Source organism: Dendrobium catenatum, unplaced genomic scaffold, assembly GCF_001605985.2.
Source record: "Dendrobium catenatum unplaced genomic scaffold, ASM160598v2 fragScaff_scaffold_1427, whole genome shotgun sequence".
Classification (NCBI taxonomy): Eukaryota; Viridiplantae; Streptophyta; class Magnoliopsida; order Asparagales; family Orchidaceae; genus Dendrobium; species Dendrobium catenatum.
In genome coordinates, this window is record NW_021319889.1 from 184152 (window position 1) to 256240 (window position 72089).

Genomic DNA, 72089 nt, shown 5'->3' on the forward strand with positions numbered 1-72089 from the left:
ATATTGTTGACTAAGCCCTAACGGATTTGCAGAGTAACACAGAGATTAAAACGAGGAAATTGAGGATAGAGGAAAAAAAATAAAGTTAGGATTTGGCTTTTTTTCTGTTTATTTATATTTATTTTTAAAAATTTATGCGGCAACAATATATTAATATATATAGTATTTGCAAAAAATTAAACTTAAAAATATATTTATAATATTCAAAAATAAAAAAATTATAATCATTTTTATCAAATATTACAGCTTTCACAAATATATTCTTAGATGAGACCAAATGTATTATTATTGTTATAGTATTTTGATAGGCTATCTTTTGAGAAGATGGTTGCATGGCATAATCAATGAATAAATATATATAGTATTTGCAAAAAATTAAACTTAAAAATATATTTATAATATTCAAAAATAAAAAAATTATAATCATTTTTATCAAATATTACAGCTTTCACAAATATATTCTTAGATGAGACCAAATGTATTATTATTGTTATAGTATTTTGATAGGCTATCTTTTGAGAAGATGGTTGCATGGCATAATCAATGAATAAAAGAAGATGAATGCAATGATATGTGCTTAATTATTGCTTTGAAGGGTAAAATGTGTTGGGGTTTAGAACAAAATTTTAGATGACACTATGGGCCAATGAGAGAAAATACTATTTGTACATATATGCCTCGTGGGAGGGAAGAGTCTCTATTAATGATAAATTTTTAAAGGCTAAATGATAACTTTTCCTCAATGATAATGAGGTTGAATTTAATATTATTTTTGAAAAAAATTATAACATTATAGTAGAATCATAAATTTGTCTTAAAATAAAACATAAAAAAGATAAAATATTAAAGAGATTCATATTTTAATTTTCAATTGGTTTAAATTAATGGTATATAATATGTTACATGAATAAATATATAAATATACATTTTACAGCTATGTATAGTTGATGCCTGATGGAAGTCCACTGTGCAAGAACTTTAAGGCGAGTTTCTAATTGAGAGCAAGTACAATTAGCAAATTTTTCATAAGATAACTTCTAATATGGAGTGCTACACTGCTTGTAAAGTGCTCATATTTAAAAAATATTATCGTTATGACACACTTAAGAAACTATACAACATATTAAACAATCATAATATGAAACTTGGATCTTAGCCAGCTTGGTTGCCACTGCAAAATGACACTAATATATCAGAAAACCTATACCTATTTATTGGCTTCTTTCTTAGAACTATCTTAAAATGGCATAATCGTAAATTGCTCATTTGACCATTTTCTAATACCATCATATATCTCTTAACCAAAATACCCCATTTGACACTACTTCACAGTATGTTAGTTTATATGGAGTCTATTAGATTACAATGTTACATGATCTATCTCAAAATGCCACTCAAGTGTTGCTAACCTATTGCCATAACAAGTTTATCAATCATAGTGTATAAGGATAACTCAAAGTTTATTGATTCTTGACTCGTATGCCTGCTTATTCATCAGTTAATCCTAATTGTAGTCATCAAAATCTTATATAAGGATTCACCTTTCACCTAACTTCAAGCATTCAAGATGTCCAGGGTTAGTGATTTCATTGATAGTTCTGTCAATGCATGCTATAATTCTCCATCAAATCTATCACATAAGACCAAGGCCCTTTTTCTGTTTATTCTTTCCTTCAAATCTAATTATCAACTTATGTACTTTCATTTCAAATGTACCTTTCCTTAATATATTTTTTTCTTCTATTTTCTTGGTGCTCTTGAGAAAGCTCTAAAAACTTAAAGTTATCTTGAACATCTTTGTCATGATCATCTATCCCATCATCTTGTTTGCATCACATGATATGATAAAAATCTCATATTCAACGCATCATCATACATTAGAGTAGATTAAGACATTGGTCCCTCATTTAAGAACCACATGATCTATTTGTCATTACTACTCTAATGCTACTAACTATTAACATTATAAGCAATTGATCATATCATTCATTTCATCTATATATCTTATCATGAAAAAATAAATCAATGGATATTAATTATTTACAATCTACTCTTATTTTACCGACCATAGTCTCATTTGAGGATTCACCTTCACCTCGCCTCAAACATTTAAAGTGTTGTTCAACATTGTTAATTTTTTTGATAAAATTCTTAAGGCCTACTAATGTTCTTCATTAATATATCACGAAAGACATGAGTGTCTTAATTATTTCTCTTTTTTTCTCTCCCATATAAGGTAAATACCTATATCTATACTTTCATCTCGAATTCATCTTCACCCAATTGTAATTGATTATATTCCTTTTTCATGGGGCTCTGGGTAAATTTTTATAAATAATTTACTATATGTTTATTATACCAAGAAGTCTAATGAAGTTATATATTTTATTTACTTCAAAAGTGGATGTAAGTGTATATATACATCAAACCATTTGATGTTAGTTGTTTTATACTTTCTTTTGTATATCATGAGTTTTAAGAATGCCCATTTTCCTATTATGGTCAAGAAAATAGCATGCACTCCTCTGGACCTCTAGGGTTTTGGGCATTGGAGTTTTTTTTTTCTTTTTTTCTTTTTTCTTTTTTTGAGAAAATCAACAACCAGAATGTTCCATCACCCTCAAGGTTGCCGAGTAATTGTGAAACCTAAGAAGTTAGGTACTATGATTCTCTTATTGTAATACCTATCTTATTATAATTTCATCTTTGAAAGAAAAAATCATAATTCTTTTTATGCAATGGTGTGCATTTGATACCCTATTATAAAATTCTAGTTTATCAATAATATACTCATTTTACATTGTATTCTTTTTCAATAATGAAAGTGCTACCTAACTCTCATCAAGGGGGAGTGCTCCTTTTGTTCTTGTCATTCTTAATAGAGAGAGACATAAGCATTAATATATTGATGAAGCTAAAAAGTTTATATCTTGATGGAATAAGCTCCATTTTATAACATCATGATAAGGTATATTTTTTTCTCTAAGCTTGTTTCTCATTTATAAAGTGATTAGGCTTCAATCAGAGACTTTATGAGATGTCATATATGATAATTAAAATTTTACTTATTTCTATACAACCAAGAGTAAGGAACCCATTCAATGATTCAATAAACAAAGTACATTATAAACGTTGCCCTACAAGGAGGCATATAAAAGAAATGTCATTGAAGAAGAGGACAAATGTTTAGAATTGTTCGTCCTGGCGATTTACATCCACTATTAGGACAAACAAGAGCAAACATATACTTGTCTAATTAAGTACAAGTAAAAAATTATGCAATATTGGCGGAGCTTTCTTGATTACATGAAGAAAAGATTGAAGGAAATAATGATGAGAAAGATTAAAGGAAATATTAATGATATAGAGATTTATATACAAGACAATAAGTATAATTCTTATTTCATTATAATATATATGAAGAGAATGATGAATACTAAATGTAGTACAATTGTTTTCTTTAGATGATAGGATGGATATGTTGTTGTGAGCTTTAAGAATAACATTGGAATTACTATCCGTTATAGTACAATTGAATTTGGGAGGTCAATGATGAAGGAGAATCCACAAACAACTCTTAGAGGTGGTGGTAGGTTGTGGAATGTTAGGAAATTTATAGGCAAGTAGATATACTGAAATTGATAACGATTAATTAAATAAGCTGATGATGATAGAGACTTTATAGATGAATTCAGTATTTTGATTCATAGTCTTGTCATAATAACATGATAACAATATCTACAAAGATAATGATCATTAAATGTTAGTGCAATAATGATGCAAAGAGTGCTTCAATATCCTTTTGCATATAAAGAGCAAAAATTCTATGATTTTGACAGATAAATCAGGTAATGATGCCTTGCCATGGATAATGACTGACATTGATGACCATTAGAACCCTTCATTATTTGTTGTTTACAAAAAAATATAGAATAAAAACAATACCTATCATTGTGTGTCCAGAAATGCCCATTGTTAAATAATTCTAATGACCATTAATGTATATCTGTCATTGCCTACTAACGATTAGCTATAATAAACATCATCTCTCGACCTTTGAAATTTGATGTCTTTCACATTCAACAATCATCACCACGAATGTATTATTGTATGTTATCAATTGACACTAACAATAATGTTCACCAATCATCAGATGCTGCTAAATATTTTCGCTCGTCCTTTAATGCGAATAATTACTTATTCTCTGACACAGACTTGCAACTGTCATCAATCGATATTGATATTGATCATGATCCGCCTTCTACTTGCCAACTTCATAGCATTTCAATATTTTCCAACATCATCATTGGGACAAAAAAATTTGTTTAATTTAAATGTTTTCTTTCATAAAATTGAACCGATAAAGAATTCAAGTATTAAATTTCTTCACTATAGTTAAGACTTATATTTTTCATTAAACTCATAGATTGGAACATAATCCAATATAATGATTATATGAAATAAACTTTGATAGAACAGTATAAACCGATCTAATAAATAAAAAGCGCACCAATCAAAATAAATTTTGGAGAATATTTTTATTTTTAATTTTTTGTTTCTTTGTGCCTTTTTGGTAAATACTTTTGCACTTTCTCAAAAGCTGTTTATTCTCCGCGTTTTGTTCTCTGGCCGGTGTTTTTTACCAGCCTCGCAGCATTCTTCCAAAGCAGCTCTTCTACAATCCCTTTCCTTTTTTTACCATCCATTAATCCTATGCACTGTTGACATAATATGGAAAAAGTGTAGAAGTTTTTGGCCGCTAGATGTGATGTAAAAATCGTGCTAGGAATATTTGATGGTAAGAGATTAGAATAACCTCAAAGCTGATTATTGCGTTTTAAGAAGCTGCTAAAACGTTTTTATAAACCTCAATGTTTTTTTTTTGAAAATTAAAAAAAAAATACAATTATTTTATATAAATCAAATGTTCCATTATTTTTTATAAATTAGAAGGACAAAATTATCTCGCATTTGAACTGATTGGATGGATTAACAACGTTGTAGAAAACATAAAAAATGGTTTGGATTGTCGGATCTGCTTTAAAATTCGTGCAAAATTGTGGTTATAATCGATTGCAGATATGTTGATCATATCTAGAATCATATTTAACTTAATTGTATTATAAGTTATTCAAGTTGAAGTTAAATAATATTCATATTTGATTCATCTAATTTCTTTGTTTTTTTAAAAAAAATATTTAAATTTGTTATATTATTATTTTGAATGAAGTTAAATTAATATTTATACAGCCAGAATATTAAGCCTAAATTTTATTATTTTGGAACTTAAAATAATATGCAAATTATATATTGGAATCAAATGAATAATTTTACAAGCTTAAATAAAATTAAGCTCTCACACAATTCTTCTTGATTTGCTTTCAATTTAGAATTTAAAAAACAAAAAAGCTTTTTTATTTTTATTTAAATTAATTTTGAGTTTGATTTTCAATTTAATTTAATTGAATTTAAATTAAACTGGAAAAAAAAAAAGACATTCAAAATGAATCTGGAGAGGGTGTTTTCTCCCTGCCTAAAAAGGATGGTAAGGGGAAAAAGCCTTTCACTTCTTTTAAAATTGTTTTCTCATTTTGTTTTTTTCACTAAAATTCTTCCCTCTATATTATTAAAATTACTTTTTAAAAATATTTAATAAATCTATATCGATAAAGGGCTGTAAATTGATAAAAAATTAAAATTTATTGTGAGCCGACACTCAGAGAATAGGCCCCAACCACAGAGGCCTGAGTGTGAACCAACTGACTCTGGGGCCTCATACTTTGTTGGTACTGAGCAAATCCAACCTCAGACCTTTTTTTTTTTAATTTTTACATTTAATCATAAATTCAAATAAAATGAATATATATATATATATAACTTTTTAAATCCAAACTTTAATTTTTGAATTAAAAAAATGCTTTTTAATTAGCGATGAGAAAGTCATCCCAAATGAAGCCTTAGTTTAAAAAAAAATTGTGATAAAATAAAATTGCTTCAGAAAACAATAAGAAAGTCATCCTAAAAATCTTATAATATTTGAAATTTTTTGGGCCTTATTTTTTATTCTAAATTAAGATAATAAAGATTTTGCTAGTCTATTATCTTATAGTATATGTTCTCTATTTTATGTCCTCGACTATCATCCATGGAATAAATTTGAACTAAAAAGGATTATTTTTTCTAATTATCAAAAAATATTTAAAAATTAATGTATTGTAATATAAATTTATCTAAAATATAATGTAAAAATATGTATTGTACAATTTAAATAACTATTTTTTAAATAAAAATAAATACAAGTATTAAATATATAAATATACAATTTTTTTTACTATATCTATTGAGTAAGAGCTTTTCTTCTCATGATTATTTATAGTTAAATATATTAATATATTTTTTTGTAATATCTTTGTATAAATAAATAGTAGAAAGATAAGGAAAAGAAATAATAAAAAAAACTTTTAAAAATAGTGGCGTGTAGTAGGATTGGCCAAGGCAAAGCTTCGACGCTTTAGCTGCGGGGCTTTTGCCACTTTCGTGCTTCATGTGATCTCCTTTTGCATACGAATCCCCCCACCAGTCCACCATCTCCTTGTCCTCTTCCTTCCCATCCAGATCGAATCCATTCTCCCACTTTCTCTCTCTACCCCCCTCAGTCCTCCCACGTATCTTCTCCATCACCCATCCCTCAACTCTTCGTACCTCTGCAAAGCCCATCCATGGCGTCGTCTCACTCTCCCAAATCGCCTACTTAACTTTCACTCTATCTCCAAAGCCCGACCCGTCGACCCGCCCGCTTTCCCCCGGCGCCGGAATGTTGCCCCACGTCGCCCAACACATCCGCCGCGAAAAGCTCCGCGTTCAGCCCTCTTATGATCCCTCCACCTTACCGCCTCAATTAGATTTTCCCGCCTCCGATTCTTCCTCTTTTTTAAACCCATTCGAACCCTCCTCCGCTCTTTGGAAAACCGATTGGATTCTCCACAACTGCACCAATCCCGCCGAGTTGCATTTGCCCTCTTTACCCTTTTCCCCATACCCTCTCCACGAGGTCGTCAGCTCCTCTGGATTAGATTTGTCGCCGTCGCCTGCTCTTCTGCCTCCTCCCCCGCCCTTCGACAGCGGGAACGAACTACTTCTGCTTCCAAACTACGCCAGCGCAAACTCAGGCTCTGTTTGGACCGCGAGATCTCATTCCGACGGCCAAAGGCTATCGCTCTCGCTGGCTTCGAACCCTCCGCAAGAGATTCTCGCCGATAGATGGCTTCCGGTTCAAGGAATTAGCGGCGGGCGGCAAACCGCCGGCCCGCTCGGTCCTTTCACCGGCTACGCGGCGATATTGAAGTCTTCTAGGTTCTTGAAGCCGGCGCAGCAGCTTCTTGATGAGTTTTGTAGCGTGGTGACTGGTGCGAGGGTCGGGAAGGATTATGATAGCGGGAGCTCTGTGGCGGCTTCCTCTTCTTCTTTTCAGAGCTCGACGGACATTGTAGGTGTTGAAGGCGGCGGCGGTTGTCATAGTGGTGAGATTCAGTACTGGCCGGAGGTCGAGCAGAAGAAAGCCAAGCTGCTTTACATGCAAGAAGAGGTAAAATAGTACGGTAATTACTTAATTAATTAATAAATGGTGTTGTTCTCAGGTGGTTTAAGTCAAGTAATTGTTCGACATGCAGATGTGATATTGTCTGTCAGGAATATTCTCGTTTTTATTTTTTTGCAGGCGTAGGGTTAAGCTATCTAAATAGAGGTATATGAGTGCTTTTAAGTAGATGTGATTGAAAGAAATATTAGTATTAATGCGTTCTATGAAGTGATTTTTTATAAGCGACTGTGCTTCGCGTAATAGTTTGATTACTTCTTTCCTGTCAGATTTTCTTAGGGTTAAAAATGAAAGAATGGAGGTGATCGATCACATTGGCAAAATTAGTACGGCCGAGTAGATTAAAAGTTTATAATATTTTGTTGAGGGTAATTATAATGTATCTGTTATAATTAATTGTTTTAGGTTCTTGATATTTTTGTCTGAAGCCTGTTGAAATTTACTATTTTTGGAGAAATATTTCTTTTACATGAAGAGTAGTCTGCTACTGCTTTTAATTTCTACCAGTTGAGTACAGACATATTTACTACCTCTATGGATATGTAATTTTTTTTCCTTTAATATAGCTATATTTTCACACATTTGGGTCGGTATATTGATTACAAATTTACAATAAAATTTTGATATGTTATTATATTTTGGAAATTTAAATATTGCTGATAGAATTTCGGGTAACGTGGAGAGTCTATTGCTTTTGCATGAGCTATCAACTGCTGAAGAGTTGCCCCCAACCTCTCTCTTTTAATGGTTTTGCATGTTTCTTTGGAAATGTAAATAGAAATGTTGACATTTCTTCTTCCCATCTTTGGTTTGTATTTGAACCCCCGTTAAAACAATTTAGCAATACTGCTTTGGTCATATTTTATGGTATCATTAATGAGATTAATTATTCTGTGCGGACTCAAGAATGCGCCACGGCAGCCTTTAGCTTGGTACCGCGGCTCGATATTGCTCTATACAGCTAACGGGGCTCATTCTGGCTGGTCTCTAGACTGGTCTCCAAATGGCATTCTGTGTCCGGTGAGGCCACAAAATAATTTCTCCATTTATGCATGGGTAAGCAGGTTGGCTTATATCCTTTAAAAATAAAAAAATGCATAATCTGGTCTTTAAATATAAAAATAATTAGTTTGCTGCTATCTTTAAAATTAATAATCAGAGTTAAGAGGGAATTTTTCTTGCTAAATTATGATATTTTGAACAGTTATTTATGATATTTTGAACAGTTTTTTATTGAGATGAGAGCAGTATATTTTTTGAAAAAAAAAAAAAAAAAAAGATATTTGCTTCTAATATTTTATTATTCTGCTGAAGTTGGATGTTTATGCGTTAAGTTATATTGATGAATGGGATAAAAAAAAAAAGAATGAGCTGTACCATTTTTAGTGCTGTTGCGTTCAAACTTTTAACTGGCGAAGTTCTATAGTCATTGAATGGTAGTGGGCGTTCAGAAAATTTTTTGCTATATTATTTATGTATGTTTTTATGTATTTAAATACACTTTCAATTTGTATTTTTCTATGAGTATTTGCTTGCTGCTAAGAATTTTTCGCTTGTGAGGAAAAACAAATCTTGTCCCTTACTATAGGACTTTGCCCATTGATCGATCCTAACTATAAATCAATGTCAGCTAGTTCTGTAGAAGACAAAAGTCCTTACTAATGATAATGGTGAGGTGAGTGACATTTAACATAAGGAAAAGATCTAAAGAAATTTGGCAAAGTCTTCAAATGATATTCTCTATCCGAAGTGCTTCATCTATCATGGCGTTGCATTGGTATTGCTAAACTTTACTAGTTTTTTAGTTTTGCAAATTTTTAATCTGTAATAAGTTTGTGTTTATGGCCTGTGGTTCGCTCTCCCTCCTTTCTGTCATGATTGGCCCTCAAGCATGGTTCATGCTTCCCCCAGGTTTCGTATGCATTATGGTTTTGATTTGATCTCTTTGCTTTAATTGGCACAAACTTCATTTTGTTGAGATTTGAACTTTGTAAAATCTGGTAGGGAGGCTTAAACTTCCACTTCTAGGTGTTGAAGTAAGTAATTGTTGATAACAATATAGTTAATAGGATAATGTGGATTAATAATGGTAATAATTGGGCTTGAACATCAAATACCATGTTGAAAATTGGAACTTTTATGGTGTAAAAATAGCTCTTGAATAAAATTAATGATTATTACAATAAAGTAGGTTTAGTATAATCGACCTTGACTTAAGTGAAGATTTGATCAAATTGAGTTATCCTGAAAATAAATCATAATATATGGACACTTTTTTATGTGTATATTTAGTATTTATATTTTATGTTTTTTTGTTTACATACAATTATATAGGCTAATAATAATGCGTTTATGTGATAGCATTTTTTATATGTGGTACTAAGAATTTTACTTGAAGGTTGATAATATACAAAAAAATGAAATTGATTTAGGCTCTAATTTTGCTAATAATAAAGCTATTGAACGTTTCATATTGCGATCAAATCGAGCTAGCCAAAAACTATAGTTGTGAATTTTGCTCAAAGATTGAATGTCGCTTGAAAATTTGAACAGTTTTTTTTATTTTGTTGTCTTGGATCAAATCCAGCAAGTTGATTAACGAGCAAAGCCCAATTCAATTAAAATTTGAATTGACCTGGGCCAGAAATAGATCTATCTATATCTTGAGATTGGATTGAATAATATTCTGTGTTTGTATTTATGAATGCATATATACATATATGTATGTGTATATAATTTATTTTAAATGAATGTATATGCATGCATTCATGCATCTATATATTTGAATCTTTATACGTGTAAATGTCTGAATGAAAGTTAAAGAACCTAGCTGAAATTTAACCAAACTTGGCTTGAAGTTCAGATTGGTTGACTTCAACCTGTTCTTGAGTTAGTGTTGAATCGGCTTAAGATTGCATCTTTAAAACCCTTGCTAGTAGTTAAGCATGGTTGGGACCGAGATTGGATCAAACGAATCAAATAGCTTTTGGCCGTTAGTTGAAGTGAGATTGGACTTGTACAGCTCACTAAACTCTATATTTAAACTCTAAATGGTGCAACTGTGTGTTGGTAATGATTATACTTATTGGTTTCATTGCATAATTTTTATTGATGTGTGCTTAAGGTGCTGTCAAATTTTCTCTACTATTTAGCTGCCATTGGGACTTGTAGCTTCTCTTCCATCAAGGAAATGCTTGTACTGAAAGTAAAGCAAATGCATTTGTTTGAAATTTATATCTTTTTTAATGTTTAGCATATTATAGCATTGCGACTTTCAGTTTATGTAAAGCTGCATGTCACAACTTGGTCGGCATGTGGAGGTAAACTTTCTTTCCGTTTTATTTGAAGCAACTTATTTAAAATTTATGTTTAGATAATTATTTTTCTGTTAGTTTTTAATGGAAAATACGATTAAAAAAGTTATTAAAAATAAATCTTAACCTAAACAACACTGCCTTCAGCTATATTAATTCACTACTCTTCCATGCGAAGGCAATAATTTATTAGAGAAAATTTACGTGGAAATAATTTTTTTAAGAAATTTATTTAGTTATATTTATCAAAAATGGAAATAACCTTCAATTTTTTAACTTCGCATTTAAAAATAAATTTTAATTAAAATTAAAAGTTCTTATATTAATATTTTCTTATGGTTAGCAATAAATCTTGATGTTTGTTTAATCTTTTTTTTTTTTTTTCCGAATTTATGATAAACACATTTACTGTATCATAATTGTATAATAAATTTTGTTCAACTATTAAAATGTTTAAAAAAAATGAATGAGAGCATTTTTGTTTTTTGGAAGATATGACAGCATTGTTGTTTTTATTGAACAGAATTTATGGCTATTACTTTTTTTACAAATTCTGTATTATAGGTCGAACCAAATAGCTCTATCTACTTATTTACAATAGTTTCTTTTCTATAGAAAATTCTCCAACGATTTTGTTGATGATAATTTTCAAAACAAATAAGTCTTGAAATTTAAATCTGCACTATGCTTTGAACCCAAATGGTTTAAAGTTTCCAGTAGTAGTTTTTGCTTTTAGTTTATTATTGTTGCATATTATAAGAATTTCTACCATTTGGGGGAGCATAAGTAATTTCTACCATGTTATAAGAGTTTCTATTGGATGTATGATTTTATGGCCTGAACACGTGAAGTGTGCAAAGGCCGTTGCACCGATGTTTGGGTGCAGTATTAAATAGGCAAGAGTTCCCTCATCTTAAATAGATGTGGGCAAAGAAACTAGTCTGTGAAATTAATATTATGATATAAACTTGGAATATATATTTCCTTACAAGCACGTTAGTAGATTTTAAGGCTAAGGAGATTAATAGTTTAGGATTTAAACTATGTTATTCTGGTAGAATTCGTATTAGAAATAGTGTAGTTGTGATTATAAATTAAGAGTTTTAAGGATAATATTGTAAAAATTAATAGAATTGGAGATTAAATTATAACTTTAAAGATTGTTAATGTTAAGATAAGATTACAGAGAGTCTCCTTTGATGGTTTGGTTCGATAAAATGGCGGTCTTTCAATGATTCGGTTAAGATTGTAGATGTATTAGATTTGGCTTATGTTAAGAAGGTAGAGGTATACTTAAAAAGATTTGGTTAAAAAATATTAGAAATGCCCTTTTTTTATTAAATCTATATAAGAGTTTTTACTGGATGTATGATTTTATGGCTTGAACACACATGAAGTGTGCAAAGGCCGTTGCACCGGTGTCTAGGTGCAGTAGTAAATAGGCAAGGGTTCCCATATCATGAACAGATTTGGGCAAAGAAGCTAGTTTGAAATTAAAATTAGGGTAGAAACTTGGAATGTTGGTTCCCTTACAAGCAAATTAATAGATTTTAAGGTTAAGGAGATTAATAGTTTAGGATTTAAACTATGTTATTCTGGTAGGATTCATACTATAAATAGTGTAGGCGTGATTTTAAATTAAGAGTTTGAAAGATAATATTATAAAAATTGGAATTAAAATTATAGCTTTAAAGATTGGTAATGTTAAGATAAGATTAGAGAGAGTCGCCTTAGATGTTTTGTTCGGATAAAATGACGGTCTTTTGATGACTCGGTTAAGATTTTAGATGTATTAGATTTGGCTTATGTTTAGAAGGTAGAGGTAGACCTAAAAAGATTTGGTTAAAAATATTAGAAATGGCCTCTCTTTATTAAATTTAACACAATGGAGAAAAAAGAATTCATGTAGTCAACCTCACGTTGTGGGATAACGCTTGATGTTGTTGTTGTTGTTGTAAGTGCAGCAGGACTAGTGCAATCTTATTGATGATGAACTTATATTATTTGTGATGAACTTGAGTAAGTAACTTCTGGGCCCCTCAACCCATAAGTGAAGGGATGTCATCATTAGAGTGCCATATGGTGACTAGGACATCAATGTTAGTGGCAATAAAAGATTCTAGGTCAATGATTGTAGCAAGCCAACAAAGGCGTCAATGAAATTGTTGAAGATGATGGTAAAAGATGCTGGGGCCATAGTTATGGGCAACAATATTAGCTATATTGAGCGAGTACTCCAGCTTTTGTTGGCAACAAAAACTAGAGCAAGGGAATTGGATGTGGTGAGGAGCGTCGATGAGTAGAGATAGTAAATGTGGTCAGGAACAACAATAGGTCAAGACATTGGGATTGGAAATTAATGTCTGCAAATGACATCAAAATTGACTAGTAGTGATAGTAGGTTGTTGTGAAGCTGGATGATCCATACATTAGCAATAAATGACATCATTAAATGTAGTATGGTGTTGTTTGTAAGAAATTTAGAGAGTGAAGGGATTGGATGTGATGAGGAGCATAGGTGTGATAGAAAGTTTAGTGTTTAAGTCAAAATTACAAGACTATTTTAGAATTTTCATTATAAATCTGTTTTAAGGATTGGTCTGCTAACAAATAGTCACTCGAATCATCTACTCGAGAGAAGTTTAGAAGAACATGTCTCAAGTTAAGTAGTAAAACTCAAACATCCCCAAGAAATTATGTAATGGTAGGTAGAGATGGTCTATCAAATTGTATGGATCCATCAATTTAGATAAAATTTAATTAAAACGGAACAATGTAGGTTTACCTTGATATAGGATGGAACAAAATTTGATTGCTGTGATTTAAAAAAAAAAATGAAGTTGATGACCTTGGTAAATTTTGTTTGCCAAGTTGGTCGCAGGCCACCTAGGCATATGGTAACCTACTCGTTATAGAAGGAATATTTATAAACCCTAAACTCTAGGGATTGATCATTCAGATAATTAAACGAATTTTTGTTAGATCTACTTAAAGGGATTGGGATTGTAAAAAAAATTAGAGGAATATGAAAAAACTTCACATCACCTTTACTATCTTGAAGGGATTGGGATTGTAAAAAAATTTAGAGGAACATGAAAAAAACAGAACATGATGCAACACATACCCCTGAAAAAAGCCAGTGTGATTTGAATAAAAACCTGATTGAAAATGTTTGGGGCAGTCTGATTGTGAGTCATAATATTTCTCATTTATAGGCTATAAATGTTTACCCTGAAATGTTCTTCTTTTTTTCACTTTTAACTTATTAGTATTCACCTCCTCTCTTTCTTTTTCCCGCTCTTAATTTGATCATGATTCATCCATCATCTCTGCTCTTTAATGATAGAGAAAAGTTTGTCGCTTCCTATGTGGGACTTCATTGCTAGTCACCAACCTCTTGCAAAGCATGGTGTTTCAACTATCATTTCCGAACCTCTAATGGTTATTGTCAACATTCAACAAAAATTCCTTTGTATGCATTCCTGCTAAAAAAGTTCAGCAATCCTTCTGGTCTGCTAATTCTATGAAGGAAAATAACGAGTAATGCTTTTCAACATTATCCAACCATATTCTAATACTTAGAGATGATAGATAACTTGTACAGTATAGATGGATGACATTATGTGGTAGGTAAGAAGGTTATAGACTCTGCAATCATGGGTGGTGAGAATTATCACCATTTATCTTAACTAATTATTATAAATCATCACCTACATGCTCGCCTATATGTGTAACACAATTAGGGAGAATTCTGAGTTTCAGTTATGTTCATATTATTCATTCCTGCTAAAAAAGTTCATATTATTCATTCTGAGTTTTAGCATCTTGTGGCTTGATTGGTTGGTGTCATTAACTGAATTTTGCTCTCTAGATGTAAGGATTTATTATTTATTTATGTATAATCCTAAATAATATAAACCTGTTCTAAAGGTTTGGTTGCGAATGATTTATGCCGTAGATATGGGATTTTCAGATAAAACCACTTTCTATTTGCTTCTAATCTGTTTTTTTTAATTTCTATATGTTTTCTTACTCAGGATTCCAAACAATCCAACAATAGTTTTGTAAATTTAATCTTGCCATAAATTCTCTCTCTTTTTAAATTTTCATTGCTGTTTTTATGTCTCCATTAGTGAATCAAGTTTGCACCTGGTTTCATATAGTTTCATCGTTTAATTATGTTTCTGAAATGGTTTTCTTTAATAAGGATTTTGTTAACATTAATTGGGAATTTATCATGTAAAATTACGAAGAAAAAAAAGTAAATAAGTACTGCAAGCATTTTACAGTAATACAAAAAAAATATTGCTTAAGAATGATATTTGTTTTCCCAATTTTTTTTTGAAATCGACTGCTCTTATCCAATTTATCAATTTAATTTTCATGGTGCAGGTATATTTGTATCATTATAGCATGAATTATTAGATATATTTAAAATATATTGGTTTCAATTTTTTCAGTAGTTTCCTATTACTCTAGCTTAATATGAAATGATATCATGTCTATTATCTTGTATGTCAATGTGATTTCCTCAACCAAAAGTTTTCTATCATTATTCTTTCCTTGTGATATTTTAATGCATGGATTATAATTTTCTGAATTCTGTTAGGTTTGCAGAAGATATAAGCAGTACCACCAACAAATGCAAATGGTGGTTTCCTCATTTGAATCTGTTGCAGGCCTGAGCTCTGCCACACCCTACACTACCTTAGCCTTGAAAGCTGTTTCTAAGCACTTCCGATGCTTAAAGAGTGCAATATCTGACCAGCTTAGGCATGTCTGCAATGTCCTTGGTGAGGAACTAATGGCTTCATCTCCTAGTTCCAGTAGAAATGACAACTTGACCATTCCAAAGCTAAAATACATTGACCAGACTGTCCGACGGCAAAAGAGTGGTGATGGCAACCTCAGCTTCTCTGATAACACCCACCCCATTTGGAGGCCTCAGAGAGGCCTTCCTGAACGTGCAGTATCTGTTTTAAGAGCCTGGTTATTTGATCACTTCCTCCATCCGTAAGTTGCTCTCAAACATCCTTATTTTTCAAATTTGAAGATTTTTATTGCATGTTGATGTTGATTAAAAAATTTTGTGAATTAGCTGAATAGGATTGCTGGGCCTTGTACAGTAAGAGAATTTTCTAGAACAAACTATAAATATTTTAAATTCAAATCTATCTTTGGAATTCATCATTACTCTTGTTAAATTTAATCCCTCATTAACAACCGTATTAACTTTTTGTGAAAATGGTTATCTAGGTATCCAACTGATACTGACAAGCATATGCTCGCAACTCAGACTGGTCTGTCCAGGAACCAGGTAACTTCTCCTCTCTTTGGTGCCTCTGCTTCTCTTTTAAAGGCTTGGGGCTCCCAGATCTGCCTGTCTGCATCTAAGTGTTTTTTATTACTAGGGCCCCACTTCTCATGTCTTCAACTGGGCAAATTATTAGGTGCGGACACCTAACACAGAGAGATCCTGATTTCTCTCTGTCTATAGTAAAAATACAGTTATTGTAGCAGCTGCGCTTTTAACATAAACAAAGAGAAAACCGGACTGTTCTCTCCGTATTGTGTCGGCACCTAATAATTTCTCCTGCAACTGGGGTTTTCAGTTTAGGTTCAAAACCTTTGATTTTTGGAAAAGAGTCAACTGACTTCAGGTCAAAATTGATGTGCTGCATTCCTTGGAAACTGAGCTGAATCCAGTCTAGCATTTGCTTTATATGATCTGGCTCAGGTGACCTGGGACAGTACTGGCTATAGCCCTACAGGTTTACCCAGACTACCGTCATTCATGGCAGTAATTGATCCTGCTACCTTTTTGACTAACACCAGTCTCAGTCTTTAAAAGATACAGAGCACAAAGAATTTATTCCATTCATGTCCCACACCAATTTGGTCTCTCCACACTATTGAATAAAGTAACTTACTGACTAGTCAAAAGTTATTTTGCACTCCATGTGAAATAAGAAACTTGGTAAAAATGACAACACCAGATCAACCCTTTATCTTTTGCTAAAATATGGAGAGATTATTATGTGCGGACTCCGGACTGGAGAACTGTCTGGTACCGCTTGTTCGGTAGTGACCGATGCATTTTGTTGGTCTCTGGACCATATTAATGTACTAAGTACATTTTAAAAAACTTTATTGACATTTTAAAATGCAGGTTTCGAATTGGTTCATCAATGCCCGGGTCCGATTGTGGAAGCCCATGGTGGAAGAGATCCACATGCTTGAGACCAAAGGCATGGCCGGAATGGACCTGAATTCATCAAGCAAGACCATGGCAGACAAAGCTACAATCGTTCAAAGATCCGAAGCGCAATCGAGCAAACATGTCCTTGTTTCTTCCTCTGATGAAATGCCAATGGCGAAGAGCTCTCATTGCTTGGAGCACTGGCATGAGGGGAAGAGATCGAGGATCGAAGATTGCGCCATGGATGCTGGGCTGATGAGCTTCGCATACCAAGGAGGGATGGATATAGGCGGGCTGGGTGCTGTTTCCTTGACTCTGGGACTCCGGCAAGGAGAGGGAATACAGCCAGAGCAGCAGATGAGGCATTTTGGACATCAAATGCTTCATGATTTTGTTGGCTGAAGCTCCTTTTGGCTTAGATTTCTCTGCATATTTATTCTATATTTTAGTAATCAAGAATCAGGTTTCAATGTTATGGTGAAATATTGATAATAGATTATTTACATGGGAGTAAGGCTGGTTTTGGAAAGGAATTAGTTATATAGCTGGGTTGGAGGATCAAGTTGGGGGAATTGGAGATATATGTGGGAAGTAGATTCATCCTTTGTATATTGTTCAAGCTTTTGTTATACTTCCCATGGAAGATACTAAGTTATTAATCATCATTCAAGGCTTCATTCAATATTCCGTTTTTTATTATGCTGTAGAAAATAATTTCATTTTCTATTTTTCTTTGCATGAAATCATTATGAATTCTCTTAATTCAATTGTATGTTCATGTAAGTGCAACTAGTTTTTATTAGTATTATGATTTTAAAGATAGATTGATATTTCTCTGTTAAATTTCAATTACATTTGTTAGTCTATTTTTATTTTATTCTGTATTTAATAAGAATAAATTGGGTGTAACATAATTGTTTGAATGTATTGCTCGTTAATGGATTTTTAATATTTATTTATAAATATTATTTTACCAAACTTATTTTCTCTAAAATTTGTGATCTTTGGAACATTCTAGTAAAAAATCATGATTATTCAGCTTTTTAAAATTCCTCTGTTGGTTTAACAAATCATGTGGTTCATTTATTTATCCAAAAAAAAAAAAAAATTAAAGGAAGCTAATTCTTAAAAAAAGAAGAAAATACAGTCACGAGGGTATCCTTCTGAACGCTAGACTCAAGCTCAATTAGCCTCAAGCTCAATTACAGAATTAATTATTTTGCAAGTACATTTAATATCGTTTAGAGATCAATCAGAATGCGTATGACGCATTCTTTCGCTCAGTAACGAAGCTCGGTACTGCTTAGAATCATTGATGTGACACATTCTGATTGATCTCCAAATAACATTCTGCGATTAAATTTCGATTACATTTTTTTAGTTTTTTTTTCTGTATTAAATATGAAGAAATTGATTGTAACAACATTAATGGATTTTTAATATTTTTTTATATTTTTTTAATAAGGAATATTTTACCAAACTTATTTATCTCTAAAATTTGTGATCTTTGGAACATTCTAGTCAAATATCATGATTAATCAGTTTTAAAAATTCCGCTATTGGTTTAACAAATCATGTGGTCAAAGAGTCTTGCATTTATTTATCCAAAAAAAAAAAAAAACATTAAAGGAAGCTAATTCTTAAAAAAAAAAAATAATAATCAAGAGGGCGTCCTTCTGCCAACGCTAGCCTCAAGCTCAATTACTGGATTAATTATTCTACACGAATGTCGAATGCCGTTTAGAGATCAACCAGATTGCGTCATGTTATCCTTTCGCTCGGTAACGCAGTTCGGTACCGTGACTCGCTACTGCTCGATATCGCGGCTCGATACCGCTGATGTGACGCATTCTGATTGATCTCCATATAGCATTCTGCGTCCGGCCTCTACACAAAATAATTTCTCCGATTACAACCATGCTTGGTCGAACTCTTGGTGATTGTTTTTGCTGGACTTTTAAGTCCTTCAACATTTATGTGCTTGAACAATCAGATGTGATGACTACCTTCTTAGTCTATTGTAGACTTGCAGTACCGTAGAGATTAAGGAACAACCATCTCCACAACAAAGAAGTGCCAACCGCTCTATGGAAGCCACCTAAGCCATCGCCATTATTTAGGGAAAGCAAATTAATGCTGTATAATAATTGTATCTTCTACAACTATGTATAGAAGGATGTATTACTATACAAATGAATTAATAAAAATAGGACACTTCTTTTGTTTTATTTAAATGTATTCCTTCTTAGTCTTCTACCTCTTGGTTCTTTTATTACCATCAATTTCTATGATAGTTGTAATATATTCAAAATATCATAGCACTTGGCTTAATCGTATCGCTTATCTTTTTGACAGATCTGAACTCTTTTTCGAATGGGCTAATCCGAACATTAATCCATGATCAAACACTCAATTCTCAGGTGACAGACACCACTCATCATGGATACCTCAAATCCTAAACCCTTAACAATAAATGAATTTGATGAATTTCTGGATGGATTGAGATCATGTCTAACCAAAATGCAAGGCAAACTCAATGTCCAAATCCTTCCCAACTCCTCTTATGATATTGGATTCTTATAGACCAAAATCTCATTGTTGCCCTTTACTATAACATAACATCCCATTCTCGCCTCTATCTCGAATCTTACCACTTGCATGGAAATTTGGAACACCATCCAAAAACTTCACCAGTCTTTCAATTGGAAATTATTATGTGCAGAGTCTAGACGGAAAGAACCGTTTGGATTGTTGCGTATTTTGTGAGTATTTACTGTCTATTTTTAAATATGCAATAAATACTCACAAAATACGTAGCAAATCAGCAAATACTCACAAAATACTCAGCAAATGCTCACAATATACCCAATAATACTCACAACTGCGTATTTTGTGAGTATTTGTTGCGACGGTTCACCCGTTCGGACTCCGCACAGAATAATTTCCCCTTCCAACCATGCTAGGTTCATCCAACTGAAAAAATAATCTTTTTCTCCTTGAAGAAATAAACCATGAACAAATATCTCTATGAAGTTAAGGTTTTCATGGACAACATCACAATCATCATTGGCAACGAAGAAATCATCCTCTACATCATAAAATTGTCTACTATCCCTCCTATCAAGCTTTCAAAATGAACATTCACACTAAACTTAACCAAGTAAACCACGATGAATATGCTTTGTATCATGCATTAAGGAGTTTCACCTTTAAGACTGTTGGCACCAAACAAGAGAATTAAGATGACCCATCACTCTACATGAACTATATGCAAAGTAATGGCATTAGCTTTTAAGGGCATTAAGGTATCGTTTGGGACGACTTTCTTATGCTTCATAAAGCGGACTTTTAGTATAAAAATTGATATGAGCTATATATATATATATATATATATATATATTTGTGTTGTAAGGTGGCGGAACAGAACAAATCAAGATCTTTATTTAGAGAAATATCTGATTTATTTTCAGTTAACCAACATGAGAGCTTCCTAATTTTCTTCACTATAAATTACTTGACTCATACACAATTTATTTTTTTCTTTCTATTTATCCACAAAAGTATATAATATAGATTCTTCTATGATAGTCCCCTACAATAAACATTCACATGATGGAAATTTGAGAAATGTTAGGTCTGTACAAAAAATTAAAACAAAATTATAGAAAATGTAATAGCCCAAACTCTTAACTATTGAGGTCCGCTTTGGCTTAAGGGCCTCACGATTTTGTCATGTTGGTGTAACTTTCTAGGAGGTCACCCATCACAATATCTCTTTGAGATGATCACATGTAAATGTGAAGCTTCTTAATGAAATTCTGACCATTACACAAAAATGTGCCTCGATTTTTAAGAGTTTAACTTCATTTTACTTAAGGGATTTCTCAATCTCCTCCACTTAAGTAATTGACGTCCTCATCAATATATTTTTCACTGAATTATCCATCAGACAGATAGGGTTTTAGAGGTAGCCCCTATGTTTTAAAAGAAAAGAATAAGAAGAAAAAAAAGAAGAAGTAAATTTTGTAAACAATTATGGATGAAATTATCTTGATAAATAGAATTGTCACTCAGGGCCTATTTAGTTACAGGATTTAGGCTTGGTTTGAGATACCTTTTTCATTGCTCTGCTTTTCAGATCTCAATCATAATTTTTATTTGATAACTATTTTTTATTATATTGAAAAAAAGAAAATTAGAAAGTTGCTTTCTATTAGGGCTGCAAACGAACTGAGCTGAGCCGAGTATGTGATTGTTCATGTTTGAGTTTGTTTGTCATTAGCTTGTTCAAGTTCGGTTCGTGTTTGATTTGAGCTTTATTGTTTGTGTTCATGTTTGATTTGAGCTTTATTGTTTGTGTTCATGTTTGGTTCGTTTAATTCAAAGGTGTTAATGTTTGGTTCATATTCGATTCGTTTAATGCTTATCGAGTTTTAAAAAACAAGCCTTAACGAGCTATGTTCATAAACATATTTAACAAACAAACATTAAATTTGTTCATGAACATCTTAAACAAACAATCTAACAAATATGAACAAATGTGAAATATCTTTTGTTCAGAAAATTAAATTTATAATAAAAGTAGTTATCTATTTAAAATGAAAATATGATTAATCCATATAAATATATTCTTAAATGAAGTTTACCTATTGCATTTCTCTCCATTCGAGCTTTTTATTGAGCTTAATGTCGAGCTTGTTCACGAACTTCAAATGATGTTGTTCATGAACATAAATGAACCGAACACATTAGTGTTCAAGCTTGTTTATTTAATGATCGAGCATTTAAAATGTTGTTCAAGTTTGTTTGTTTAGTTAGTTAAACGATCACAAACGAGCTTTAATCGAACCGAGCATCGAGCAGCTCGCCGAACGCTCGGTTCGCTTGCAGCCCTACTTTCTATAAGAGTTTTAAAAAGTTATTTTATCTATAACAATTTTACAATATAGTAAAAAAGTTGTCCCAAACGAAACCTTAGGCTGGATATTTCAGAATTTGAGCTAAATCTAGTCAAATGCTTGAAATCTCACAGTAAGTCTAAGCGGTACTTCACAGTGTTTTCCCCATTTTCACGTAAATCCCGGATTTTATCAAATATGGCAATTTGGCAGATTTAATAAAACCAATAGGATTTAGGAGAAGAAGCACACCAAAAACTAATAGACCATTAGCTTCGCGGAGGCTCTTGTTGAGCTTCTGATCCGACGTCGTCGAAGGAGGCAAAAAAGCTTTGCGACTCTTTTAAAATGCTACTTCATGCAAAGCATGTAAAGCTGAAGTAGCAACGAAGAAATGGCGACAAGGAAAAGCAAACCAGCTAGACAATGATCAAATAGAAGAGAAATTATAGAACTAGATAGGCAATGGCAGAGAAGAACATCGTTCCTATCCAAACTTCATTTTTGCTCCAAATGCTTAATTTTTTATTTTGAATGTTAAATGGATTCATATGTTTATTAATTTAATATTTATTAATTACTAGTTAATTATGATGTTTAATATAGAATAAGTATGATTTTATTAATCTTTTTAAAACTTGTAAAATTTTTAAAATTAGAAATTTAATATTCACTCATGTAAATTAGATGCAAATAAATTAATCTAACAGTTTTTGTTTCTTTTTTAAATCTTTAATTAATCTACTTGTTGCGTCCAGGGTTCGTGTTTCCGAGACGCTTAGTTTGACTGTAAGCTTGCTGAAATCGGAGTTCATATGCTCTTGAAATTAATTTTTGAAGCTTCCAACTAGTTTTTGCCTCGAGATTCGTGCCCGATCAAGATGATTTTGCGATGCCGTATCACTACTTATGATTAATAAAAAAAATTTTGAATTAACATTTGTATTTTATTAGTTTAATATTTTACTAATCAATAATTATTTAGGATATTAACATATGCTAATTATAATTTAGAATGATTTGCTTCATTTCATTATAATTATATAAAATGTATTAATGTCACTATTAATAATTATTTTTAAAATCTTATTTTAGCTAACATATTTTAATTTTTGAAAGAAGTATTCGAATAGTACATCAATATTTAATTAGACTTATGCTTCATTTGGGACAACTTATTTACTGCTTATTGAAATAACTTTCTTGTATAAAAAATAATTTTTTTTTATTAGAAAGATGTTTTAAGAAGCACTAAGAAAATAGTTCAAACGTTTGTGAAGCTTTCTTATTGATTGTTAAAATAGTTTTCTAGTACAAAAATTAAAATTTTGTATTAAAAAGCTGTTTTAAGAAGTAATAAGAAAACAGTCACAAAAGAAACCTTAGCCTCTACAATGACAAACAATTTTCAGAATTTAACATCCCCAGGATTTAGTAAATCCATATTTACAGGATTTGCTAAATCCTGCTTGAGTTAAATCTTATATGTATCCAAATAGGCCCTTAAGATGAAGACTGAGGACGTAGCTTGAATTTGACGCATTTAACTACCCTCACGCTCAACATATAAATCACAAACAAAAGTGAATCATCCAAAAACCATTCATTTTTAGGGCACATTATTAGGTCCGGTCACCGGACGTAGAGATACGGACAATAATAAAATATTGACATGTGGAATGTACACGTGTCCGCGGAATTTTAAGTCAAATGCGTCAAAAGCGCAGTCAAAGAGCATGTAAAGTGCAGTCAAAGCGTAATACACGTGACAAGTTTTAATTGGATGTCTAGACCTAATAATTTGCCCATTTCTAGAGAGTGAATTCTAGTTATTTATATGTCAAAGAACCAATTCATAAAATCCATTAATATAAACTTATATCACTTTTGACATAAAAAAATATAAAAAAATAAAATAATGTAATAAATCATATAACATAATATAAAAATATTGTATGAGAATTGAGATAAGCTTTATATTAAGCCATACAAACATAATTTATTAATGTTGGTTAATTAGTTGGTAAAGGCTAGCCCTCGACAAGACTACTCAAGAACTTGGTTAGTCTTTGAGAAGTCTAATCATCTAGAGTTTGTTGTGGCCAAGTCAAGCATATTAAGGGTTAACACCAATTTACACGGGCCAACACTTAAGACTTGCACGAAGCCCCGAGGGGATTCGAACTCGGTACCTGATCTATGGCCAGCCAGTTCTCCACCATCAGGCCACCCCGCGGTGGGTTGACAAACTCTTTCATTGAAGCCTCTATATGTTCCTTGGACTGATTCGACATGTTAGACATCTAGAAAAAAGAACCAACCCTTTTATGTCAATAAGTCATCATGCATGTATCTGCTATTTAAAAAAACAAACATATTGTCCACTTGTCCGACAAAAAAATAATGTTAATAAAGATGACAAACATTTTAATAAAAATTAACATTCTATTAATAATTTATATGTCGGCAAAAATTATTTTGATCGAGCACAAATTTTGAGGTATATTTTAGTTGGTAACTTTCAAAATTAAATGCGTGAATATTCAAACTCCAATTTCAGCAAATTTATAGTCAAATTGAACGTAACGATGAGATGAACCCAACAATGTCAAAATCGGTCTAATTCAAACCCATATGAATTCAAATCATGGGGGCCAAAGCATATTTTGGAAGCTTTAATGTATCAAATCTACTGCCGCCTGTCAACTATGATCCCTCTGACCTCAGCCGCTCGTTGAATATAATCCCTCCGGCCATCGTCGCTCGTCAACTACAATCCCTTCGACTATCGTCACCCGTTGATCACTACAGTCCCTCCCACCTTTATCGTCGGAAAATGGTACCCTCTATCTCAGTCAACCAACTATGGCCCCTCCAACCTCCGTCGTTCGACTATGACCCCTCCAGCCTCCATCGTCGGACTACGGTCACAACTCTCATGTCGTTGGATTCTTCACTCCCATCATGTAATGTACTCTATATGATGTATATTTGCTATGTTGAGCTAATGACTTCCCTTGAGGAAATGCATCATTTGTAATCCACTAAAAACACTAGTATAATCATTTTAACTCGGCGAAACCCCTTGGTTTTTCCCCTTTTCAGGATTTATTACATAAAAATTTTGGTATCGCTTATAACTCTTGAACAAATTTCTCTTATATGTCTATGTATTAGATCTTCATACAAAGATATGATGTTAAATCATATATTTCTGTGCCGCCGTGAATGTTTTGACACACAAAAATAAATTATAAGAAAAGTACCCTCAAAACATAAGGGAAAATTCTAGTATTAGCCGTTAAAACTGAACATAAAGTTAAGTGTTGTGAAAATAAGGATGCTCAGGTAGGGGTGGAGTCAAAATTTTTTTAGTATGGGGGCACAGATTAATATTAATTATTAAATTATTCTCAAATATATAAAATTTACTTAGTGTAAGAGACATATTTTTAATGAAAAATTATAAAAGTATAATCATATACATTTCCATTAAAAAAGAATATAAATATCACTCTATATCTTATTATTTATTAAAAAATTAATATTATTTTTATTATTTAATTGAGTTCAAATATATATTTTTTATACTTAAAGGTTATTTTATTTGAAATAATTAAATTAGTTCTTAATTTTGAATTATATTTAGATTAAATAAATTAGTAAAAGATCATAATCTACCAAATTTTAAATTGCAAACTCCTTAAGAGTATTAGCAAGAATGGTACAGTTATCCACAGTTGCCTCACCAAAATTGAGCACATCATCAGCATAGAGAAGGTGAGAAAGTTGAAAGTTATCAACATTAAAGCCTTTAAAACCACTAGCATCAAGTATATTAGAAAAAGCATCCATCACAATACAGAACAAGTAAGGACTTAGGGGGCAACCTTGCCTCAAGCCAGAAGAAGAAGGGAAAAACCCCTCCAAAGCCCCGTCAATGATAACAGAAAAATTCACATTTGAAATACAAGCTTTAACCCATCTAATAAAAGACTTAGGGAAACCTTTTTGGATCAAACGGGCTAGAAGAAATTCCCTGGACGAAATTTGAGAACAATTAACAGAGTAGATGTATTAAATTTGTTATATATATATATATATATATATATATATAATAAATAGATCTTAAACGGATTGCTTATAAAGTATTATAAATAAATTTTTTATTAAATTTAAAAAAAATGACTCTTAAAAGACATTGAAGAAAAAGATTCATGTAGCACATAAAGATTTGATATTATTGTTGTATTAATAATTATTAAGATTTTTTTAATTAAGATGGTATATTAATTCTCATATATAAAATAAAAGTGGTCTCCTACTCGCCTTGCCCATCAATAGGTGTCAGCGGTCGCCGGTCCTTACTAGTTACTCCTTAGTCCTTACGCTCCATTTCGTGGAAAGCCCGTGTGAAGACAAACGTAGCGCTTCGTTATCAGATCGCCAACACGACCCTCTTGCTCATTCCACTCGAGAAGGATTTGTACTATTTTAGGTGAACGGAAATCTATCTGCCGAGCATGAATTCTCTCTGGTTACACAATAATTTCTCCTGGTTTTGAGGCTCACTAGGCGGAGGAATATTCCGCAGTTCGCAGGTAATATATTTGAAAAAAAGCAAAACAGTTTTTTTTTTTCACTCGATTTTATTAAATCCAACAAGCGTGGGCGTTGGATTTGTTCTTATGACTGTATATTTTAAGAAGAAGATATCGTGTACAAATTCTGCAATAAAAAATTGTTTTTGGGAGGTTTTCAGGCGGGGTTGTGAAAACGAAGTTTATTTTAGTTTGCATTATGTGTTAGGGTTATCCAAACTTGGGACGACGGTCTTTCTTCAATGCCTGGGGTTGGGGTCGATCGAGAGGTGAGTTCTCAGTAAGTTGTTTTCATTTTTTAAGAGTTTCAGATTTACCTCTTTCATGGAAGGAATCAAGTAGATAGCTCTGAAAACCCTGAAATAGAATTGAATTGTTGTGTAGTCCTATATGTCAGAAGTATTAATTATTCCGAAACCCCTCAGCAACAGTCGAATTGTGGCTTTTAATTGGATTTTCTTATAGTAATTTTGTGGCAAAGTAACATGTGTGTAAACTGATGCTTTTTGAGTAATTTTTTATGATCTTCTGTGAATTAGCTGTGCAAAATTGAGATTTGTAGATTTCATTAAGCTTGCTCTTGAACTGAATTCGAAATATGACTTTCCTTGAAGTTTCAATAGGTTTGTCTTTAGGTCGTTCTTTTTCTTGTAATTTCGAACCTGAATGAACTATTGTTCATCTTTCTCTAGATATACTACGAAACCCTAGTTCCATTTGAATAGTCATTTCATGACCTTTGTTATTTCATTACTGTATGAGTTAACTTTTCGGGTGTTCCCTCAACACTTTATTTTAGCTTTCTTCTCAGTCATAAAATTTGGACTTATTCACTCTCTCCTCTTTTTGCAAAAGATATTTTTTAAGATTTTCTTCATATTTTCATGTGCAGAATAAAGAGCTGATCGTTTTTGGGTGAAGCTATGAAGTGCTTCAATATAACTATTGCAAAAAAGAAAGAAGACATTCATTGCACAATATCTTCATCAATTAGATCTTTTAGCACAAACTCGACTGATCGTGATGTCAAGAGATCAGGGTCTGAGATCAACTCATTAGCCACTTCTGACACGAGTGCTGATTCTGTAAGGAGGTCTCGGTTGCAGAGTTTCTCTCAGAGAGCAAGCAATCTGCGAGTATTTTCTGTTACTGAATTGAAGATTGCTACAAAAAGTTTTAGTCGTTCAGTAATGATTGGAGAAGGTGGATTTGGATGTGTTTATAGGGGAACAATTAGGAGCTCTGATGACCCAAATTCTAAGATTGAAATTGCAGTAAAACAACTAGGCCGTAGAGGGTTACAGGTGAGTTTATTTAAGCATGAAGTTTTGTAAATATTTATTTTCAACCTTATTTTTTATGAAATATAAAAATATATATGACGGTAGGGTATTAGAGTTTTCTCTAGATTAGCGATAATATAGATTTTATTTTTTAGTGAACCCGCACCTACATTTACTTGCAAAACAAGAACAATATTCTTTTCGTTTTATTAGCCAAATGGATGGGTCTCCTATTTTATAATATTTTGGCTTAAATGTTTGATTAGGCTTTATTTAGAGTAAAATTGGAAAAATATATTTGCAATTCCCCTTCTTTTCTCTATCCCTTTTCTCTCACTTCATTATGAAATTGTTTTAATCATTAGGGATGTTGAAACTTGTTTCTAATGCACTACTTACAAGAGGAGTAACCTTTTTAGCATGTGAAGTGCTTCTGCTTGGTGCTATGAAAAATATTTTATGATTCATATTGTATCGTAGGATTCAATTTGTGTAATGCATGTTAGAATTTTCATTTCCTTGTCATTACTTCCATTATCCAGTTGCCCATCTTTAATTATTTCTATGTTAAAGGACATGATACGGGCCCAGATTTTTAGTAAATCTTAAATGGTAGTTATCTATAAGGCAAGCAATTGGGAGAGTTAAAATTTGCAAAAGGACTATCATCCAAGAGATGGATGGGGAATATGAGGAAGAAAAGTGGATGATATTAAGGATTGTAAGTTGTTGAAGGCTTTCCTTTGGTGTCATATCTTCTCTATCCTTGTTGGGTTGTTGATATATGAATTAAAAATAAGGATTTTTCCTATTTTCTGATTGTTCATATATAGGTAACTTTGCTTGAAAATAATATCACATAGTGCATAGTAGGCACTTATTATGTACTTCAAATTAATTCATGATGCAAGTGAGATGCCTATTCTAAGCTTTAGCATGAACCTTAGACTACTCATTTCTCTTTTATGCTCTTGCATCTTATTCCTTATTCTATTATACATTATTATAGCTACTTTAAGCAGAGAATACATGAGGTTTTGCTTCGCAAAAGCTTCTATATTGAATTTTAAGTACTTTCCATATAATATTTTTTTTAAGAGGATTTAGATATATACCACATAATTCTTATTTATTTGGTTATCTAACATTTAAATTTTTATATTTAACTATATATCATTCTAAACTCTAAATCACATCTAATATACCACCAAAGTGAAATACACATTTTCATGCATATGTTTTGATATGATTTAAACACTAGGGTATAATTTAAAATAAATGTAATGATTTAAATGTTAGATATGCAAATATATTATAATTTTGTGGTAAGTATGTAAATCCCCATTTTTATATTGTGTGGTAAACACAAAATGGAAATCCCTACCACCTTGCACACCCAATATAGATTTCATGCCTATGGAGAATGCATTGGTGGAGTTGTTATCCCACATCCTTGATTGTAAGTTTGATTTATTCCGTATAATATGCAAAAAAAATTATAATAGAGCCTAAGAAGGAAGTTTAAGGATGGCTTTAGAAGTCCAGTTTAAACCTTAAACAATAGATTTTTTAATATCCAACTTACTTATCAAATAAAGATCTCGACTCTATTGGAAGAGTGATTCAAATGTCTAGTTGTTAAGGGTCCTTTTTATTTCTAATTTTCTTGTTTCTAAACATAGTAACCTGTTGATGGATGGGACTTAGACATTGACTCAAACCTACATAATAAGAAAGGGGGAGGAAAACCTACTAGTTTCTTGATCACTAAGGCTTAGTGGGACATAGTATCACAACCCAACCTGATAAGACCCTCAGATAGAATAGGTTTTTTCATGTTAACTTGGAACAAGCGAACTCCAAGATATAGTTTTAAAAATATTCAGAATTTTCTTCCAAATATAAATTTTAAAATAAATAATAAACCACAAAACTACTAATAGCATTCAATATACTGAACATAAACTCATCCATAAAATCTCTTTTCTTCTTATCATCAAAATGTATATATAGTGATTACACTACAGTGCATGGCTATAAATCAGAATACAGAGCAAAACATAAAATGACTAGCCATGTCTGCACACAATCAAAAGGGAAAATACCTACATGGACTCATATTATATCCTAAAACTACTACTCAAGGGAAACTCATAAGTGAAATATCTGTGAGCTAACACAGCTCAGTAGGCCACATTTATATGGATTTGAATTTCCAAATAATCTATATATTAAAATATGCAACTAAAATTTTTAAGTTATTTCATAATAATCAATGCACTATACAAAATCTTACTTATAGTTATAAAAAAACTTAATATATTGCAGATAAATAAATAAACAAGCACTTCTTATCTCATAATATTTCTCAGAACAACAAGTCATAGAATTTGTCCTTATAACTCCTCATGCCCATCACCAAAATAAAATATGTTTATAGAACATGCCCGCAGACACCAGAACATGCCCGCAGACACCAGAACATGCCCACAAGCACCATAATATGTCCGCAGACATCAGAACATGCCCATAGACACCATAACATCATATTTTTCCACCAAAATATAATTGGCTCCTCCCATACCAAACCTCCTAAGAACTTCTCATTTCAAATAATAAAGTACATAAATTATTACATTATAGTAACTAAACAATAAATAATTTATTCCAGAATTTCACAAAATGCTATATAACAATAGACAACGAAAATCATACTAAGCATAAATGCTTTATTTTAGAATTTAACCACATTACCAGGGATTATACATAACATTGTTTGAAAACTTTCATTATACTACAACCATATTTTTTGAGTTCAGAATTATTTTTCTCGGCACTTAAAGTAGTACACTTTTTAAAATATATGGTGTAAAATTTTAAAAAAAATCACTAATTGTTCAGAATTATGTCTCTACAACATACAAAAAGTTACATGGTGAAAGTTTTGTTGGTGTAAAGTTATCCTCATTTTTCGATCACGGAAATATAAATTTAATTAAAAAAATAGAAATTGTCATATTTTTGACAATTAAGATAGGTTAAATATCACCTACCTCGAATCAGATAACTTTTAAAACTAGGTCATTAATTAAAAATGACCAAAATCAACTCAAAATAAACTTTCTCTCACTAGAATCCCTCTCTATATCTCTCTAAGCCGGCTTCCCAAAGAAATAAATCAAATGAAATGGTGGATGTGGATATTTTATTAAAAAAAATTGCATCGGCGCCACGGTGATACACGATGTTGGCCATGACCCTCCCTTCAGGAACCTGCAGTGTCGTTGTGCCCGCCTTGGTCAGAGTGCATAATTGATTGTCAGAAATCTGAGAGCACTTCCGCTGGGGTGCTTTCAACTCCAACGCTACAGTGCCCCAAAGGGTAAATTTTAGATTGCACAAACATGTAATTGGATCCCTGTAACCCGCTCTAGAACACATGCGGACTTTCATATGCGGACAGAACATTTCCAAACACATGTACAAGCTTTCAAAATGCATAAATTTAACTAATTACCTTGGATCTGACCAGGTCAGAATGGGTTGAACTTTACACTTAATCTAGAGGTGTTACATATAGGTGGTGGACTCTCCACTCAGACAACCACTAGGGAGTGAGGCTCAGTGTTAACATAGTTAATAAGCCCTAGGAATCAAGTCAACTTTTGAATGGAAGAGACTTGAAGTAAATATTGCAATATAAAAGGAACAAAACGACTCCTAATTTTGTTCCTTTCTTGTCTTCATACATAGTATTGAATTTTTTTTTTAATTTTTATTTTTATTTTATTTTTTTATTTTTTTATAATGGTTGTATAGGTTATTATAGAGGAATGAAGTTAATGTGTCATACATTAAAATTATGGGAGAGAATGATTGAGCATAGGTTATGATGTGATACTAATATTTCTCAAAATCAATTTGGATTCATGTCAGGTAGGTCTATTATGGAAGCTATACATTTATTAAGAGGGTTGATGGAGAAGTATAGATAGAATAATAAAGATCTACATATGATATTTATTGATTTAGAGAAAGCATATGATAATAAGGATATATATGTAGGAGCTATTATTTGTGTTCAAACACAAGGTAGTTTGACCAAGTATTTTTCTATTTTAGCTGAATTATATCAAGGATTTGTTTTAAGCCCATATCTTTTTGCTTTAGTCGTAGATGTTCTTATTAGAAATTTGCAAGAGGATGTACCCTAGTGTATGCTTTTTGCTTATGATATTCTTCTTGTGATAAGACTAGAGAGGGAGTTGAAGGAATACTTGAATTATGGAGTCAACCTTAGAGTCTAAAGGTTTTCGTTTTGAGTAGATCTAAAACGAAATATATAGAGTGTAATTTTAATAGTAATAAATCTAGTGGGGGGATTGTGGCTTTGAATGATTAAATCATTAAAAAGAGTATATATTTTAGATATATTGAGTCTATTATTCAAAATGATAGTGAAATATATGGAGATATTATTAGTAGAATTCAAGTTGGATGGTTGAAGTGGAGGAATGCATCGGGTCTATTGTGTAATAAAAGTACCTCTCAAACATAAGAGAAAATTTTAGAAGATGGTAGTGATGCTTGCAATGCTTTATGGTGCAAAATGTTGGCCATTAAAAGATAAGTATAAAATTAAGTTAAGTGTTGCAAAGATGAGGATGCTCAGGTGGATGAGTGGCTTTACTCTTAGAGATAGAATGCGAAATGAGTATATACATGAAAAGGTTGGAGTAAGTCCAGTGGCAGATAAGATTAGAAATAGTCGTCATAGATGGCTCTATCATATTTTAAGAAAGGTAGAGGTAGAGACCTAAAAAGATATGTTTAGAAAGTATTAGACATGACCTTTCTTTGTTAGATTGATATGAGAATTTGACTCTTAATAGGACAACACAATGTAGAAAAAAATGATTCATGTAGCCAACCCTACATAGTGGGAGATAAATGTTTGATATTGTTGTTGTGTAATGATTAAAGATTGTAGCGTGTAGGTACTTAGAGAGTGGTCAGCACTGATTTGAAGATTTCTGAGCTGGCTATAGTTTCTTCAAAGCTGAAGGTTGTTTAAGCTGGTCAATTAAATGATGACTAAGTGCTGGTAAGTGGATAAAAATTTGAATTATTTGTTGCGAGACAATTTCACTCACCAGTTTAGAATGTTAGACAAGAACGACAATTGTATAAGAAGCCCATCAAAATGTTATATTTTTGAACAAAATTAGTTATAATTGTATAACCTAATGGTTACATCATTCCAAGGGTAGCAGTAGTTATAATTGTATAGCCTAAGGGTTACTATACCAATGGTATACTTCTAGCAGCCCTTCTCTCTTTAATGCATGTTTATACAACACATAAATGAGCTAAAATATATATATATATCTTTTCTTATGTTTTTCCAGACCAGATGATGTCTGAGTTATTCGTTACGAGACTTTTTCACTCACGAGCTTGGGATGTTAAGCAGTAATGATACATATAAGAAGCCCATAAAAAAGTTATAATTTTGAATATCATTTAGTTATAATTGTATAGCCTAAGGCTTACAAAATTCCAAACGTATAATTCTGACAGCTCAATAATACATGTTCATGCATCATAAATGATCTAAAAAAATATTTTTCTATTTTATTTTTTCACTCTATGTTGGTGGACACGCTATTGTGCTCATTATCAAATATGTTGTTTTTTTTTTGTTCTAGAGATGGCATTTGTAATGTTGGGATCCTCCTACAAACTTTCTCTGGCTTTTATGACCCGACCTCTACATTTCTAACGTCTTAGTCCTGTATGACTATCTCCTCTTGTAATTCTCTACAATTTCTTGAAGAGCACCTATTGTGATTCTTTGTATGGTCATGTTGATGATTTTTGTGACTCTTTGTGGTGATATATTAGGTGGAGTTTTGTCTTTTATCAGATTTTTTTTTCACCTGCAATTGCTATTATACTCTGCATCTCTAGTTTTAATATCTATGACTTGCAATTTTTTTCAATGGGATTTGGCGCTATACCTATGATATCTACAATCCTCATTTGATGCCAGGATTTCCTTATTTTTTAGTAAGACTTGCAGATGATTCTTTTGGGCTATTTTGATTGATTCATAGGAAACTCTATTGAGATTTCTTGTTATAAATAGAGGTCTCAGGCTTGCACAAAGTTTTGTTAATTTTTCTCTTAAAAGTTTTAGTTTATTATGTTATTCTTTATTTTTGGCAATGAACTCCTTTATCAAATGAGAGATTTTGAGATTTTTGATAGTTCTTATCTCCTTATACAAGAATGAGACCTGTTCTTTTGCTTTTTGATGAATTATTTCATTAGACTTTTCTCTTATTTTAAATTATTTTATTGGATTGATCTTGTGATAATTTTTTATGAATTATTTTATTAGACTTTTCTCTTATTTTAAATTCGATACCATTCAATTTTAGACAAATACATGGATTTTGCTTGGTTGTTTTTCTTGATGCTTATTATCCATTGATTGTTTCTAGCATAAGGCAATTAAATCTCCATCTCTATTGATTTCATTTGTATTTTTTATTTTCATTTAAAGTAGCAAATCTATACTATTATTTAAATAGTGGTATTAGATTCTACCAATGAAAGATTATTTTAAAAATGATCATAAGTTTTTATATGTTGTTAAGAGCAATCCCAGATTTAAACATTAAATTCTCACATTTGATTCATTAAGCTTAAATTATATAGGTTGCGTAGAATTCTGAAAGTTATAATTCTATTACAAAGTTACTTTAATGAATGCATTATGAATAGATCATGTATGTATAAAATATACAAAAAGTCATGACAATATCAAGAGTTAATCACAATTTTGAATAATGATCCTTGAATAATTTTATCTTAACTCTTCATTTCAAGTTTTATTGTACCTAAAAATCCCTATGGAGCCTATACATATATATATTGGAATGTTAACCCAAGCTATTTGAGCATGAAAACCCTTCAACTTTATTTTTATTTATTTATTTATTTTTTCTGTTTATTTTTCAACCTTAACTACAAAATCTCTTATGCATTCCGATATGTTTAGACTTAATTCATTACTTTTCTATTACATTTGCAATTTTCTGAATATTTTTATTTGATTTTATTCAATAATAAAGTTTTAAAATTTAAATTTCAAAATAATGATTATTTTAGCTTTTGTAAACTAACATTTTAAATCCTATCAATGCACACTTGGTACATCTGCAAATTTCTTTTTTTATTTTTATTTTTTTTTTATTATAGTGAAAGTTTTAATTTAAGAGTTCGTGACCTCTGAGGTATGTGTGCTTATTGCATAAATTTTTGCATCTCATAATAGATCTAGATTAGAAGCCTTCAATCTTAAGACATCCTACAATAAATTTGATATCAGAGTTTAATGTTGTATGATAATATATCTTAGACATAGGACATAAAAATTGAGATAGCTGAAAAAATAGACAGCATGATGAAATTTAAATTAAATTAGTTTAACTATGATTCTTAATAATCTCAACATGACTAGTAAAAACTTAAAAAATAAATTATTATATTTAATTGGAGCCATCTTGAGATACTTTCAAATTGGCTAGACAACTTAGAGGAATTCTTTGAATGATGAATATGTTTAATTTAGTAAAAGCTTGAGAAAGTGACTATATTTAGTTTGATTATAACTTATAGGGGCACAAAGAATGGCTGACAGAAGTAACTTTTCTCGGTGTTGTTGATCATCCAAATCTTGTTAAGTTAATAGGCTATTGCGCTGAAGAAGATGAAAGGGGATCTCAGAGGCTTCTAATTTATGAGTACATGCCTAATGGAAGTGTTGGGGATCATCTGTTTGCTCGATCAACTGCACCTCTTTCCTGGCCTATGAGGTTAAGGATAGCTCTTGATGCTGCTCGTGGCCTGTCCTATCTTCACGAAGGAATGGACTTCCAGGTGCGTTTTTAAATCATGTAGTTTGGATGAGGAGTAGATGAAAAACAAGATTCATAAAGCAAACACCAAATAATTGGGATGAGCTTATAAAGATTTTTTTTCTTGGAACTTTTCCATTTTTTCCGCTCAAACTTGATTTATGAGGTATATCCTCGTTTATATTCCCAATCTTCTTTGTATATATCCAAGATGCTTAAACCTATCAAACTCACATATCATGTATTGATATTTAAACAATATTGGCAATATTTATCAATAACTCCCACTAAAATCACATTCATGTACTCTATTTCTTCTTATCCCAAGCTACTTATATTTTGAAAAAAAACTTTCCATTATTTTAAGAAAATTTCACTTTTTTTTTCTTTCCAACTAAGATCTCATCTATGATGGTTATGTTATCATGGATAGTATAGCAATGTGTCTAAATTTGAATGTGTTATGTTGGCTCACCCTTACCTAATATTAAAAATATTTAAAAACGTCTGACCACTTGATATATTAATGCTGTGATTGAAAATTTATTGATTTTTCCACAGCCATTTCAAATGCTAGTAATTAGTCAATGCTCTGACATTTATATATTTAATAACATCAATATATATTTGATATACTTATTTTTTCTTGATGCATATTAAAAGAATAATCATTATATTCAATCACATACCTTCTCAAGATTAATAAAGGAGACGTGATATTTTATAATTTGCATTGGCAGAAAAATATTTTCATAGTGGGTCTTCTTGGCATAAAATCAAATTAACTTTTTGATAACTATGTGATTTTTCTGACCTTTTGTTTCAAAACTCTCTCTATATCTTCATTATATAAATTTGATTTATATAATTAGTTAATAACAACTACGGATTGAGTCTTTTGGTTTATTAATGAAAATAGGTAATATTGATCTCTTATGCAAGGTGTAGAGCCCTCAAACCTCAAAAGATTCCAAGAGAAAATCAAATCTAAGCATACCCCTCCCTTTCCCCTACCTCTCCTATTTATAAGCTCTCCACCGCCCACCCATTTCCTAAAAAAACAATATTCAAATAAATTTAAATCTAAGCGGTCCCACATATAGGCGGCAAGCTCAAATAGGTAGGAGGGAGGCGATTTTGAATCGCCTCCTGTAGTAAATTGCCGGCCTAGGTGGGGCCGGCTGAGGCGGTTCTCTCTGAATCGCCTTAAGAGGCGGTTCCACAGGAACCGCCATATCAATACCGCCTTTCCAAATAATCACCTTGTTCTCAAGGTGAAAACTAGGAAACTGCTGTTTCACCCTCTCGTACGGCTCCCACGTGGCATCGTAGTCCGACAGATTCTTCCACTTGATTAGCACTTCTTTCACTCCCTCTTTTTTCTGATAAACCCCCAGCAACTCTAAGGGTTCCATAATCACCTCTAAATCCTCCGTAAGTGTGGCCGGTAACTTTGAGCTGGCTGTATAATCTCTAATAGCTCTTCTCAACTGTGACACATGAAAAATTGGATGAATAGTCGCCATGAGTGGTAGTCTCAGCCGATGTGCCACTGCTCTGACTTTTTTGTCAATATTTCATAAGGTCCAAAGTATCTTGGAGCGAGCTTTTCATTTCTCCTCTTGGCTACTGTCTTCTGCCGGTATGGTCGGAGCTTTAAGAACACTTTCTCTCATGCTTCGAACTGGATGTCATTCCTATGCCCATTAGCATGTTTCTTCATAATCTGTTGAGCTCTCAGTAGATGTTTCTTCAATTCCTCTAACACTCGATCCCTCTCCTCCAAGTACTCTTCAACTGAAGAAATTGGAGTACTGCTACTCCCAAAGTGCACCAAGTGAGGGAGGTCTCTTCCGTACAACACATTGAATGGAGTCATTTGTGAAGCTGAGTGAAAAGAGGTGTTGTACCAGTACTCTACCCACAACAACCACTTGGCCCAAAGTTTGGGTGTCTCCGACACAAAACATCTCAAATAAGTCTCCAAGCTCCTATGGACCACCTCCATTTGACCATCTGTCTGTGGGTGCTAAGTGGCGCTCCTCTTTAGAACTGTCCCCTATAACCTGAACAATTCCCTTCAAAAATGACTGAGGAACACCTTATCTCTGTCTAACACGATCGTCTCTGGTACGTCATGCAATCTGACCACCTTTTTAATGAATGTTGAAGCCACTGTCACCGCGGTGTAAGGATGTCGGAGGGGGATGAAATGAGCATACTTGCTCAATCTATCCACCACAAGAAAAAACAAGATCACTGTGAAGTCTTCTGAACGGGGTAGCCCATCTATGAAATCCATAGATATCTCCTCCCATACTCGTCCCGGTAACACCAATGGCTGTAGTAGTCCCCCTGGTGACATGGCCAAATACTTGTTCCTCTGACAGATCTCACAACTTACCACCATCTCCTCTACATCTCTATGCATTCCCTTCCAGTAAAGCTCGGTCGCTAGTCTCTTGTAGGTCTTCTGCACTCCTGAATGGCCCCCAACTGTGCTTCCATAAAATTCCTGGAGTAAATTTGGGATGTGGATTGAGGTACGGGGCATCGCAAATCTTCCCTGGTATAGCAGTCTGTCTCCCTCTAATGAGTACCATGGATGGCTACCCTTCTCTTTCAGCAAATATGACATGATCTTTCACAGCTCTTCATCTCTAGCACTTTCTTCCTTGATAGCCTCCTAGTCAAGCATCAAAGGAACAGATAATGCCACCGTCTGCAGTTCCCCCATACATCTGGACAAAGCGTCCGCCGCTTTGTTCTCCACCCCTGGTCTATACTGAATCTCAAAATCGTACCCTAGCAACTTGGACAATCAACTTTGATGCTCTTCCGTCACCATCCGTTGTTCCAGTAGATATTTCAGGTTTCGCTGATCTGTCCTGACAATGAAATGTCTCCCAAGCAGGTAGGTCTGCCACTTCTGGATGGCCAAGACGTTGGCCATTAATTCCCTCTCGTAAACTGGTTTCAGTCGGGCTCTAGCAGTCAATATCTGGCTGAAATAGGCAATGGGTCTGCGACTCTGCATCAGTACTGCACCCAGCCAGTTCCCTGAAGCATCTGTCTCCACAATAAAGGTTTGAGTGAAATCTGGCAAGGCTAGGACCGACATCGTAGTCATCGCCTTCTTCAAGCTCTCAAATGCTGATGTGGCCGCCTCCCCCCATAGGAACCTATCCTTCTTCAACTGTTCAGTGAGTGGCCATGCTATGGAGCTATACCCCTTCACGAACCTCCTGCAGTAACCCGTCAGTCCTAGGAATCATCTCAATTCCTTCAATTTTTTCGGCATTGGCCACCTTATCATCGCTTCAATTTTGGATTGATCTACTGTAACTCCCTCTTTTGACACCACATGGCCCAAGTACTCTACACTGGCTTGTGCAAAGCAGCATTTCTTCAACTTAGCCCTCAACTGGTGCTCCTGCAGTACCTCTAACACCCTCTTCAAATGCTCTCAATGCTCCACTTCTGTCTTGCTTTAGACCAGGATGTCATCAAAGAATATCAGTACAAATCATCTGAGATAAGGTTTGAAAACCTTATTCATGAGGGCCTGAAAAGTAGCTGAAGCATTGGTAAGGCCAAACGACATCACTAGGAACTCATAATGTCTTTCATGAGTTCTAAAGGCCGTTTTGGGTACAACCTCATTCATTCGGATCTGATGGTAACCCGATTTCAAGTCTATCTTGCTGAAGATCATGATCCCACTCAATTCATCTAGCAGCTCGTCAATGACTGGTATAGGAAACTTGTCATGTACAATTTCCTTGCTGAGTGCTCTGTAGTCCACACAAAAACTCCAGCTGCCATCATTCTTTTTCACCAACAGAACAGGGCTAGAAAAGGGGCGGATGCTGGGTCTGATGATCTCTGCATCCAGCATCTCTCTAATCAACATTTTTTATCTCATCCTTCTGGAACTGAGGGTAGCGATAAGGTCAGACACTGATGGGCGACACTCCCTCCTTCAACACGATGCATGCTCCTGCTCCCTCTATGGTGGCAATCGTTGAGGTGGCTGAAACACTTCTTGGAACTGCTGAATCAACTGCTGAATGGAGAGGGGTATCTCTCCTCCCTCTTCCAATCTTGCTCCCTCCAAACTGTGCAACTCCATTAAATACCCTCCGTCTGCCAACTGGATATCTCTCACCATTGTTTTAAGAGAAACTAGGGATTTGGAAAGCCCCGCGCCCCCCTTAATCACTACCTTCCTTCCGTCCACCATCAACTCCATCGTGAGTGCTCCCCAATTCACTTTGGTGTCACCCAAAGTTTGCAGGCATTTCATCTCCAGGATGACGTTCGTGCTCCCCAACTCTAGTGGAAGGAAGTCCTTCCTCACCTGTATCTCCTTGATCGTCAGTCGTACTTCTTTGCAAATCCCTTGACCTTTCTCTATCTTCCCCGTACCCATCATCACTCCGTAACAACATGTGTCCACCAATCTTATTCCCAGTTGGTCTATGACCTAGTTGGAAATAAAATTGTGGGTAGCCCCACTATCAATTAGCACCACAACCTTCATATCCTCTATCTCTCCCTTCACTTTCATGGTGTGATTCGTAGTGAACCCCACCACTGAGTTTAGGAAAATCTCAGTCAGATCCAAGTGTAGCTTTTCCTCTTCCTCTGTCTCCTCCTCACCTCCCTCCTCAGTTTCCTCGTCATCGTAGACGGTGAGAACCTGAAGAGTTCGGTCCTTGCACCGAAGTCTTGGTGTGTACTTTTCATCCCATCGGAAGCACAACCCCTTAGCCCTCTTCTCCTGCATTTCTTTCTCTGTCAGCCGCTTGAAATTCCCTCCCCCTATTTTTCCTTGGTGTCCTTTTTACTACCTCCTGTTCCGGACCTTTAGGTGCGAGATGAGTGGTCGTCATTCTGTATGTGCCTCCGGTGCTGCTACTCCTTGCTCCCTTCTCCAATTTTTTTTGATTTTTCACCAGTTGGGCTAACCTCATGGCCTCTGCCAAGTCCCGGGGCATCAAGACCTTCACTGCTGCTCGGATCTCCGCCTTCAGCCCTTTCATGAAATTTTCCTCCAACACTGTATCTGGGAGTCGCTCCACCCTGCTAGCTAGGTGCTCAAACTGCTCCTGGTAATCTGCTACCGATCCCTCCTGCGTTAGAGCAAAGAACTGCTCATAGAAGTCTCCTCTCCGATCGGTTTAGAAATACTCTATTATGCAGTCTTTAAATTCCCTCCAGTTCCTGATCGGCCTCCTCTGGTCTCTTCTCTGAAACCACGACAGGGCTTTCCCTTCCAAGCATAATCCGGCTGCAGTTAGCTTCTCCTCCTCCGTCAGTCTATTGACGGCGAAGTATTGCTCCACCTTGTAAATCCACCCATACGCATCTTCTCCTTCGAATATGGGCATCTTCAACTTCCTCACCTTTTGATCCCCCCAATTGCCCCGGATTCTTCCATAGTTTCCCCTCTCCCAAGTGCTAGGTGCACCCCAAGTTTCCCGGTCTTCTCTTGACCTGCCATAGCCCAAACCCCCTTCGAAATCCCCCATTCTTTCTTCAAAATCAGCGCCTTGGCGGTTAGTACCCCTCATGGTGTTCCCCATATCCGCCTCTTCTTTCTCCCCTCTGGACAGACACCAGATGGGGTCTTATTCCCTCTCCTTCCATGATTTCCACCTCATCTTCCTTCCTACGAATTTCGAAATTCGTACCTTTTCCCTCCTTCCCTTTTGTCACTGAAGCCGCCATTTGGTTTTGAATTTCCAGCATTTTTTTCATCATCTCTCGAAGATCAGCGACTTGACCTTCCATTAAAGAGATCCTTTCCTCTACTGTCATTTTGATTTGATTCATCTCCCCTTTGAGTCTTTCCTCCAAGGCATCCACTTTTTTGGCCGCCATCACAATCCGGAGATTGTAGATTTACCAAAAACAGGATTTGGAAAAGAAAAACAGCAACTTCTTCCGATTTGGAGCGAAAAAATGCTGCTGGAATCCGTTGAAATCAGCCCTCCACCGGTCCCGAGATTTGCTATGATACTAATTTGATAGGAAATACCTGAGTTCACAAGTAACCCTAAGGGAATACTTAAGTTCGCAAGCACACCTACCACTAATTGGAAGAAAACAGTGGGAATAAAGCAAAATCTGGGCAAAATCAGCCCCAAAACAATGGATTGCAACAAGAGAAATAAAACAAAACTAATACAAAGCAAGATACAAGTGATCCTCTATTCGAGAGGAGGATCGTTCTCTCCCAATCTCTAGACTTAAAGTCTAGAGCCCTCATACCTCAAAAGATTCCAAGAGAAACTCAAATCTAAGCATACCCCTCCCTTCCCCCTACCTCTCCTATTTATAAGCTCTCCACCGCCCACCCCTTTCCTAAAAAAATAATATTCAAATAAATTTAAATCCAAGGGGTCCCACATATAGGCGGCAAGCTCAAATAGGTAGGAGGGAGGCGGTTTTGAACCGCCTCCTATAGTAAATAGCCGGCCCAGGTGGGGCCGGCTGAGGCGGTTCTCTCTGAACTGCCTTAAGAGGCAGTTCCTGTGGAACCGCCATATCATATTTCTCCTCTAATATTTCTACCTTCTATTCTAAATTTGCTCCAACCGTCACAGATCTAGCTGCTATACTCCTTGAAGTCACTATATAGATTGTAGCAGTTCATTCATCTTTCTCAAACTGTCCTCTAATTCAACTTGAGGGACAAAAACATATTCATTTTCCAATTAGCAACAACAATGTCGTGTTTTCCTCATTCAAGCATTTCTGTTAGAACTTCTGCTTAATAACCATCGACGCATGTGTAGCTCCTTACTGAACTGTGCTGGTGTTTATATGACAAGGCATGTCACAACAAAACAAATGTTACATGTTTTTGGCTGCTTTTTACTTTTGTGCTCCTCTGAATCTGCACTGATATGGTACCTGCTGTGAGCAATGGATTGTACAAGCTGGAACTTGATTTTATCTTCCATGATATCATATGAGGAAAGAGATTTAATAGTATTCTAGTGTGTGACACTTGCATCATTGTGAAAGGGTTGATGTATAGTATTTTACTATTTTATTATGTGGTAGAGTGGCTGTTTCATGAATTGAGACTGTCCTTCAAAGTCGCAATTAGTTTTTTCCTTGAGATAAAAAGCCAAATTATCGGTGTTATATTTTAGGGAAGACAAATATGATGAACTACAAAGTTATCACAAGAGAGATCAAGCGTCATAAAGATGGACATTAAAATTTATATGATTTGGCTCAAAACAAAGTTTGCATCTACAAGAGAGGGCGTATGCTTAATCCACGAAACATAAGCTACAAATGGTGTACAAAATAAGAACACCCCTCACCCCTTTTTAAAACCAAAGTTCACCTAACTATTTTAAAGAAGAAACACAAAAAAAATAATCTAACATATAGTTTTTTCTTACATTGAAACTGGTCACCTCATTAAGAACCGCACTTGAACCCTCAAGAAGAACCACAAGCTTCTCTTATTACCCTAATATTCACAGCGAGGAAGAAATTGAGAGGTCCTTCCGCTCCTTTAGCTGCCAAAACTCCAAGTGGAAAGAAACTAGAGAACGACCTTTGATGACTCCCTCCTCTAGCTGCAAGTTGCACGCCTAGGTATAAAACTACAAAAAATAAATATAACAATTTCTGTAGATGGGGTAAACTTCGAAATAAGTCTATTCGCATATGTCCAATTTAGTCCCCCAGTATCACGTTCCTCCAATTTAATCCCTTAACTATACAAAATGGATCTGAATGATCCCTTTTGGATTATATTAGGATCAATTTTTAACACATTTACAACATGAAGGCTATTATGGACCAATTTTATATGGTCGAGTGACTAAATTTGAACAATGTAATACTTTGGGATTAAATTGGCTACACACGACTACTGGAGATTATTTTGAAATGTTTCTATATGTACACACATACATATATATAAAATGGAGATTATTTTGAAATGTTTATATATAAAATTGGCTTCAATACCTCACAAAACTCGAGGTTTTTCTTCCTTTGGAAAACCAAGAGGATTTTCTTTCATTTATCCCATGTGAATCATGAAATCAATACTTTGTACAAGCATCTAGTGCAAGCTTCTTGATAGTCACTCATGGAATATTCCTTGACATATTCATTTTTTCTATTCATGCAAACAAGGCCACGTGATAACCATGCTTGAAAATAGGAATATATCTCATGCAACTTCTTTCGGTCCGGTGCAACACAAGTTGTACCAATCAATAAAAATTTAAGATCAAAATTAACAATATACTGCTGTAAAAGTAACTTTTCTATTAGAATCATCGTTATGTTCACTAACACCATTGTCTTCGCAATTGCTTCGAGGTTATCCTTTTCTGTTCTGAAAAAAATTAACAAGATGTCATTTACTTATTTTTCTGCTGGTTCCTATAAAGAATTGCTTTGGTTGAAAGGCAGGCGTGAGTTGTGGAGGTTTATTTTTATTTATTTTACCAGATCATATTTCGGGATCTCAAGACTTCCAACATTCTCTTGGATGAACACTGGAACGCTAAGCTCTCAGACTTTGGCTTGGCTAGAGAAGGCCCGGAAGAAGGTTCAACTCATGTTACTACAGCTGTAAGTTCTTTAGCAAGGATTAATGGATATTGGTCAAACTGTTGCAATTTGCATGTTCTTCTCCTAACATATCAGTGGCATTTAATACTTGCTTTCTTTTTCTCCTTCGCTGCTTAGAAGCAACTAGAATCATAATTTGGACTTGATAGAACAACTACCACCATCTTGACATTTACCTTCAATTTGCTGTAGCAAATTTAATACCTCAACTTTCCTAACCGGGTCATCGGAAGGCCTCCGTTTAATGTGACCAAATCATCTAAGACGACTCTCTCTAATCTTATCTTCCACTGGAGCTACTCTAACCTTTTCACGTATATGCTCATTTCATATCGTATCTCTAAGGGTGAAACCACTCATCCACCTAAGCATCCTCATCTTTGCAACACTTCAGATATTTAAAATAGGAATATTTTTTTTCTTTCAGTATTTGGGTTTAAGTTTCTTTTTCTTTCGAGTCAATATAAGATAGATGAGATATCAGATATCAATTGCCTCTATTCATCAGGTAGCTAAGAACTCGGCCGTTGCCTCAATGCCTCCTTTTGAAGTTGTTGCCACTGTATCACTATAATCTATTTTTGCTTGTAACATTTGTTACTGGTCGTGCCTTGTCACATAAAGTTTGCAACAAAGCTCATGGCAACCTGCTGAGAGACAGCTATTCCGATCGCTAATAACTTCTGGCAACTGCAAAACTGCCAAATTGCAACCATTTTGCCTATCACCAAAGGACATTATTCCAGTAGTTCATTGAGAATAGATAAAATGAATGAACTTTAGCCATTTTGTCCCTGTTATAGTGATTCCATGAAATCCTTCCCTTCTCTAACACTTTTCTTTCTTCCCATTAGTGCCAGCAGAATCCGAGCATATACTATATCCATTCTTAAACTTCTTAACAGTTGCATAATTTACCAAAACTGCCGCATCTAAATCCATGGACAACTTTCTGAACAGGTTGTTGGAACTCTAGGCTATGCTGCTCCTGAATACATGCGAACCGGTCGACTTACCGCCAAGAGTGACATATGGAGTTTTGGGGTTTTCCTCTATGAACTCATCACCGGTCGTTGCCCAATCGACAAAAATCGACCGAAAAACGAACAAAGGCTTTTGGAGTGGGTTAAACCCTACATCTCTGACATTAAGAAATTTCGAATGATAATAGACCCGAGGCTCGATACACGCTCGTCCTTGAAATCTGCGATGCGGCTGTCGACCGTTGCGAACCGTTGCCTTGTGCAGCATGCAAAGTCAAGGCCTAGAATGAGTGAAGTAATGGAAATGTTGCAGAGAATTGTGGAGAATTCAGAGACTGGAGCTCCTCAGCCTCCACTGAGATCAGTTCCTCTTCAGGAAGAAGCAGCTCAAAAGAGTCAAAAGAATGGATTGGATCAGAAGAGAAGGTTAAGTGAATTGAAAAAGGGAGAGGGGAGACGATTGGTTTGGCGAGGTTGGACGCCAAAGCTTATAAAAACGCACTAGTTTTGGCTGGTGAAGATGATGGAAGAGGTTAACTAGTTTGTCAATATCTTTGTAATACTTTAGGGGTAATTTTTTTTGTGTGTGTATAATGGTGAGGGGTTTAATTTGGCTGTTCCAGAATTGAATTCAGCTATAGCTGTCTTGTCATGTTTTCATATAGTCATGTACAGTTCTTTTCTTTCTCACTTTTTCTATGGTGACTAAGGTTTTGTTTGGGGCGGCGTTCTTATTGCTTCTTAAAGCAGTTTTTTAGTACAAAAATTAATTTTTTTATACTAGAAATCTGCTTTAAGAAGCAGTAAGAAAGCCGTCCCAAACGAAGCCTAAAACTACTTGACCGAAAAATCTTGTTAGCATTTACTTTCTTAAGTGAACTTTGCATTTTCTCATACAAATTTCCAACTGAAGCCAGCGTTTTGTTTTCCGTTCTGGTTTATTGATAATTGATTAAAAAAACAGAAGAAAGAAAAAGAAGATTTTAAATTTTTTTTTTTTTTGAAACGATCCTTTTCGAGTTGATAATTTTCAAATGATGATAAAGATGGTTTGATAATTGCTCCAAATCTTCAGATTACTGACTGAGGTTTCTCTGTATCTTTTAAGGCAAAAAGGCTATGATATCGAATTCTGGAACTGTATTGGGCATTTAATTGTCACCCTCAGGATTCAGGAGAAATTATTATATGCGGAGTTTAGATGGGATAACCGTCCGATTTATTAAGTATACTCAGTAAATTTATTGAGTATAATCAATAAATCGGATGGTTGTTTTGATCCGGACCCTGCACAAAATAATTTCTCAGATTCAGAGAACACACTGTTACTATTAAGTTTAAATAAGCTAATTTAAATGTTGTTCATAAAAATATCAAAATTTTATTTCATATTTAATCAAACTAGGGAGAGAGAGAGAGAGAGAGATTTTAATTGAATTGAGTTTTTATTGTAAGTATAAGATTGTAGTATGTTCATGCTTATTTAGTGACTTATTTAAAGTTGAGGGCTAAAGATGGTGGTGCAAGTGAACTACACGGTGAGATCATAATAATACATAAGTTGGCTCATTAAAGCTAGTTGTGTAGTAGGCAAATTTAACTATAAGTTGTTAATTTAAGTAAACTTTGGATGAGTTTTAGATTGAGGAAGAGTGCCCCCCTATGGGTTCATTTGACTAGAAACAATAGTTAGCTGATGAGCATTTTAGATGAGTAGTCGAGTTCATTAGGTGAATAGGCTTTAATGAGTGGGTGAATTTATGAATCCTTGTACGGATTTAGTGGCCGAGTACTGAGAAATGGGTTGGGTATGTCTTTTGAGCGACTAAGGAGATTTGGTCCTAAGAGATTGGAGGCTTTGGGTAGCTTCAACCTTGGGTAGTTTTGAGTTGTTTCATGATCAATAATCTTTGTGTTAGTTTTATGATAATTTTATCAATTTGAGTCAGTTGAATGTGAGGGTTCGTTAGTTCCCTAATTCTCATCCTTTCAAGAAGCTGAGAAAAACAAGAGAATGATTATATAATCTAATTTGACGTGGCAAATAGTAACATAATTAGGGTGTTGGATATACAAAGCATTTGTATCTTTGACTAGTGGCATGTATGATACCATTAAAAGCCTATAAATGTGTGGACATAAATTTTTATTGCATGTCTTCATATCATTATTCTCTAATGTGTTGATTTTTTTTTATCTCTGCATGTTCTTGAAAGATGAGGATGTACATCCAAAATTGTTTGGAATGAGTTCGAGTCAACATGACTAACTAGCGAAGGTTGGTATCATGGACTAATAGATGTAAACTCTTCAAACAACTAAGAATTGTTAGTTTTTGGGTCAACCTGAAGTAGTTACCATTGTCTTGATGAACTCGTTGTCTAGTCAACCCAAGATTAAAGAAGTGTAAAGTATTTTCCTATCCTCTCAGTTATGGAGGTTAATTAAGTAAATTCACTCTTTACAACTTAACATGACTACTGATCACCACTCAGCTAAAAAAGTCGAAGTCGATCAACGATTTTGTGTGTCGCCACTCACATATGAAAAGTACTAAATGCATAGTTAAATTCTCAAAAAGTCACTGCTAGTGTATCTTTATTTTATGTAAAGCCTTTATTAGGTCATATTCTATAAATCATATATTTGCTATTAATTTCTTTTAAGGCTACGCCTCTACCCCACCTATAAATAGATGGTGGGAGGGCAGGCCTAGTACATAGCTTATTGCCTTGAGTTATCTACTTTTTAGGATTAAGAAGTCATAAGGCCTTCTCTCTCTCTCTCTCTCTCTCTCTCTTCTCATTATTAAGCTTGCTAATATGGTTTGAGTATTGCCTATAAATAAATTTAGATTCCATAAAGGAAGTACATTGTCTCACAATTGTTACTATTTTTATGAGTTTAGTAGGAGGTCTAGGAAGATCATGATGTGTAGTTATAATGGTTATTTAGGCATCTATATATACTAAGAATCCTCTGCTAAAGAAGAAGAAGACCAATCCACCAAAAGAAATAAAGGTGGTTGAGAGTGATACTCCCCACCAAGTGAAGTGGTTTTTGAGAGGGCCTATAGGCTTTAGAAGGTAGAAGTTGGTCTCCTAGGAACAAGCACTCCGAAATGGGCTTTGAATATATTTTGGGTAGTGATTTGACAATGGAGATGAAACTTAATATTTCTCCATATACAATAAAGAGTAAATGTTTCAACACTCATGGATCTTCTTTTGTATTAGAGTCCAGCATGTTCTCAAGGTTTGAAACTCCTCAAAGTAAAATATTAAGACTAGAGTTGATCTCGAACATCATTAATTCGAGTAGCAATATCTGGGGCCAAGGAGCCACACCAAGGGTGAGTGAAGACGAGCTTCACATGATGGCAGAGCTAGAGAGGGAACAAGTTGGAAGTATGAAGGAATCAACTCCTAAGAATGCCACTAGCAAAGATGTTGTCAAGTCACTCACAAAGTTGGGAACCTCAATGATGAGAATGTTGTCAGCTAACAAATGGCATGAAAGTTTCCATGGGAGGTGACTTCGCAAAAGAAATAATTGGAGATACTGTTGAGCAAGTCTCTACTCCAAAGGTTATGACTTTAATGATATGGAGGAATCCTAAACTTATATGTAGAGAGGAAAGGAGATGATATGTTGGGTGACTCTATGTGAAATCACTTGAAAATGAGCCACATATGACAATATCTATGAGTAGATTGGAAGTGTTGATTCAAATATGACATCAATAAAGAAAGAAGCAAACGCATTTGAAGTCAATGATGAGCCCAAGAAGGTGAAGAACACTAAATTAATTATTATGTTTGAAGTTTCTGGGCAATACAAGAGGTTGAAGGTGAATGAAGTTGAGGCCAAGATCAACTAATAAAGTAGTTGCTTTGTCTATCTGACAGAAAGATCTATTCAAGAAGTTTTTCTAAAGGTTGATAAGATGAGGACTAACAATATCCTGATGAGGGGGCTTATGAGACTACTCAAACAAGTCATTTCATAACGTTTATGGAGTTCACCCTTCATTAACTGATCTAGTTAAGTGACCTTCCTCAAGAGGTACCTTTAATCCATAGTTCAATGCATATTAGGAGGATCTTTGACCTTCTTGTATGCCAAGTTCAAGATTTCTGGCTCTTCAAGTTATCCTCCCATGAATTAATTTTCTATTTTTGCCTAATACACCTCATAAAATGAAAGTTTTTAGAAGGAAATTGAGCTTTAAGTTTTCTTTAACTTTTTTAATAGAGTTTTTAACAAAATAAGAATTCATTTTGCCTTTGAATTTTTATAAAGTTGTAAGTCTTTCTCATTTATTTATTTATTTTTTGAACTCTTATGTGTGAAGTCATAACTCATAAGACATTCATCCTTCTAAAATAAGTTAAATTGTACACTTAGTCCTTTTACTTTAGTCATCATAAATTTGGAAGTTGATCTTTGTTGATAAAGTCACCTTTTGTTGGGAATTGAACCTTTATTGAGAAGTTGCCATTCTTTGGCTAAATTAGCTTTCTTCAGGAACTCAAACTTCACAAAAAATCTACCTTCATTGGGTATTCAACCATTATTAGTGATGACAGCTTAGTGTTATATCAACGATAGCTAACATTCATAATCCCCGATATAAATTTACTTTTGTAAAGTAGTGTTGCAGGATATTGTCTAAAGGGGATTATGTCTCTGAATTAAGAAAGGTTAAATATAAGTTATTCTCGTTATTTGCAAACTATACAATAAAAAGTGGTAATGGTTCAACAAGGCAAGATTCAAATGCAACTCAAAGGATGCAAAATGGTTTATCAAGAAGCACTTCTTCTACTATGATTAAGTCATAATTTCTACATGTACTTAATTCATTTCAATTATTTTTTCCCATTCTTCCACTAAATTTGTTCAACATTTTGAGTTTCTCTAACAAGACCTTGATTCTTTTGAGGAGGAAGTCATAATGCCTAGGAAGTTAGAATTATAAATATATCTCAATGAACCAAAATTTGATAGAAAAATAGAGCAAGATATATTGCAGTTTGGAAAGGCAATCAATATGGATTTCTTGAGGTTTATGTTATGAGTCATGATGTGTTGTACATCCTAATAACTACTATAGCCTTTGAAAGCTTCTTCAACAATAGTGGTGGAGTTCTAGATCAGTATTGAAGTGTACTCGAGCATGATATTATTAAGGCATTAGTTTGTGCAAATTAGCACAACCCTACACACACAATTGTTTGGACCATTCCTGAACTTCCAATTTTTTAAAACTTTTGGATAACACTACTTTTCTAACTTTCAATATGTAACTTGGCATAAGTTCATCTAGCATAAGAAATTTGCTTTGCAGTACTCCTCTTATGCTTGGATGGTTATTAATTGGCCTCAAAAGGGCGAATCTTCTTATTAGGATAGGCATTGATGTCACCCTTGTTTGCTCACTTTGTTATAATGCTAATGAGTCTCATCACCATCTTTTTTCGACTAAGATTTTTGTTTCAAAGTTTTGTCTACACTTATGTCATTTCTAAGTAGCTTCATGCTTAGACCTAATATGCTACATGACTTTGAGCTCATCGGCAATATATCTCATTTCAGTTTGCTAGATAAGAACTTTGGCTTCTTTACTACTTGAGGCACCCTTTATTATCTTTGGCGGGGAAGGAATAATAGGCAGTTCTCCGCCTCGAGGAGCTGCTCTACTTCTGTTTGTGCCAACATTAAGAAAGCACTTTTTGCCAAAGTGATTAAGTGGAAGAACTTGGACAATCTTAATGTGAATTATCCGCATTGCTTCTAACTTGGTTGGTGGTTTGCCTTCCAGTGCCTTTATTTTCCACTCTGTAGTGTTTTTTTGGTTGCTTCATGGATGATGATGTTTGAAGCTTGTTGTCCCTTGGACGGCCTATGGGAACAATCTTGGCTCTGGATGGTCTATTGTGGCAGCCTACATTTTCATGAATGGCATGTGGCAACCAAGGACGTATTGATCAATCTGGCTTTCGTATATCTGGCAATTCGTGTTGATAACATTTTGGTTGATTCCTTGTATTGAGTTTGCTCCTCTTAGTCCATACTTGTTTGTTTAGATTTTGTCCCGTTTTAGTTATAGTTTGTTGCTGGTTTTGACAATTTTGATACAACTTTTTCTTACTTGCAATCACTTGTAAGCCTCTATAGTTGTCTCAGTTGTTTATCAATTTTTATAAATTGTACACTTAGTCCTTTTACTTTAGTCATCCTAAATTTGGAAGTTGATCTTTGTTGATAAAGTCACCTTTTGTTGGGAATTGAACCTTTATTGAGAATTGTCATTCTTTGGCAAAATTGGCTTTCTCAAGGAACTCAAACTTCACAAAAAATCTACCTTCATTAGGAATTCAACCATTATTGGTGATGCTAGCTTAGTGTTATATCGACGATAGCTAACATTCTGAATCCCCGATATAAATTTACTTTTGTAAAGTGATGTTGCAGGAGATTGTCTAAAGGGGATTATGTCTCTGAATTAAGAAATGTTAGATATAAGTTATTCTCGTTATTTGCAAACTATACAATAAAAAGTGGTAATAGTTCAATAAGGCAAGATTCAAATGCAACTCAAAGGATGCAAAATGGTCTATCAAGAAGCACTTCTTCTACTATAATTAAGTCACAATTTCTACATGTACTTAATTCATTTCATTATTTTTTCCAATTCTTCCACTAAATTTGTTCAACATATTTTGAGTTTCTCTAACAAGACCTTGATTCTTTTGAGGAGGAAGTCATAATGCCTAGGAAGTCAAAACTATAAATATATCTCAATGAACCAAAATTTGATTTAAAAATTGAGTAAGATATATTGCATTTTGGAAAGGCAATCAATATGGATTTCTTGAGGTTTCTGTTATGACTCATGACGTGTTGTACATCCTAATAACTATTGTAGCATTTGAAAGTGTCTTTAACAATAGTGGTGGAGTTCTATATCAGTATTGAAGTGTACTCAAGCATGATATTATTAAGGCATTAGTTTGTGCAAATTAGCACAACCCTACACACACAATTGCATGCTTGGACCATTCATGAACTTCCAATTTTTTAAAACTTTTACAGAACACTACTTCTCTAACTTTCAATCTATAACTTGGCATGTTCATCTATCATAAGAAATTTGCTTTGCAGTACTCCTCTTATGCTGGATGGTTATTAACATTGGCCGCAAAATGGTGAATCTTCTTATTAGGATAGGCATTGACGTCACCCTTGTTTGTCACTTTATTATAATGCTAATGAGTCTCATCACCATCTTTTTTCGACTAAGATTTTTGTTTCAAAGTTTTATCTACACTTATGTCATTTCTAAGTAGCTTCATGCTTAGACTTAATATGCTACAGGACGTTGAGCTCATCGGCAATATGTCTCATTTCAGTTTGCTAGATAAGAATTTTGGCTTCTTTACTACTTGCGGCACCCTTTATTATCTTTGGTGGGGAAGGAATAATAGGCGGTTCTCCGCCTCGAGCAGCTACTCTACTTCTGTTTGCGCCAACATTAAGAAAGCACTTTTTGCCAAAGTGATTAAGTGGAAGAACTTGGACAATCTTAATGTGAATTATCCGCATTGCTTCTAACTTGGTTGGTGGTTTGCCTTTCCGTGCCTTTATTTCCCACTATGTAGTGTTTTTTGGGTTGCTTCATGGATGATGATGTTTGGAGCTTGTTGTCCCTTGGATGGCCTATGGGAACAGTCTTGGCTCTGGATGGTCTATTGTGGCAGCCTACATTTTTATGAATGGCCTATGGCAATCAGGGATGCATTGATCAATCTGGCTTTCGTATATCTGACAATTCAAGCTGATAACATTTTGGTTGATTCCTTATTTTGAGTTTGCTCCTCTTAGTCCATGCTTGTTTGTTTGGATTTTGTCCCATTTTAGTTAGGGTTTGTTGCTCGTTTTAACAATTTTGATACAACTTTTTCTTACTCGCAATCACTTTTAAGCCTCTATAGTTGTCTCTATTGTTTATCAATTTTTATAATTTTTTTTTCTTTTTCATCTTGTAAGCCCAAAATTTCTCCAAAAAGCCTAAAATTCGGCCTTAAGATGATTAAATGCATTGTATAATTACTATGGAAACGAATCTCAATGTTGATCTAACGGAATAAAGCCACCTCACATAAACTTCGTACTCGATGCGTTATGCTGGCTCGCTCATCTAGCTTTTGACTAGTTGACCGCGCGACGATGCGGCCAAGAATTTTGTCAGGAATAAGGCCTTTATTTGATTTCGGTTCGAACCGTCAATTAGTCTTATATTTTGACGTTTGTGCAATGCATTGATGTCCGTTGGATTGAGATCGAATGGTCTAGAATGGATCATAGAACATCTGGTAAGCCCCTGGGCGGCTGGGGCCCATCGTACCGTTCTAAAGGACCAGGCATGGGGCCCGCGGTTGACAACCGTCGGATGCATCCTGAGGGCCGAGATTCCCTCGTGATATAAAAAAACAGAAAGACGCGTCAGAGATCTCCAGTGGTCCGGTCTAAAGATCTTGTCCGTACACGCGTGTTTGATTACAAAATTTTGGAATTATTATTAAAAAGTCGTCATAAAAAATATATAAATAAAAATATCAATTTGAATTTAGAATTTCCAAAATTAAGTTCATGATCATCTCAATTTTGATTTCATCAAATTTATAGACAAAATAAATGTCATGATAAGGTGAGTATTATTGAGGGCTGGTAAATTTGAAGCAGTAAGTTGAGAAAGTTTTTCGTCTTAGTGATGAACTATTATCTAACACACAAACAGATAGTTTGAGAGTTACGAAACATATGAAATTATTGTTTACATTAAAAATTCCAAAGGAAAAAAACCACGAGCCTTGCCGAGGTGAAGAGAATAAACTATATTTAAGTAGGTTACAAAGGTTGACTTATCCCTTAACTTGAAGACAGAGAAATTATAGTAATATGGAGAATCAAATGAAGTTCTTATGGATGTCTGGGAGTTTGAATTATTGTATTCGGGCGACGAGGGTTAGAAAGATCGTAGTGTGGCGGTAGAAGTCTGAAGATCGAGGTCGATATGTGAGGAAGATCACAAGTCGTGTGGCAACGACCGGGTGAAGGTTTGGCAACAACGGAGACCAGGTGAAGGTTCGACAATGATCGACGGCTGGGTGGAGGTCTAGTGGTGATTTGCGACGAGGCGAATGCATTGCTAGGATCGACAGTTGGGTAGAGGTTCGACGACATTGGCGGTGGGGTAGAGTGCATAAATCATATTTTGACTTACAAAAGTCAAATAATATTTTATAAGTCATTATAAGTATAATTTACAAATCGTCTTCATCATAACCAAAATATTATTATTTTCTAATTATAATAAGTTTTTCCTAATTTTATAGGAAGTGTTTTTATGAAAATAATAAGTTTTTTATTTATTTCTAATTCCTTAAAAAATTGACACATGTCGATACAAATGAATTTCTGGGACCGTTAGGTGTCGGTTTTATAAATCGATTTCACCATAACTTTTTAAACAAATTGTGCTATTTTATGCTTTTTTTTATATAATTTTTCTATCCCCAATTTTGAAGATATAAATGATTTATATGAATTTTTATGCTAAATTCTAAATAATTTGCTTAATTACCTTTATGCCCTTAAGATCTTTTTTATTACAAAATCCTAATCAACTTACAGATTTTATCTAAAGCCATGTTTACCTTTCTCATTTCATTTCTCAGAAAGAAGAATAAGGTAAAAGAGAGAGAGAAAAAGAGGAGAATCAAGAGAGATCCTAGGGTTTGGGGTGTAACAGTTGGTATCACAGCAAAAGTGATTGCAAGAATTGAATTGTAACAAGAGTTGTAGGAAATGCTTGAGATTGGCAAAAAAAGTGTAGTGTTAGAATTCTTACAATTCAATTCTTACCGTTTGTTGCTATCTTCTTAGACTAGTTTGTACCTCTATTAGCTCGAAAATAGATGTAGGAAGTGATCATTAGATTAAAGCATGGAAACATAATAATGTAGTATAAAGTTGGGTTTACTGTACTTCATGGTCATATATGCACCCCAACTAGTTAATATTGTTGGGGAAAAATGTTATAGATTTCTGAGAGGATTGAAGGATGTGCTGAAGCATCCGTTAGTGCCACTGATAATTCAAATTTTTTTCTTTTTGAAATAACTCGTGGATAATGATTTAGCTATTCTCCAGTCCAAAGAGGACATGAACAAGAAGAGAGCAGATGAGCAAGTGATTAGAGGAGAAATTGGTAAGAAGAGAGGCATGTTTTCTGATGTTAGGAGATGAGTACTCATGGTACCAACTATTAGTGTACAAAAGTGTCCCATATGTGGGAGGAGAAATGCAGGACATTGTTATATGATCACAAGACGATGCATTAGATGTGCTCAGTACAAACACATGATGATAGTTTGTCCATAGAGAGGATTTGGGAAAAGACCTGGGTCCAAGAAAGATCAGTCTAGACAGGTATATGGCAAGAAATTTGCAGGATCTGGAATGTCTAATCAGATTCTATGAGTGGGACAAATGAAAGATAAGTGAGTGAGAGACAAAGCTATCTAATTTCTTTTTTAAAAAAACCTTATTACATTTTTCAACTTACATAATTAGAGCTATCTAATTTCTTTTACCAATATAAGTACCATAAAAAATAAAATTATCGATTAAAACGAACAACTGAAATCGAAGCATGGTAAAAATTACGGATTTTTCAAAACCACCCAAAAAAAATCTCAAATAAATACTCAAAAAGTTTATAATCTCAATCTCTATAACTTATAACAAGTTACAAGGTGAAAGTTTTACGAATATAAAATTATCCTCATTTTCTTACAAATAAAACACAAATTTGATAAAAAAATCAAATTATTGAAATTAGAAATATGATAATGATTTCCTATAATAGAACAAGCAAATCTTCCAATGGTTGACTGACAATAATTGCACTACGACTTCTAAATCCTAAGTTATATGTTCTCTCTCCTTTATTTTCTTTCTCTCTAATTCTCTAATTCCATACTCTATTAACCAAATGATGTGCTTAAAAAGGATTTAAATAAATTTTGTTAAGTGATTTTAGATATGTATAATAAAATAATAATAAAATAATAAAATAATAATAAAATAATAAAATAATTATATAATTTAATTAGTTTTTAGTATAAAATTCACGTACATTCTCTTGAAGATTAAAAAATTATAAAAAATATACATAAAATAACTCATTTTTTTAAAAGAGTTTTGATGAAAACGATTTTCAAAACGGACACCTTACGGTCTCAAAACCTTACTTGTATCGACAAATATCAATTTATTAAGGATTTGCACCAATGCCAAAAAAATTATGAAAAAAAAAAGTTGTAATTAAAACACTATAATATGTATGTTATGACGAAGATGGTTTGTGATTTGGGTAAAAATACTAACTATTTCAGGGAGGACCGGCCCGGATTGGTGGTCAAGACGAAAAACCAGCGATGGTTGATGGGGTGGAGGTCTGACAGTGGTTAGTGGCAGGGGCAGAGGTTCGATGGTACGACTGAGGTGGAGCTCTAGAAAATTTGAAACCTTAAAGCTCTCTCTAATCTTTGACCAAAGGTTCCCCTTATATAGGGAGTGAGAGGCGCCTATTTATAATTTTTTGTGAGAATATTCTATCGGACGACCTGCATCGATTCACACAATCATATATCATTTTTAGCATTTAGACACCTAAACAATATCAGAATCAAGTGATCTTGAGCTCGTTGGATGACTTTCGTCGAGCCGCTTGATTTGAATATAAGCATGCCATATTTAAAGAACATTTTACCATCTAATTTATGCTTTTAAGTTTCTAACTATGCTTTGGACCGTTGATTTGAGCTCAATTGGATTCAAATTGGACCGATCTTGTTATCGTTGGCTTTGTTTCTTCAAAATGTTCAGCTTGAATATTAATTTGTTGTAATTGGAGTTCATAAGATCCAAAATTTAAGTTTGAAAGTTTCCAATTGAACTTTGCCTCAATATTCGTACCCGATCAAGATAATAATTTGCGACATAACAAGTACATACATAAAAAGTGATTCAATTCAAGTCTAAATGAGCTCAAATCAAACATTTGAGGCATTGTTAAAAAATTGTAATATTAATTGATGGATTAAATGATAGTCTTGGAATTTCACATGTTTATAATCAAAATGAGTACCTCAACCAGACTAATCCAACAAGCCTAAAATCTTTTAATTTTGAAGTCATTAAGGCATTAGATGCCAAAAGAATACTTTATGATCATTGAATCAATATAAATAATATGACATAATGTTATGAGAATGTTTTGATAAAACTTCTGAAATCCAAGCAAAAAAAAAAACTTAATATTACCATGAAATGGGAGGTTAGACCTTTACTTAAAATTGAAAATAAAAAATAAAACATAGAAGAACCCTAAAACTTTATTCAAAAGTCAAAGATGGTGAGATTTCAATAAATAAAGTCATAGAATATTAGAATTGAGGGCACTAATAGGACTAGGGACGAGACTCATGGGTTTTTTAGTTGACCGAAAAATAAATGTCAATTAAAAAGAATGTAATATATTTGAAATAATTTGGAGTTATTTGAATAAGTGTAAAATAAATATAGAGTTTTAATTTTTTTATTCAATTTGAAGTAAATTGAATACAGTGAAAAGTTCAAAATGATGGTAGTTGGTGGCGGTCAACTGTGATTTGTACCGGGCCGAGGGTGGCTAGAAGTGGTTGTTGGTGGGCGGTGGTTGATAGTGGTGGCTGAGAATGGCTGAGGGGCGGCCGACAGTGGCCGGCGGTGGTCGACGGTAGGACAACAAACACATTAACATAAAGATTGGATGCAAGGCTTATTGTAAACAATCTGCTAACAATCAACTCTTTATATAAAATTTATGGATTTACCTAAAAAAATTACAGAAAAGATAAAATAAAAAAAAATATTAGAATGCAAACACTAAATGTTAAAATTTTTATATTATAAATTTTTGTTTCACAAGCTAAACATAATGTAAAAAAAAATTTGTATATTATGAATAACTTAAAAATAATTTATTTCAAACATGTTGAAAAGAAGTAAAAATATACTAAATTTTAGATAAATTAGTATTAAAGTTTTTTTAATATTATTTAAAATTTATATAAATAAATATATAAATTTATATGTAAAACAAAAAAAAATATTATTAAAAAAAAATCAGTCGAAATGGGTAAATCGCCGTCCGGCGCCGACGCCGTTAAATTATTCTTATTTGATGATTTGATCCGTGACGTCCTCGCGTTTCCGTTTTCTCCCGGCTTTGTGTCTCTCGTCCTTCTCGCGTCTTACATTTTCTCTCTGTGGCGTCTCGAAGCCGCTCTCCTCCTCTCTATATACCCCAATTGGTCTTTATCGGCCATTCTTATTCTCCAAGCTTCGTTTCGCCAAGGATGAGCTCGCGTCATCGCAGTGTTCGCTTCCATATAATTACTTTCGGAATCGGATTGTTCCACTCGCAAGTAAGTGTTCGTGTCGATCAGCGATGATTGCAGGATTTATGCGTGTTTTTAGGGATCGGAGTGGTGGATCTTGGCTCTGTGCTTTGTTTTTGATGAGGAGGTGTCTGCGATGACTTTAGAATTGATTGGGTGATCAGAAATGAAAGATAGTTTATGGAGTTGCTCAATTTTCCCTCGATCTTTGCGTGGTTGTAGGAAGCGTGTCAGTATTGATTTCGTTGACTGTAGCTTGATTTCGCTGTTCCGTAATCGGAGCCGTGGCTTCTTACGATTTGATAGGATTTTCCTTTCTTGCTGATTTGCTTGGTTTATCTATTTGGTTGCTCTGAACTTATAGCAATTGATGCATACCTTTTTTTCAATGTGTAAATATTTATAGCGTTCTTCATTAGATAAAGGTGGTGAAACGGGTGGCTTGGATGTGGATAAACTGAGAGGGGTGGTTTTTTGGTCAGGAGTCATCAGTGTCCGTTTTGGTGAATTTGAGTTATAATTTTCATTTTGATCATCTTTTTTTTTTTCCAAGTTATTATCCAAAAAAAAAAAAGTTCAGTAGTCTGTGTGTATGTCTGTTTTTTTTATAATTTTATTTATGCATCGGATCTCCAATTTGAATTATAATTAGAAAGCATGGAGGTAGCAGCAAAATAGGCATGCTGATCTCTCGGAAGCGTGATGTAATATAGTCATTTATTTTCTAAACTACTTGAATGTCCATTCATAGCTTGTTGTGGTTTTCATAAATTCACGTTCGTTAATTCATGACTCCTGATCATACATCTCATGACAATCACTAACTTGATTGCCATGAGATGTATTATTAACTGTGGTTTCTGTCGATGTTTGAAGCTGAAATTTCGTTTCATTTTAAATTATAAAATCTGTTAACTGAACGACCATATGGCTTCAATTAAATTTTTTAAGTAGATTAGATCCAAGGACTCGAGATCTTAGTAAAATTCATTTACCAATCCATGGATCTCCTAACTGACCACCTGGCTATTATAGCTATATAATCTTTAATTAACAGCATGGTCAGTTTGCATTATGTTGAGATGTTAGGTAAGAAATATTTGTAAGGTGAAATTATTTTGGTTGAAATTGAGAGGAATGATCAATATTTATTCTGATTTTGAAGAATAATAGTGATCCAACCCCTCCATAGACCTTGTCATAGTTTCTTTCTGTTAAAATATTTATTCAGCTTAATTTTATCCGCTAGTTTAATCATATTCTCATCTTATGAGTTACTTGTTATTCATTCATGTTAGCGAGCACGCTTTCAGCTCTCTTATAATCAATTTTATTTTCTAGCATTTATCCTCTATCTTCTAGAGGGCTCTACTAGTGTTTTCTTTCTTTCCAAAATTTAGTTTCTTTGTGGACATACTTTATTTTTGGGAAAACTAGGGGCAACGCTCAATTTCATCAACTATAAATTAAATACAAGCGAGTAAGCCTGTTACTACACAAGTGTAAAAAAGAAAAGCCAATTGAAAATTGCAGCCAAAGAAAAGGAGCAACAAAGCTCACAGATGACCTATAAAGGAGACAAAAACTAAGCTAAGCTAATCACATATAAGAAGCAAACAAAGCCACAAAATCCCAAAAAGAGACTCAGAACAGGAAATACTACATTTGAATAGATCAAAACTCCCTTGTTTGCGTGCCAGTACGGCCATCCAGGAGGTTTCTGAGACAACCATCTAAGGGGACAGAGAAGATGTACACCATTCATCTTTGTCCGTTATTGCCAAGAGGAGCCACCAGATATCCACCATAGCATGAAAAACCAACTCCATTGACATAAAAAAAAATCATAAACTGATAAGAAGAGCAGAGCCCCTAGTAACCCATCCACCAAAAGACCAGAAGTGTCATTAACTGCAAAGACACCCAAGCAGTAAAATGTAGAAGAACCCAAACCTAAATTAGGGTAATAAGCCAATGACTTCCTCCTTTCTTTTCCAACCACAGATTTTGAACCTCACAGCTTTTTTTATTTTAAAACAAACAGTTGATAAGCTCTCAATGACTTCACCATCTCTTTGCATTTCATTCTCTTCACAGATGATAAATAATGCAATAAATAAGCAAAAAATAGAAGTTTTTATGCATAGCCTAGATGTTATCTAAACTAGAAATGAACTAAAAAAGCTGCATCAAGTTTGGCCTTAGGAGCAACGAGCTCATGCCAGGTATTGGCTCAGATATTAAGCAGAAAGAAAGGTCATACTCAAAGAAAAGATGAGTCATTTTCAGGCATGCTGGTGCATGAATTGCAATAGTTAGGCGCATTAGTATTACTTAAAATAAGCTTATCAGTTATTTTGAAACCCCCAACCACAACTAACCATGTAAAGGATGAAAATCTCAATGCATAGTGCTTGTGTCAAATGTAATTGTTCCAAATAACAGTTGGTAAATCTTGATGATAATTATGAATAAATTCCTTGAATTTGGGATGCATGGAACCTTGCCAAGTCAAGCAGGTAGAAGAATTATCCTTAATAGATAGGGCTTTTTTAGCAACCTGGACATGAGGAGGGAATTTAGGAGGAAGATTCCAGGAATTTGATCTCATGAGAACTTTCAAACGGGCTTAAGGAGGAAAAATGTGAGCAATAGTCAAGATATCAACTAAGTCACCTAAGGAGGCACCATTACAGCAAGGATCCCAGTAAAGTGAAAGGCGGTTGTTGGTAGAAATGTGAAAAGTATAACAATTCTTAGTTTTAATAACAATTTTCATAGTATGAGCCGAGTATTTGGTGTAATTCCTATGTAAAGTTTTCCAAGGGGGCCAATATTTGGCTTTATACCAAGTAGCAAGCATGCTATCATTGTTATATAATCTAAAAATAAGGGAGCATGTATAAGCATGATATAAAGATTGAATCAAAGGTAAACCCATGCCATCCAAATTTTTAGGCAAACAAGTCTTTTTCCATGAGACAAGATGCTACTTCTTAGAATTTATGTCTTCATGGAAAAGAAATTAGGCATACACTTTGCAACATGATTTAGGTAAAATAGAGCCATGGATTCAGTAAGCTATGGGCTTCCAAATTATTAATTTTAAATATTGGATCTTATCAGCAAAAGAGAATAGTTTGGCTTTCCAATCATCCAAAAGAGTGTAGATTTTTTGCATAAGGGGTGGAAACAGAGCTGTAGGATTTCTTTTATAGCCAACACGGATGCCTATATAGGTTCGGAAGCTACCCACTAACGAGATGTTGAGGATTTCAACAATGTTGGAGGCAACATTGCAATTTGGATCTTAAATGATGAAACTTTTAGCATTATTCACCTGGAGCTCAGAAAATGATGCAAAATTCCTCAAAATTTCCTTAAGGGAAGTGGCATTTTGGATGTTTGCCTCGCTAAACACAAGTAAATTATCAACATATAAGAGATGATTAAAATGTATATCAATAATAGAAATCCCTGTAAATGAGTGACATTGAATAGTAGAAACCAAAATATTAGATAAAACATTCATGGCAAAACAAGCAAGGGGAAAGAGGACAACATTGCCTAAGAGCAGAAGTTGAGTTGAAGAAGACATGAAGCCCTCTTTAACGCAAACAAAGAAATAGATCTCCTCAATACATGCCTTAATCTAGGAAACAAAACAACAACAACAACAAGCCTTTATCCCACAATGTGGCCCGACCTGGGTCGGCTACATGAAACTTTTTTCTCCATTGTGTCATGTTAAGGGTCAAATTGTCATCTAAATCTAATAAAGAAAGATCATTTCTAATATTTTCTAACCAAGTCTTTTTAGGTCTACCTCTACCTTTCTTAATATAAGTCAAATTTAATACATTTACTTTCCTAACCGGGTCATCAGAAGACCGCCGTTTTATGTGACCAAACCATCTAAGGCGACTCTCTCTAATCTTATCTTCCACTGGAGCTACTCCAACCTTTTCATGTATATGCTCATTTTGTATCTTATCTTTAAGAGTAAATCCACTCATCCACCTAAGCATCCTCATCTCTGTAACACTTAACTTAATATTATGCTTCTCTTTTAATTGCCAACATTCTGTCCCATAAAGCATTGCAGGTCTCACTACCATCTTATAGAATTTTTCCTTAAGTTTGAAAGAGACTTTTCTATCACTTAAAAGGGCAAAATGCATACTCATGAGCTAGCAATCGACATTAACAGTGTGAGGATGAGCAAAAATAAGATGCATACCCTCAATTTAAGTGGAGATCCTACTGGAAGGCCTACAACACGTAATTTCGACAACACTTCCATTGCTTGTGGGATATCTCAGTCTTAATCTTAATCATCTTTTTACCTTCACCTCTACTTCATCATGTAGTTTTCAGAGGGTATGATTATTTCAGTGTTAGAAATGTGGGACTATAGATAACAATAGAAAATATCACTAATCAGGAGCACATAGGACACATGTTGCTAAGGAAATAAATAAATAAATAAAGGACACATGTTGCCACGTATAGCCACATAGTTCAATAAACAAACCCCTTCTATGGAGCCCTTTTTGTGATCTTTTGATGAAGCAAAGAGTCTTTTAGCTTGTTTAGTGGGTTGTTATCCCACAACCACCGCCCTTAAGGCACACATTGGGACTACAAATCGTGTTAATTAGCTTGAACTTAGGCTCGCTCTAATGCCACATTATGAAATGTAAATTAAAGGCCAACATCAAGTGCGACAAAGTTTTAGGAGCTCTTTTGGATGTCACATGATCGCAAACTAGGAGATGAGTTGATAAAAAAACTCGTCATGGGAATGAAGGCTACCTTCTTGCATTTGATTGAACCATTGCAAGGCAACATCCTTTAGCGTGGTTAACACATCCTATATCACATTTTACATGTGGAAGGAAAAGCATCTTGAACTTGTCATGAAGTTATTCATCTATGATTTATAGAGAGGAAACTAACAATCCACACCCCCACCCCCTCCCCCTAGTTGTTCCTTGGATAAAACATTGGAACTTGTGATCTCCTTAGATTTTTTAAGTAGAGCGGTTTGAATGCCAATTGATGCTTCATCACATCGTAGGCTTGAGTGAAGTAGTCATTGGCGGAGGATGAATCAGACGACGTCCTTGCACTTATTTTGGGACACGAGCAACCTCTACAGTGGGAGAGAGTATTTTAGGTTGATAAGCTTGTTATGTACTAGCCTGTTAAAATATTCTTTCCACCATCAAATATTCTCTAGTATGTCATATGCCGATTAACATTATTATTGCAAGATAACATTCCTTGGTTGAGGCTTGACCTTCTTCTCGATTTGTGACAATTATGGCCAAATGAGAATTATTTTTCTCTTAAGGGCCACAAAGTCCACACTCATTGAACCAAAGATGTTTGAACCAAATTCAACTCATTGATCATGGTCTACGAATTACTTGAGACTTTAGTGGGCCAAGAAACAAGACAAGAAAGGATGTCAATTTATCAAAAATGGGAATTAAAATCTTTATTCTTGATTTATAAAGAATATAGGAAAGAGGGCGAAATGGAGAGTAAAAGAGTACAAGAGTGAGAAAGAAATGGATGGGGGGAGAGAAAGAATAGGGGATGGGTCTTGTTGGTTTGACACAACTTGTGTTACTTAAAGGTGCTCATTAGTTATTTATGTATTTTAGCTTCTTCTTCTTTCGTATCTAACATGTTATGTAAATCTTCAAAACATATAATTTTTGCTTTTTTTACATTCTTTTGCAAAACGTTTAGCTATTATATCATTTTAAATCTTAGTAGTATTAATCTTTCTATTTTTCTTTAATGGATGCTTATATTGAAAGACTAATAATTTCTCACTTTTTAGTTTCATCATCTTATCCAATTGCTATTATTTCTTTTGATCATTTTTTGCTCCTAATATAAACATATTAGTGCTCTATGCTATCCTTTTAAACTTTTTTCTATATTTTTGTACAATTTTGCAATGAAATTTTCGAAGTAAGAAATAATTTTTGTGATTTGGTGGCTTCACTTTTAAAAGTAATTAAGTGTTATTCTCTCTTTTTTTTTTTCTTTCAAGTATGCCTTCATTATTACAAGTACATATGCTATTGTCAAATAAAGTATAGCTTCTCCTATCGTATTCTTATGTCCTATTTTATACCGTCTTTGACTCCTATTATAATTTTTATTAGAACATGTCTATTAAAGTCATCTCCAATAATTATTTTCTCTTCATCTGGTGTAGATTGTAAATACTTTGTCCATCGCTTCTTAAAATTGATTTTTCAAACTGCTTATAATTTAATTTAAGAATCACATTATATATAAGTAATTTCTTTTGATCATTCACATCAATAATTAATTTAATCAGTCTTATCTCTTATCTCTATCATTAGTCTTAATTCACTTTAACAATTTCTTTCAAATTTTTTATCAATTAGTATCCATTCATGTTTCTATTGTTAATATTTCCTGCATATAGTAAATTATAATTGGCATTCATCAATTTGTTTGGAAATTTTATCTTTTCATTTAATTCCTTACAAACAATATATTTAGTTGCCTAATTCTTGTGTTAATAATTTTCTTATCTTCTTGTTTAAAGTCCTCAAATTCCATATGGTAAATATAATATAATTTTAAACTTTATTGACCCTTGTTTGCTTTCCACCATAAGTTGGTTAAATTATGACACGTCACTTATGGTTGACGACCTAGCAAACCCTGATACATTTTTCACTACAATCAAGTTGTGTTGTCATTTATATGAAATGTTCTAGCAACCCCATGCCTTACTTCTCACCACAATTAAGTTAGGTTGTAAACCTAACATCAACAACCTTAATTTTTTTCATTTGGGCCTAGGATTGACAATTCATATGTATGAACTCAATGATAAGAAATCATGGCTGACAAGAAATCATGGCTGACAAGCAGCATTGCTCGACAAGCTCCTATATTTTGCAAAAGCATGCAAAATCAGCGAATTCCATAAGATGGTTGGTTGAAGGGAAAAATAAATTCTATTTGATGCACAAGATTGTGCGAATTATAGAGGAATTAAGTTAATGTGTCATACTTTAAAACTATTGGAGCGAGTTATGGAGCGTAGGTTGCTGCGTGATACTAATGTTTCTCAAAATCAATTTGTATTCATGTCGGGTATGTCTACTATGGAAGCCATACATTTATTGAAAGGATTGATGGAGAAATATAGAGAGAATAAGGAGGATTCACATATGATATTTATTGATTTAGAGAAAGCATATGATAAAGCTCCAAGAGAAAAAATATGGAGAGTTTTTGAAGAGAAAGGAGTTATTAACGCTTATATTCAAATCATTAAATATATGTATGCAGGAGCTATTACTTGTGTTCAAACACAAGGTGGTTTGACCAAGTATTTTCCTATTTCGGTTGGTTTACATCAAGGATCAACCTTAAGCTCAAATCTTTTTGCTTTAGTCATGAATCTACTCAGCGATTAGGTACCCGGCACAAAATTGTTTGTAATTAATTATAATTTTCTTCTTTTGCTCCTTTCAAGGAATCTTTTATTTGTGAAATATTTGTTATAATTAATATTGTTTTCTAGTGAACTCCTTACAAACTTTTGCTTATTCAGAACATGCTTGAGAGAATGGGTTTACATTTCTAAAATATTTTTTGCACCCTCTTGAGCTAATTTGGCGTTGTTTTTCCTTCTTGGACATAATTTCAGGTAAGTATTCTGACGGCTGCAATATATAATAAAGGAGTTTAGAATTGTAAGCTGATGGTTATGTATGAGCATGATCCTGATGTCCTCAGATGGGGCTTTGATCTTCTTAACGGTGACCCATTTTCAACTTCGAGCTATTGTGGTGTCACTACTGATAGTGATACCAACTTTTATGATGGAGCCTACGTTAGAGAAGATAATTTTGTTACAGATCACCCTTCTCTAGGGAGTGATGAGATTATGGCGCATGCTCTTCAGGAAGAATTTTCACGGCTTGCTGTTGCTGAAGCAACTTGCCCCACAAATGTAGGTGAGCATTTGCAAGCATCTGTTCTTGCAGAAAACTGGTTTGGTCCAACCACGAGCACGTTTACTTCAGGTACAATGAAGAATATGAAATATGTAAATGATTTATCTTTTTTGCTATGCTGATTTCGTGGTGCTTTACCTGTCGAACCAATTTTTTTCTTTTTATTTTAACAAGCTTATGAAGATGGTGAGGAGGACTCGGATGATACAGACCCATCTAGTTCTTGTTGTAGTCCAGGAGAAATATCACTTGATGGAGACGAGTGGTTATTAGAGCTGGCAGAGGATTATTCAACTATAGATGGTGAATTAGGAAAAAGGTTGAATCTCTTGGTTCCAATTCCTGTAAGTTCGAATTCATACTTTGAATTTCTCCAGACAATATTGGTTTCATATGTCATCTTTTGAAGAAACTCTTGTACTTTTAATCAGTCAATTGTATATTATCAAAAGCATGAACTTCATTGTTACATTTATTAACATGATCCTGAGCTTAGTTCTTGATATCTGTAACATATCTTCTCAATCCTTGATGGAAGGGTTGCTTGAATATTTTAATATTCAGGATATTTTGATGACACTGTTTCTTAGAATATCATATAGGGTTTAAGTAATTCATTGATAACTATCCTAAGCGGTATATGGTCTGGACTTTAAGGAAGTACAATGCATGCAAGAGAGAGAGAGAGGGGTGCCAAGAGATAAGTTTGAAACATTGTTTAAAATTGCGCAATATGAGGCTTGCCTTGAGGCCTGCCTCAGCGCAATTCCATTGAAAAATGCTTCGAGGCTTACGTCTCGAGCTTTTTTAATGAGGTTTGCATCTCAGCATGGCTGAGGTTCGCCTTGAGGTGGGCCTCGCCTCACTGGCGTGAGGCGTGAGGCGTACGCCTCACCCAATTTATATATATATTTATTAAAACTTACCTAAATCCTAAACTAAGGCCCCGAACAAATCTGCCTTCATGCACCCCCAAGCCGCAACAACTTCCTCTCAATCGCCTCGACCTCTTGCTCACCGCTTTTGCCGTAGCCACCATCAGGAATCACTTGAACTGCACACCACCACGACTTCTAAAAATTTTGGAGTATTATTCTCATCTTTATGTTAATGAAAAATATTTATAAAAGAGAAAGATGATTGAAATAAATGAAGAAGAAACAGATTGATAGGCATTGAACTTCATATGATGATGTAAGAAAGAGATTAATTTGTTCTGACGACAACTCAAATAAAAACCCCAATGATAACAGTGTAGATGATTTCTAAGTTGTTGCTAATTATGTTAGTTGTTTTTAAGAATTAAATGTGGATAAATAGAGAACTAAGAAAGAAGAATTTTGGAGTTGAACTTGATGTTATAAGATACTTCAACGTAATTCCTATATTTCATGTTATTTTGCTATTGTAATATTACATTTTAATTCTATTTCACGCAATTTATTACTTGTCATTTTACTTATTATGCAATTTTTAATTTCATATGTATGCCAATTTGTCACTTCATAGTTCAACAGAAAATTAATATGTCATTATTTAACATATTATTTGAGTATTATATAAAATATCATTTTTAACCTTTATTTTCAATTTATGTAATTTTTGAATTTTGAAGCTTACGCCTTAAGACTTACGCCTCGCCTCACGATTGAAAAACGCCTCAATACCCAATTACGCAATTTTAAACCTTGGTTTGAAAGTAACAAACTATAATTTAATAGCCCTAGTCTTGCCATACCTTTATTTCATCTCGTTATTTTTTGGTCCCCTTATTCTTGCCTTAACGCCTTCTTCTTCTCCTTTTGTGGTTCCTTAGCAATTAGGATTTATCCCCCTTCTTCCTTCAATCCTTAGTTAGAGAGAGTTAGGTTAGATAGATAGAAAGGCGGCTGGTCACTTGGAGTGGAGAGAGAGAGGAATTCCTAGTGGATTGGAGAGAGGATTGCCTAGTGAGAAGATAAGTAGTATTTTGGAGGGTGCAACAACATCAAACCTTTATCCCACTATGTGGGGTCGGCCACTTGAATCTTTTTTCTCCATTTTGTCTTGTTAAAGTCAAATTCCCATTTAAATCTAATAAAGAAATGCCATTTCTAATATTTTCTAACCAAGTCTTTTTAGGCATACCTCTACCTTTCATAAGTCAAATCTAATACATCTACTCTCCTAACTGGGTCATCGGAAGGTCGTCGTTTTATATGACCAAACCATCTAAGGCGACTCTCTCTAATCTTATTTGCCACTGGAGCTACTCCAACCTTTTCATGTATATGCTCGTTTCATACCCTGTCTCAAAGAGTAAAGCGACTCATCCACCTAAGCATCCTCGTCTCTACAACACTTAACTTAATATTATGCTTCTCTTTTAATAGCCAACATTCTGCGCCATAAAGCATTGCAGGTCTCACCTCCATCTTATAAAATTTTCCCTTAAGTTTGAGTGATACTTTTCTATCACACAACAAGCCCGATGCATTCCTCCACTTCAACCAACCAACTTGAATTCTACTAATAATATCCCCATCGATTTCACCATCACTCTGAACAATAGACCCAAGGTATATAAAACGTGTACTCTTATTAATGACTTGATCGCTTAAAGTCCAAACCCTCCACTAGATCTTACTACTAAATTACACTATATGTATTCATTTTTAGATCTACTCAAATGAAATCATTAGACTTTAAGGTTGACCTCCATAATTCAAGTTTACCTATCAACAAGAAGAATATCATCAGTAAAAAACATACACTTAGGTACATCCTCTTGCAAATGTCTAGTAAGTATTTTGGTGGGTAATGAATTTAAATTTCGTTCATTTTTTTTAGGAAAAAGCATGAAAAACATACACAAGGGTACATCCTCTTGCAAATGTCTAGTAAGTATTTTGGCGGGTAATGAATTTAAATTTCATTCATTTTTTTATAGGAAAAGCATGACGATATTTAAATATGAACTTCTAAACAAGTTCCAAGATAGGATTGCCTAGAGAGATGTTATATTTTCAATTAAGAAACAAATTCCTAACTAATACTTGTCCATAGGTCCAACCTCCTTAATTTAGGGGGTTAATTTAAGGACTCCCACTTCCTTATCTTTATATCATTGCAATTTAAACAACTTACTCTTTCCCTCTTTGGAATAAGCTCATTTAATGGGTTTTTAATTTGTCCGCCCTTTACATATAAGATTTTAAGAGAGAGAAAAGATGGTGAAACTATATTGTTGCTCCAATATATTTGTTCTTTTCGTGCAAATGTGGTAGCCTTCATTGTTGAAGACTTAGAATGTCTGGAGCCTCTTCATTGCCAAAAGAATTGTTTGTAAGATAAGTTAAATATGTCCAAATGAGAATGTTAAAATTATCGTGTTAAAAATTGCAAGTTTGATTAGGAAATAAATTTACTAGACATGAAAGTATCACCTATTGAAGATATTATAGCAAAACATTGACTAGAGTATTTTGGGTGTTTTATGAATAGTAATGTAAGAATGAATATTCATGTCAACAAGACAAAAAATCCAATCTACGGAGTACACTAGCACCCGATAGGAGTTATTACAGGAAAATTCATGAAGTTTACTAGAAATAGTTGGGATAAGGTAATCATTATTGTGATGGTTATTTAACACCTTATGTTATATTTTAATCTATAGAGTTTTGTCAGATGGACATAAAGCCATTCCATTATATATATTTTTAGAACTAGCGATGAATTGTGAAAGAAATATATAAATATTGCTCAACTGTTAAGTAGCTGGTTGACAACATTCTTGTACAATGTGTAATTGGGATGGGTCCCACCACACTATTGGTGCTAACTTCTTGAAGAGAGAGTCTTAATTTCTGGGACATAAATGCGGTGTCTGATATATTTTAGATGCGTTCACATGTTCAACACACGTTTGACACATGTTGGATGCATCTGTCACATGTCTGTTTAAAAAAAAAAAAGGACACACTTGTAAAAAACTCACTTTTCCATTTTTTATTTCTCTCTCCATCACTTATCTTGCAAATCTTCTTGCTCGACCTTTTCGTTTCTCACATGCTAGTCTAGGGTTAAGGTCGACATGGCTAGATTTATGAATCTGGTTGGTGGTTTTGAAAGCTTGACCCTCAGGTGCTTGTCTTCCGACTTATCCCTCTCGACGCCAAAGCTTGACTCTGAAGTTTAATGAATGAAGTTCTGTGTTAGACCGGTCCTCCTTGGACCGGTCCAGCCCCTTGGGCCGGCTCAGTTCGTATACAGCAGGAGGAGCCGGCGGAAGCCCGGGGGGGGAGATTTAGGTGGGGTCCACTTGAAATTCAAATTGAATCTTGGAGCCAAAAGGAGGGGAAGCAAAGGGTAATTAGGTCCTTTTGTATTAGATTTGAATTGTATGCATTAAGTAGGGAGTAAAGAGAGGATTAGGGTTATGTGAGATTTGCTTTGAGTTTTCTTGTTATTCTTTGGTGGCTAGGGCTCTAGATCGAATTCTAGAGATTGGGAGAGTGCGATCCTCCTCTGGAATTGAGGATCCTTGTATCTTTTCTATTTTCCTTGCATCTATTAGTAAATTACAAGTCTTTCTCTCCAAATTTCTCTCAGTTTTACTCATTTTTCCACTGTTTTTACTGTTTTCCTGCTCTGGACAGCAGTTTCTCTTTGATCTTTGCCTTTAAATTGGTTAGGAAATACTTGAACTCAAGTATTTCCTATCAAATAGGTATCAGAGCACATCTTGGGACCGATCGTGGCTGATTTTTACAGATTTCGGTGGCTGAAATTTGTACGGCAAGGAGGATTTTGCTGAAATTTTTTTTTTTCAGATCTAGAATCTTGCCTTAAAATTTCGGTTCCTTTTTGGATGACGGACAAGAAGGTGGATGCTTTGGAGGAGAGAATTGAAGGAGAAATAAATCAAATCAAGGAGACCGTGGAGGAATGAATGTCTTCCATGGAGGGGCAAGTGGCCGATCTACGTGAGATGATGAAGAAGATGTTGGAGTTTCAAACCCAATCGGCGGCGTCTGATGCAAAAGGGCCAGCGGCAAAGAACACCAACTCTGAAATCCATCGGGAGGAAGAGGAGGTGGAAATCGTGGAAGGGAGTAGGGGAAGGCCTCATCTGGAGCCTTTCCAGAGGGAGG

At 34.0% G+C, this 72089-nt stretch overlaps 3 protein-coding genes across 7 annotated transcripts in view; all 3 read left to right on the plus strand.

Annotated features, from left to right (window-relative positions):
- Nucleotides 1-6494: 6494 nt before the first annotated feature.
- Nucleotides 6495-17794, plus strand: LOC110111122 (BEL1-like homeodomain protein 9). The gene is made up of 4 exons (XM_020842861.2): nt 6495-7585; nt 15521-15924; nt 16168-16228; nt 17081-17794. Exons 1-4 carry the CDS (start codon nt 6815-6817, stop codon nt 17510-17512), a joined length of 1668 nt encoding a protein of 555 aa, XP_020698520.1. The 5' UTR covers nt 6495-6814; the 3' UTR covers nt 17513-17794.
- Nucleotides 17795-26349: 8555 nt separating this feature from the next.
- Nucleotides 26350-46106, plus strand: LOC110111114 (serine/threonine-protein kinase PCRK1). Of its 3 annotated transcripts, none has more exons than XM_020842845.2 (6): nt 26350-26609; nt 26818-26889; nt 27502-27913; nt 35579-35839; nt 44311-44433; nt 45394-46106. In XM_020842845.2, exons 3-6 carry the CDS (start codon nt 27533-27535, stop codon nt 45919-45921), a joined length of 1293 nt encoding a protein of 430 aa, XP_020698504.1. In that variant the 5' UTR covers nt 26350-26609; nt 26818-26889; nt 27502-27532; the 3' UTR covers nt 45922-46106. The 3 variants fall into 3 exon arrangements, with proteins under 3 accessions (XP_020698504.1, XP_020698503.1, XP_020698502.1); XM_020842844.2 differs by having other exon boundaries at nt 26818-26878; XM_020842843.2 differs by lacking the exon at nt 26818-26889.
- A 12630-nt stretch (nt 46107-58736) lies between these two features.
- LOC110111106 (OTU domain-containing protein DDB_G0284757) overlaps nt 58737-72089 on the plus strand; it is a 45943-nt gene continuing 32590 nt past the window's right edge. For 2 of the 3 annotated variants that reach the window (XR_003702696.1, XM_020842822.2), the window contains exons 1-3: nt 58737-58957; nt 66645-67023; nt 67129-67298. Coding sequence is in view for 2 of the 3 variants with exons in the window: in XM_020842822.2 (XP_020698481.1) it covers nt 66699-67023; nt 67129-67298 (495 nt within the window). In the remaining variant the exon portion in view is untranslated. The remainder of the gene's footprint in view (nt 58958-66644; nt 67024-67128; nt 67299-72089) is intronic. The other variant, XM_020842823.2, reaches the window with a different exon arrangement.

Excerpts from the sequence above, each read along its gene's own strand:
- LOC110111122 (XM_020842861.2), top strand. The coding sequence starts at position 6,815 with ATGTTGCCCCACGTCGCCCAACACATCCGCCGCGAAAAGCTCCGCGTT. Across the intron at positions 7,586-15,520 it reads TGCTTTACATGCAAGAAGAG|GTTTGCAGAAGATATAAGCA; the intron begins GTAAAATAGTAC and ends GAATTCTGTTAG. Across the intron at positions 15,925-16,167 it reads TTTGATCACTTCCTCCATCC|GTATCCAACTGATACTGACA; the intron begins GTAAGTTGCTCT and ends ATGGTTATCTAG.
- LOC110111114 (XM_020842845.2), top strand. The coding sequence starts at position 27,533 with ATGAAGTGCTTCAATATAACTATTGCAAAAAAGAAAGAAGACATTCAT. Across the intron at positions 27,914-35,578 it reads TAGGCCGTAGAGGGTTACAG|GGGCACAAAGAATGGCTGAC; the intron begins GTGAGTTTATTT and ends TATAACTTATAG. Across the intron at positions 35,840-44,310 it reads ACGAAGGAATGGACTTCCAG|ATCATATTTCGGGATCTCAA; the intron begins GTGCGTTTTTAA and ends TTATTTTACCAG.